Source organism: Meriones unguiculatus, chromosome 2 (assembly GCF_030254825.1).
Source record: "Meriones unguiculatus strain TT.TT164.6M chromosome 2, Bangor_MerUng_6.1, whole genome shotgun sequence".
NCBI classification, from domain to species: Eukaryota; Metazoa; Chordata; class Mammalia; order Rodentia; family Muridae; genus Meriones; species Meriones unguiculatus.
This window is the reverse complement of record NC_083350.1, coordinates 126,121,382-126,193,470: the sequence shown is the minus strand read 5'-3', so window position 1 is coordinate 126,193,470 and position 72,089 is coordinate 126,121,382. Positions and strand designations below refer to the sequence as shown.

The window sequence follows — 72,089 nt, the reverse complement described above, 5'->3', positions numbered from 1 at the left end:
TTCAATAAAGTACCCGGAAAAACAGACATGAAGTGTTATGTTTATCCGTAGTTATAATGCTATCCTTCCTTTTGCTTTCTGCATCTTACACAGATCTCCATCATTATCGCATATTAGTTTTCCATGGACAATAAACAGCTAAAAAGTTATTTCCAGTGGTGGGGGGAATGAAGGGAAATGTTCAAGAAAGCATACATGTTAATAGTAGTTTTGTCTACACAATGATTTTTTTTTCATCTTAAGCTTTTTCATGCATTTAATCAGTTCTTTGAGAAAGATGCACCATTGGTTAAGTTTTATTTGTGATTTTTGCCTCTTAAATTCTCTTTAATTTCCTATTAACATAGCTGCACTCTTTCCACTTTGAGTGGCATTTGCTTGCTACACCTTTTCTGTATCTGGTCCTTCCCTGTTTGATGTTGAAATGAGATATTGCTGCCTAGGCTGGCTTGTGAGATTGCTGGCATCAGCCCTCTAAGTAACTGCGAACAACAGTGTATGTCACTGAGCCCTGGGCTACTTTATTTTTATTTGTTTTTTTGAGACAGGATTTATCTGTGTAATAGCCCTGGTTGTCCTAGAACTTAGTCTGCAGACCAGGCAGGCCTCGAACTCACAGAGATCTACCTGCTTTTGCCCCCTGAGTGCTGGATTAACCCACCACCACCATCTCTCACCCCCTTCCCCGGGGTCTTTATTGATGTGAAGGCTATATATTATGTCTGTGATTTAGACAAGTACCTTTTTAACACTGCATTTAGCTATTTTTTTTCTCTAACGATTCCTAAGATTATTCAACAATTATGTCATATTCCAAAATCGAACCGATGTTTAGGCTATTTCTATTCTACCGTCTTTAGCATATTGGCTTCTGCATACATGTTCTTGTTCCATGATTCCTCTGTTGGGTAACATTAATATTCAAGGACATGAAAGAGAAGGAGATAAAAAGTTTAATCTCTATTTATTAAAACAGTAAAAATAGTCTCTGAGCATGCAGTGGGGGAATCTCCTAACTTTCTTATCTTCTCAGTTTCCTGAGTCTTGTAAGTTTGGTTACTTTCCTAACTTCCTAACTTTTTTTAGCTTCCGTATTAGGAATCTTTCCCTCCCTCCAGGAGCCAATGTTTCAACTCAGAGGAAACAAGATTTAAGGTCAGTCAGGAGGGACAGATAAAGAATTTTATTGTCTAGGCTCTCACCATTGTGTGCCTATACCAAAGGCTACAGCTGGATCACATGACCTTTTCCTGCATTCCCCTACCCCCACCTCCCATCTTATTCCTCTCCTCACAGTTACTGATTACATGGTGATTCTCTTGTCCCTGAAGGCTCCTTGCTGCTGGCTGCTTGTCCTACAGTTTTGTCACCACTCATTACTTTTTTTTAGACCTGACATATACCCTCATAAGTGGTTACTCCATTAAAGTCTCCTCTTATTTCACTCATGGAGCGTGCCATTTGCTTCCTGCCAGGTTTTCGCTCGCAGGACTTCCTAGGGCTTTTCAAAGTAATGTCTAAGCTCTGCTCAAGGATTATCAGTTCTCATTTGAACACATAGTTTGTTATTTGAGCTGCTGCTTACTAAGCATTTGCCTCAGGGGCTGGTATAAATTGCAATGCACTCAATAATTGTTGGCTCTTTTCCATCCCCTTGTCACCAATAAATATTCTACTTGAGGGAGGTATTATTATCTCTATTTTTTTTTTCTTCCAAACAGGTCAACTGTTGTTAAAGAGCTCTTGCTTAAAATGGCACAACTGGGAGGTATGGTTGGCTGAGAAAGGATTGCTTCAGCCTAAAAGTTAGAAATCAGTCTGGAAGCCAGGCATGGTAGTGCATGACTTTAATCCCAGCACTTGGGAGGCAGAGGCAGGCAGATCTCTCTGAGTTTGAGGCCAGCCTGGTCTACAAAGACAGTCCAGGACAGCCCGGGCTATTACACAGAGAAACCCTGTCTTGAAACAAAACAAAACAAAGAAACAAACAAAAAAGAAATCAATCTGGAAAACGCAGTGAGACCTGCTTCCAAAAATAAATACGTAAAAACAAAACAACATCCACCTTCAAGAAAAACTGGCCGAGCAGGATCCCAAGCCACAGTGTATCACGCATCTTTCCATACCGCACCCTGATGTGTCATGAGGGAATCTTACTTACACAGTGGTCCATACCACACCATGACAGCAAAATATCTTTCGAATAGTAAAGAGAATACATGTTGTCATCATTTAGTTGTTATATATGTTGGGGGAAAATATGCAATATGATTGTGTCTTAGTTAGGGTTTTATTGCTGAGACTGTGATCATGGCAACTCTTAGGCAAACATTTAATTGGGGCTGGCTGACAGTTCAGGGGTTTAGTCCATTATCATCATGGCAGGAAGCATGGCAGCGTACAGGCAGACATGGTGCTGGCGAGGTAGTTGAGAGTCCTACATATGGATTAGCAGGCAACAGGAAGAAAGAGACACGCTGGGCCTGGCTTGAGCTTCTGAAACCTCAGAGCCCACCCCTGGCCAGTGGCAAGCTTCCAATAAGGCCACACTTATTCCAACAAGGCCACCTCTTAATAGTGCTACTCCCTATGAACTTGGAGAGGGTGTTTTCATTCAAATCACCAAAAATGAGTCTTATTACCCAAAGTGTTTGTTGATGTTGGAAATGTATTTCTATCTATGCTAATATTATTGTATTATGCCTTTGCTATCTCCACTATTCGCTGCTGTTTCCCTACTGTTCTCCCTTCTCTCCCAGATAGCTCTAGCCATGTCCAGTCTGCTTCCTGCCTACCCTCCTTCTCTGGACTCTTCCAGTTGCTTCTAAATATTTTTTCTCTCTTGTCTACAATAAGCCCCATCCCCAATCAGGGAAGAGCCATTTCAGCATTTTTATTACTACATTCCTTGTCTATAACAAACTAGTTTTCTATGGAATAGTGTTTATAACAGCTCCCTATATTTTAAACTTTTTTTCTTTCCACATATCCCTAGTGCCTAGAATAGTTAAATGTTTTAGATCACACTATGTACCTGTTGCAGTGTTCTTCTGAGCAAAATGGGCTCCATCTCACACAGATAAGAGACTACCAGGAGTGGCCTGTGGACGGTTTACATTTCCTTAGATTTAAGGGGCAGGAGGATGGCCTTTGGGACTCTCACTTGCGACTCAAGCCCTCCTCCCATCTATTTGAATGTACTTCTGTCCTAAGGTCTCAGGAGGCAATGAGATGGTTCTCAACCTATGGGTCACGACTGTTTGGCAGTTGAATAACTCTTTCCTAGGAGTCACATATCAGGTATCTTGCATATCAGATATTTACAGTATGGTTTTTAACAGTAGCAAAATTATAGTTATGAAATAGCAATGAGATAATTTTATAGTTGGGGGTCACTACAACGTGAAGAACTGTATTAAAGGGTCGCAGCATCAGGAAGTTTGAGAACCACTGTGTCCAGAATACATAGGTTTGGGGAGGTTGATTGAAAGGGAGCTAGCACCAGCTATAGAGCCACGGGGAAATCATCATCCTTGCTGGGTAAGGACTTTCCAGTGCCTCTACTTTAGGGCCACCCACACTACTGCCAGCAACCCCTCACTTGTACTCGTAAGTAAACCCAATAAACTATTTGGTTCCCCAGGTTGAGCATCAGTGAATTTGTACTTTGGTTTGTCGGTGGGAGCTTATAAAGATGGGCGAATGGTGTCTACATCTCATCAGGGAAGAAATTCTCACAATAGACACAGGAGCTATGTTGAGTCAGCATAGGGGCAGGGTAAATATTCAAGAGCATCACTCCTACCCCAAGATTCCCAACAATAATTTACACATACATATGTATTTCCTTTGATCCAAAAGACATGTATGGCATGTTCACATTCCATTCAAATCACTACCCAAGATGATGTTTGGTAGATGGGAAAGAAATGGAAACAGTCGTCTTGAACACACTTTGGGAGATACCAATGAAAAACAAAGGAGTTTTAATCAGTAACATCCTTAGCTTCCTTGTAATCCCTCCTATGGAGAGAGATGGATGAAGTTCCACAATATTGAATATTGAGGTGATTCTTTCACATGAGCATAAGATTGTGTGCAAGGGGCACAGTAAAGAAACTGCTGTTGCAACTGCTCCATGATATGGTTAAGGTTTTTACTGTGCTATGAAAGTGGGAGAGAGAGAGAGAGAGACAGAGACAGAGACAGAGACAGAGACAGAGAGAGCAGCCAGAGGCATCTGGAAAAGTCTAGAGAGAAAAAAAGTAGAGTGGCCTGCAGACTGGACATGGCAAGGGCTGGGGAATTGGGAGAGCAAGAGAGAATAGTGGAGACATCAAGACAGCATGAGATAGAGAACAGAGCATGGTGCGTGAGAGTAGATAGCAAGAGACAGAGTAAATCAGAGTAGGCAATGGAGAGAGAGTAAGTGCATGAGAGAACAGCAAGGCTAGCTGGGTTATAAGAAAGATGGGTGGTGGAGGGGTTGGAAGCCCACAAGCTGGAGGGGGATTCAGGCAGATGAGGTGCAAAGGGCTGGGATGCTAGTGTGGACTTTGAGATGTGTAACAGGTACTTGTGCTGCTGTGGAGGCCTGGAGGTCAGCATGAGCTTTGACATGCTGAGAGGTGTCACAGGCAGCCATGTGCCCCTTCAAGGCTAGTCTGGTCTACAGAGTGAGTCTAGGACAGCCAGGGCTATACAGAGAAACCCTGTCTTGAAAAAACAAAAGTAAAATAAAATAAAACAAAGTTATATTTCAAGGTTGTCTTGGGTCTGGAAGTTCTGGAAACCAGTTTACTTTAGTTTCAGGAACTGTCAGTTTGAGCAAAATGGAGAGCATTATAAAATAGTGTGACAATGGCTGACAGGAAGTTAGCCTAAGGAACTCCTCCTAAGGAGCTAGAAGAGCTAGAAGAGTGTAAGTAATGAAGAACAAACCTTATTCAAAAAGAAGAAGAGAAAGAAGAAGGAAGGAAGGAAGGAAGGAAAGAAGGAAGGAAGGAAGGAAGGAAGGAAGGAGGGAAAAACATCTGGAATTATGAAAGAAATGATGGGCTGATGAAAAGCAGAGAGAAACAGAAAGATAACATGAAGAAATGTGGTAGGACACTCTTTGCTGTGTAAAGGGAAAGAACCCAGAGCTTTAATGGAAGGTGAGCCAGGCAACCCTGAAGAGGAAACTGGCATTTCTGGCCACAGGACAAGTCCACAGCACTTAAATCTTGGGAGGTGATTTACTGTTGCTGAGTGTGGTGCTTCAGACCTTTAATCCCAGCACTTGGGAGGCAGAGCCAGGTAGATCTCTGTGAGTTGGAGGCCAGCCTGGTCTACACAGCATGTTATCAAAGACAGCCAAAGCTACACAGATTTTTTTAAAACCTGGTCTTGAAAACAACAACAACAACAACAGCAAAAACAAAATTAAAGTAAGGATATAAGAAAACAGGAGATTAAGGCATTAATTTCCGGACAACAAAAAGCACCGAACCAAGTAGATTCATTGCTGAATTTTACCAGAATTTCAGTATTTTAAAAATTCCTAATATCGATGTTCCTCAGACTATCTCATAATTTCATAAAAGGAAGAAACATTTTCAAACACAGTCTATGAAACCAACATTATTCTGATACCAAAGAATGGGTAATGATACAGCAACAACAAAAAAGAAAATTAGGTTCAATTTCCCCAATGAGTATAGGTATAAAAATTCTTGGTGTAATACTTTCAATCTGAATTCAACAACATATTAAAAAGATCACAAACCTCAATCATGTTGGTTTCTTTCCAGGAATGCAAGGATAGTTCAACACATGACAATCAATAAACGCATAAGTAAATTCAGGGACAAAAAAAAATCACATGATCCTCCCAATGGACACAGAAAGGGCCACTTACAAAGTTCAACATGCCTTCATGATGAAAGTCTTGAAGAAATCAGGAATACACTTAAACACAATAAAGTTATATGTGACAAGCCTATAGTCAACATACGGTAATTGGGGAAAAGTGAAAACTAGTCCCTCTAAAATCAGGAATGAGACAAGAGTGCCCATGCTATCTACTTTGATTTAATATACCTAGTGAAGTTTTAGCTGGAGAATGCAGCAACAGAAAGAAATTGAAGGGATACAAAATAGGGAAGGAAGAAATTAAATTATTCCTCTTTGAGGATATGATCCCATACATCAAAGATCCTAAAGACTACTCCTGAAACCCTTATGTTTGATAAACATTTTCAGGAAAATAGCAGGCTATAAAAATCAACATACAAATCAGTAGCTTTAAAAATATTTACTTATTTATTAAGTGTGTGTGTGTATGTATGTATGTACAATTTCCACAGTGCATATATAGAGGTCAGAGAACAACTTGTAGGAACAGGTTCTTTTCTTCTAGATCAACCTAAGATTGTCAGGCTTAGTGCTACCTGGCCAGCCCCCAAATCAGTAGCTTTATTTGTCTATGCCAATAATAAACATTTTGAGAAAGAAAAAAAAGGGAAAACAGTTCCATTTACATATACACATACATATACACAGCACCCCCCCCCAAAAAAAAACCCTAGAAATAAACATAACTATGGAGGTGAAAGGCATCTACACTAAAAAATTAAAACACTGATGAAAATGTCAGATGCTGCTAGACAGTGGTGACATGCAACTTTGATCCCAGTGCTTGGGAGACAGAGGCAGGGAGATCTCTGAGTTCCAGGCCAGCCTGATCTACAGATCGAGTTCCAGAGACACCTTTTTAAAGAAAAAAAAGAAAGAAAGAAAGAAAAAGAAAGGAGGAAAAAAATATGTTAGAAAATGGGAAAATATCTCTGTTCATGTTTAGGAAATTAATATTGTGAAATAGTCGTAATTACTAAAAGTGATCACAGATTCAAAGAAATCGCCATCAAAATTCCAGCGATATTCTTCATGTAACTAAAGGGAAAAAAAATCTTAAAATTTATTTATAAACACAAAAGATCTCAAAGAGCCAAAGCAATCCTTAGCCAAAAGTAATGCTGGAGGTATCATGCATAATATCTGATTTGAAATTTTACTACAGAACTTTGAGGGTAACAAAACTCACAATTGACACAAACGTGCACACAGAGGCCAATGGAACAGAAGACAGGATTGAAATGTAAACCAGTGTGGCTGTTGCTACCCAAATCTTCGTTTATACGTTTGTTTGTTTGTTTTGGTGTTTTGAGACAAGGTTCCTCTGTGTAGCCATGACTATCCTGGAACTCACTCTGTAGACCAGGCTGGCTTGGAACTCAGAGAACTCCCTGCCTCTGCCTCCCAAGTGCTGGGATTAAAAGGTGTGTGCCACCACTGCCCAGCTAGTTTATATAATGATTTTTTTTTTTTAATGGAGGCAGGGAAGCACGTGAGTTGGCAAGTGTCATGACAGGACAACTTGTGAGAGTTGGTTCTCTCCTTCCACCATGTGGGTCCGTGGGATGGCAGTCAGGTAGGGGTGGGGTGCTTGGCTGGAGAGATCTTCACCCACTGAGCGTTCTCACTGGACTGATGCACACGTAGGAAAGGTGTGGTCAGATGTTCTGGCTGAAACCCAGGCCAGCTTCTGGCCCAGAGTCAAGGCCTGAAGTGTCATTGACATGCAAGGGTCCTCGGGAGAGCCTACTTTGTCGATGTAGGCTGCACCAGCTGCTCCAGGAAGTTTAGGTCCTTGTCAGGGAGGAGCCGCTTCTAACCTAGCTTTTTAACCACCTTCTTCAACATACCTTTCTGGTGTTCAGCAAGGGCTTAGGAGGGACATCTGAATCCTGTTGTTTCTGATGCCTCAGCCTCTGGATGATTTGCCAGACCTCAGTGGACTGGGTGACCTGCTGCTTGGGTAGAAACAGATCTACACAGCCCTCCCTGCAGGGAGCTGACTCCTGTTTGTATGCCATTTTTTCAGGTCCCAGGGAAGCATACTACCGTACTGGATAGGGCTCTGGTTCCCTTAGTAGACAGGCACTATGGCAGATCTCGGGCACACGGTCCTTGAATAATGCACACCACTCCTAAAGGTGGAAGATGGAATACAGAGGAGATCCAACAGCAATCCTAGCCATCTGATTTTGACAAACATGCCCAAAACCATACTGTGTGTGTGTGTGTGTGTGTGTGTGTGTGTGTGTGTGTGTGTGTGTGTAGACAGCATTATCAACACATCGTCCTGGGAAAGATGAATCCCCACCTACAGAAGAGGACATTAGATCCCTGTCTTTTACCTTATACAAAAGTCAATTCAAAACAGACTAAAAGTCCTAATGTATGACCTGAAACAACAAAAGTACTAGAGAAAACCACTTCAAGATACAGGGTTTGGAAAGACTTTCTAAAAAGGATTCCAGTATTTCTCAGAATAAAAGCAAGAATGACAAACAAGTTTACACAAAATAAAAGCTTTTGTGCAATAAATGGAAAGAGAGAGTGAAGATGAAGAGACAGTCTACAGAACAGGGGAAAAGCTTTCCTAATTCTTCATCTTACTGGGAATAGTATCTGGAATATATAAGGAATTATGAAATTAAAGAATCTACAAATAGTCAATAAATATATGGAAAAAAATGTTCAGCATCTTTAGCCATTAGGGAATTGCAAATCAAAATTACATTTTGGGAGGTCGACAAGTTAGTGGAGCATGGTAGGTAAAAACATTTGCCTACAGACTGAGTTCAAGCCCTAGAATCCATATGGTAAAGAGAATAGTTAGCTCCTCTGGTGCATGCCCCTACCCCTAAGCTCACTCCTACCACCCCCAAATAAAATGAATGTACGTTTTCAAAATTACACAGGAATCCCATTTCACACAGTCAGGATGGCTGTCATCAAGAATTCAAGCTTTAATCCCAGCATTTGGGAGGCAGAGGCAGGTGGATCTTTGTGAGTTTGAAACCCCTCTGGTCTACAGAGTGAGTTCCAGGACAGCTAGGGCTTTACAGAGAAACCCTGCCTCAAAACAAACAAACAAACAAATGAAAAACTGGCAAGGTCGTACGGAAGGGCACACCACGAGTTCATCACTGCTTACAATTGCTAAGTTATGCAGTGAGCCTAAGTATCTCTCAGCAGATGGAAGGATAAAGAAATAAAAAGCAGGCTGGAGAGATGGCTCAGAGGTTAAGAGCACTGGCTGCTCTTCCAAAGGTCCTGAGTTCAGTTCCCAGCAACCACATATAGTGGCTCACAACCCTCTATAATAACTTTTGGTGCCCTCTTCTGGCATGCAGGTGTTACATGTAGGCAGAACACTGTATACATAATAAATAAAATTAAAAAAAAGAAATAAAATGCACACAAAATGGAGTTTCATTTGGCCATAAAGAAGAGTGAAATTATGCCATTTGCAGGAAAATGGTTGGATGTCAAATTAATAAAAAGTGAGCCAAATTTATAAAAACAGATATTCTGTTTTTGCTCCTCTCATAAGTGGAATCTAGATTTAAGAAAATAAAAGACATTAAAATAGAAGGGATACTACTTGGGAGGGAGAAGGGGCCAGCAGAAGGAGGAAGGGATGTACAAGAGAGGATAACAAGAATGCGTGAGAATGATTAAAGTACATGATATACATGTGTGAAAATGTCATAATCAAATCTCTTGTTTTTTTAAACAATGAATATATGCTAATGAGACAATTAGTTGCTTTCTCCTTACATCTGTAATGGAACTAAGACAGCTGCCTGTTTTTCTGCATGGTGATTATGTGAACCCTGGAACTGAGGCTGCTTTGTGGTATAGCCACACAGATGAAAAAGGAGAGAAAGCTCTCTTGTATCTATGGAAACAGGTAGATGAATCACAGAGTAGCGGTGCTACCTTTCAAACTTATTTCTGACTTTCTACAATACTTTGGTAGGCCTTTTGCTGGTTAGGTTTTGTTAACTTGACACAAGCCAGAGTTACTAAGAAAAGGGACCCTCAATTGAGTAATTGCCTGCTAAGATTGCTCTGTGAGAGACTATCGTGATGCTATCATGATGATGAATGATATGGGAAGGTACAGCCTACTTTAGGAGACATCATCACTAGGCAGGTGGACCTGGCCTGCATAAAAACAAACAAACAAACAAACAAACAAACACCTAGCTGAGCATGAGTCTGTGAGTAAGCCAGTAAGCAGCATTCCTCCGTAGTTTCTTCTTCAAGCTCCCGGGTTGTGTGCCTGTCTTGACATCCCTCAACGATGGACTGTGACCTGAAATTGCAATACAAATCAACCCGTTGTGAAAGTAACTAAAACCTCAAAATGGCAAGGCATACCTGTGGATCTTTGCTTAATTTGAATTGGGAAGATCCACTTCTTAAAAAAAAAAATAATAATAATTTATTTAATTTTATTTTTGTGCATTGGTGTAAAGGTGTCAGACCACCTGGAACTGGAGTTACAGACAGTTGTGAGCTGTCATGTGGGTGTTGGAAGTTGAACCTAGGTCCTTTGGAAGAGCAGACTTAGTACTTATATGTATATTCATGCTCTATATGTTTTGTTACTCTAGAGAATCCTGACTAATACACCCTGTACTCCCTAAGTTGCTTTCTGTTAGAGTGTTGTAACACCTTTATTGGACTCCTGACCTAGTAGGATAATAAATCTGAATTGTTTTGGACCCCTAACATCGTTACTAAGTTGTTACAGTAGCAATTAGAAACTAACACAGGCAGGTGGAAAGGCAGCTTCTGTGTAATATGTAACTTGGTATTGTGGAATTTCTTCTAAAGACATTTGAACTTTCTGTCTATGGAGACTTGAGACAAAAAGATTTTAGAACCTCCATCAAGAAATGAGCTGGGCGGTAGTGGCACACTCCTTTAATCCCAGCACTCAGGAGGCAGAGGCAGGCAGAGCTTTGAGCTTAGGGCCAGCCTGGTCTAAAGTTCCAGGACAGCCAGGGCTGCCCAGAGAAACCCTGTCTCGAAATAATAATAATAATAATAATAATAATAATAATAATAATAAATAAAAGAAAGAAGAAAAGAAAAAAAATAAGGAAAAAGAAAAGAAAGGGTTACTTGGCTAGTCAGAGTTGAGTGAGGACAAAAACCCAAGTTTCCAGTCTTTTAACTAATAAAAAGGCTGGTATGTGGAAGGTACTAAGTGCTTACTAGAGGGACAGTGAGATGGTTCAGTAGATAAAGGCATGTGTTGGCAGCCTTTCCCTTAGTTTTACCCCATCCATCCACCCAATGAAAGGAGAGAAATGACTCCCAAAGCTGTCCTCTTACTTCCATCCATGAGCATGGCATGGCTGTATCTACACACATGCTCATACACAAAATAAGTAAATAAATAAACATAAAAATAAGTGCTAGAGTTATTATATTTTTCCTTTTTAATTTACACAAAAATTTGAAAATTGTCAAGTGAAAAGGTACTGTGAAGTTATGCTTGACATTGTGTGTGGGGGGGGGGGCGGCGTGGTTTGAGACAGGGTTTCTCTCTAACCCTGGCTATTCTGAACTCTAGACCAGGCTGGCCTCCAGCTCACAGCGATCCACCTGGCTCTGGCTCCCTTCGTTCTGGGATTAAAGGTGTGTGCCACCACGTCCAGCATAACATTTTCTTAGGACAGGGTGTGAGCAACCGTCTGGTGGAGAGGTAGAAGAACATGGGGGTGCTTTTTTGTGTAGCCTGGGCTATCCTGCAACATGCTCTGTTGACTAGGCTAGCCTGGAACTCTTAGAAATCCGCCGGCCTCTACCTCCCAAGTGCTGGAATTAAAGACGTGCTCCTCCAGCACTCGGAGTGATTTTGACTTTTCAACAGGGGTGGCCATCGTAAGTCATGTCTGTATAGTGGTCTAGAGGATGGGATTCTCTTCCAGGGGTCCAACTCTGATTTCCGACACCCACATGCCACATGCTGGCTCACTACCCCTTTTAACACCAGTCCTAGTTGATTGATGCCCTTTTTTGTACCCTCCCAGGGCCCTGCACATTCGTGGTACACAGACTATATGCAGGCAAAACACCCTTACATATATATATATATATTTTTTAAAGGAATGTGTATTCAGATCATCAAATTAGTCTCTGTGCAAGCTTTTACAGCTGTAACATGCATAGATGATACTTTGGTTTAGTGATGTTTCAGACCAGTCTGCACCTGGTCTTTTTAAATAAATAAATGTTTATTTATTTACTTGTTGGCAGGAGTCGGGGTGGACGTGGGAGTAGCCAAAGGCGTGGAGTAGATCAGAGGACTACTTAACAGAATTTGGTTCTCTCCTTTCTCCTTGAGAGTGCTAGGGAATGAATTTATCAAGCTTCACAGCCAGGACCTTTACCCGCTGAGGGACATCACCAGACCTGGTGAGTTTTTAAATGGGAAGGAAAATATGTGGAGCCCTTGGAAATGGAGAGAGATCTCTGAATCATGAGTCGGTGTCAAAAGGCGTGCACCTTTACAAGACATGTAACCTCAGTTAAGCCACTTATGTCCCATTAGGCCTTAGAAATCTCATCTGTAAAATGGCATGTTTGGGCCTGGGAACACCTTTTAAATTTCCCTTCTAGCTCAGCATTCTGAATCTAGGAGTTCCTAGATTTACGATACATCTACTCTGTTGTATGAGCTCTAAAACGAAGTTAGGAGCTTCTGAACAGAGAGAACCTGTTGTAGGCACGAAGAGGTAAAAAGCAAGGGCAATGTGGGAGGAAGGAGGTTGAGGAAGAAGCGAAACGGTTACAACTACATAAAGGATAAGAGATGCAAATATGAAATATGCAGCTAACTCAAGCTAACCACAAAACTCATTCGTCTGAAAGACACATAAGACATTGACCTGGGCATCACATTCTGATTTTAATTGTGCACACCTAACTCCCACCTCTCGGAGCCTTGGAAGCAGAAAGCAGAAAAACATGGGAAAAACTGAAAATGTAAAATATTAAAAAAAAAAAAAAAAAAGCGCCAGAAACAGTTTAAAAAGCCTGTATGCAAATAAGCGGGGTCCACTGGCATGCGAGATGGCGGAGTAAGGCAGGAAAACTGCGCCCCTGCCCGAACCGCGGCCTCAGCCCTGCACACAAAGGAACCAGTCAGCAGCGCCCTGGGAGCCGCAGCGCACCCCTGCCCGGCTCCCCGGTCCGCACCAGTGGGCCGCTGCGCCCTGGTCCCCGCCCCGCCCGGCCCTCGGAAGTGACGTCGGGCGCCCCGCCCCCACCGCTAGATCCGCTGCTGCTGCCGCGGCGGGCCGACCTGCAGGAGGCGGCGGCGGCGGCGGCCGAGGCCGAGGGAAGATGGCGGACGGTGTGGACCACATAGACATTTACGCGGATGTGGGCGAGGAGTTCAACCAGGTAGGTGAGGGTCCGGGCTCCGCCGCCGCCGCGGACGCTGCCGCGGCCCGGACGCTGACCGGGGCCGCTGCGGGCCGCGAGCCGGCGCGGCTGCAGACCGTGCGCCCTTGGCGCCTCCGGGCCGCGCCGCGGCCCCTCACCCCTCGTTCTCGCGCGTCGTTTTGCGGGCCGCGGGGCTCTGGAGCGCGGGGCCGGGTCTCGGTGCAGCCGCCGCCCGCCCGCCCCTTCCCCGGGGCGGCCTCACGCCCCATTGTTGGCTACGGCGGCGGGCGCTTCCCGCCCAGCTAGGCCGCGTGTGCGGGGCGGGGAGAACGGGCCGCCGCGCCCCCTCCCCCGCCGCCGGCCCGAGCGGGGGGGAAGCCCTGGCCGGTCGCGCGCCGGCCGCCTCCATCCCGGCCCTGCCGCTTCGGGTTCCGATTCCTCCCGGCCGCTCCATTTTGTGTCTCTGTCCGCGCACGGTCGCCTCATGGAAGGCCGCGTTCACAGCCCTTTGTATCCCGCGCGCCGGCTCTCTCTGGGCTCCTGCTCGCGATGGCGACAGCCCTCGGCGTGGCGCCCCGGCTCCCGCCCCCCGGCCCCCGAGGGGCAAAGGCGGCTTAGGTGTGGGGTACGTCTGCCACAAGTCACCTGACTCTTTGGACCCACCGATCTCATTGAGGAGTCGGTGCGTTTGGCCCGCCTGGGGGTCGTCGCGGGTTGGCGGTGCCTCCGAGGCCCAGTCCTCGGCCTTTGTGAAGAAGAAGAAAAAAAAATCTGTGAAGATAAATGGCTTGCGCCAAAGACTTGGAAGGCGCGGGGCGGGGGTTGGCCAGAACAAAAAGATGGTGGTACCTCGCTAACAGGGCATAGGGACGGAGAGGAACAGCGGCCACCCCGAATTCTCACAGTGTGGCTGACAGGTCGGTGTGGACGTGACTGTGGTTTGAAAGCCAAGCGTTTGCCCCGTGGGCTCTGCCTGCCTCGCGGTTTGAAAGGCTGGAGAAAGGGCGACCGCGTAAGGTTTCCTGGTCTCACGGGCCGCGGATGCCTAGAGCTAGCTGTGATGTCTCTTGGGTGAGCATCCTTGAAAACGTCGGGTTACCAGAGTTAGTCACGATTACCCCCTTAGACTCTTTTCACATTTTTACCGCATTTCCTATATTCGCGTTTTTCAAATTACACCCAACCGTAGTGCAGGTAAAAGCTGTTTTTAAATTTAATTCTTATGTCTTTTTCTCCTTAAATTCTATGCTTAAATTTGTTTGTTTGTGTTCGAGACAGGGTTTCTCTCTGTGTAGCCTTGGCTGTCCTGGACTCGCCTTGAGCAGACCAGGCTGGTGACCTCGAACTCAGAAATTTGCCTGCCTCTGCCTCCCTGAGTGCTTTCCATTAACTGCCTTTATGACTAGGGATGCAAAACTTAGAAAGCAATGGAAGCTCTTAACTCTTTACTGCTTTGTTTTTCAAGAATGATATTGTGCTTTTAGTTTAAATATTAGAAAAGAAAAAACAATTTTTTTTCCTTTTTTTTTTTTTTTTTTTTTTGGAGAAGGCTTTCCTGGAACTCAGAGATCCTCTGCCTCCTGACTGCTAGGAGTAAATACGTGTGCCACTACTCCTCGACTAAAAGCAAATTTTTATAGAGTTTAATTATGTAGAAACTAGGTATTTATAAATGTAATTAACCCATTGCAATAAAACGTTAAGTTTGAAAAAAAATCTGTGGGTTTTTTTTTCCTCTGCCTGAGTTGTGTCAGTTATGACTTAGAAATTTTCTTTGAATGCTACACACATTCCATTGTTTTTGTGTTTTAATCTCAGCACTGGGGAGACAGATACTGTCAGATCTCTGAGTTCAAGACCAGCCTAGTCTACAGAATGAGATCCTGTCTCAGAATGAGGGGATGAGAGGAGAGAGATTAAGCTTTCTATAGCATCTACATAAAATTATTTTTAGACTGTTGAATACTTAATTTGGGAGAGACAGTATCCTTATGCATATAACTGTATGAAGTGATACTTTATCTCTGTGCATTAACTCGGGCTAGCAGGAGGCTAAGAAGACATTAAACTTTTTTGACCCCAATAAGGAACTACTTTGTATGCCACCTTTTAATAAATGTAGCTTTTCACTAACTTGTACTTTTAGCATTGTATCTGATACATGGTTGTATACTTATACAAGTAAAATCTTTGTAGGTTTAAATAGATTGAGAGATTTACGTAGAGGCTTTTTCCAAAACCTGTTTGCTGCTCTGAACACTGAACCCATGCACATCTGGGTATACACTCTGCCACTGAGCTGTATCTTCACTCCAGAGGCATTATTTGTTACTCTTTGTATATAACTGGCTTCTAGGATGTGCTTGCTCTGAATTCCTGAACAAAAAAGTAACCACAAAAAGATTGCCAGTTATTTTGAAAATTGTCATGTTTTCTATAAGTGTTACTATGTATTTCTGAGTTCTTACCAGAATTAGAAGCAACAACAAAATTGTGTTCTCTTTCTCTCTTGTTTTTTGTTTGCTTTTCTTGTTTTTATTTGTTTTGTAGCTCTGGTTGACCTAGAACTTGCTGTGTATTCCTGGCTCACTTTTGTTTATTTTTTAAATTTGTAGTGTACCTGATGCCTCCTTAGTCTCTCCAGTGCTGAGGTTACAACCTGCGCATCCTGTTGGGCTCAGTTGCTCCTTTTTTTCCCCTCACAGTTGGGAGTTGGCACTCAGGCCCTTGCTCTTACTATATCCCTACTAATTTGTTCTCTCTAAATAGGTGGTAGCTGCTATAGTAACCAATGTGATTATTTGATTGTAGTTGAGCAAAATATTTTTCAGAACTAATCATTAGCCTTTTAAAATTATAAACATCTATACATGTTTTGTTTTCAACTTTTCTCTCTTTTTTTGTTTCATTAAAAAATAATTTTATGTGCATTGGTGTGAGGGTGTCAGATCACCTGGAACTGGAGTTAAAGACAGTTTTGAGCTGCTATGTGGGTGCTGGGAATTGAACCTGAGTCCTCTAGAGCCTGTGCTCTAACCACTGAGCCATCTCTTTAGCCTCTAAAGACTTATTTTTGTTCTCTGTTGTGAGGTACAGTTTTAATTTTACTTTGTAGTCTCTGAAATTCTGTGTAGTCACTAGTCTCTTTTTACTCTTTAAAGTGGCATACTTTGATAAAGCTTTTCTGCATTTTGGTAAAGCACAATATTGCAGATGGTATGAGACACTGAGTATTAAGCTTTAGTTTGGGGTGGGCTGAGACTAGGTTAGTGCATTCCCTTCCTTTTCTAGGTGACTTTAAGAATGCAGAATGAGGCACAGAAACACATTGGCTGCTTAGTACTTTATTAAAAGCTTTTGGATGTGGACAAATTGAGAATAGTTGCTTAGTAGGAGAGTATGAACTATTTCTGGATCTGTACATTACTTGTACTGACTCTGGAGTTAAACAGAAAGCAGTCCTTCCCACCCCAAGATTTACTTATTCTTTAATGTGTATAAATTGTCTGCATATATGTATGTGTAGCATATTTAGTTCTGGTTCCTGTGGAGGTCAGAAGAGGAGCCTCTGGAACTAGAGTTGCAGATGGTTGTGAGCTACCATAAGGGTGCTAGGAACTAAACAAGAATTGCTCTTCTTTGCAAGAGCAGCCAGTGCTCTTAACTCCTAAGCCATCTGTCTAGCCCCAAAGTCCAAAAACTTCTTGATTAGCTGGTGCTCAAAAACCTTTAGGGCTTCTTTTTCTTTTCTTTTTTTAAAGATTAAGTATGCTCAATTTATATTCTGCACGTCCAAATGATGTGTATTTTGTTTATCTGGGGGTCAGAAGCTGTTAATAGAATTTAGTGTCTGCTCTGTTAGGTTGTGCATCATTGATAGCAAGCAGTTTCAGTTACCTGCTCACTTAACTAAAAGCAAATGGAGGGGTGGGGGGGGTGTCAGTTTGGAATTAAGGATTTAGATATCCTCACAAATCTAATTTTATTGAATGAATCATTTCCCTTTATACTTTGTCATTGTATATGCACTGTAAAGCAACTATTAGTTATCCTGTGAAACCTTATTTATGATATGCTTAATGAAAATAGTTTAAAGAGAAATCTATAGGGGCTTGAGAGATGGCACAGTGTTAAGATCTAATGTAGCATTTTATAGGAATTACAGAATTAATACACTTACATATTTATAAAGTTTTCTGGGGAAAAAAATCCACATTTTTCTGTATCCAAGAATTCAAATGGAGGGTTGGAGAGATGACTCAAGAGGTTAAGAGTACTGGTTGTTCTTCCAGAGGTCCTGAGTTCAATTCCCAGCACCCAAGTGGTGGCTCACAACCATCTATAATGAGATCTGGTGCCCTCTTCTGGCCCATAGGCAGAACACTGTATACATGATAAATAAAATAAATCTTAAAAAAATGAATTCAACGGGAATCTAAAATATTGACTGGGTGACATTGTACCTCTTCTGAATATGTACAGACTTTTTGCCATTACAGTATAATCAATCACTCTTTCTGTAAGCATTTATATTGTTTTAGGAGTTTTAAGAAATCTAAGATAATTTAAAGTATATGAAAGGATATATAGTTTACATATATATATATATGTAAACACTTAATCATTTTACATAGGAGGCTTAAGCATCTGCAAGTTTTGGTATTCTTGCGTGGGTTGGGGATATGTTGGAACCAGTTTCTTGCTACTGGGTTTTATGTGCTAATTTTTCTCTTACATACATGGAACACATCTTTTAATACAGAGTATAATTCCCCTTCTTTTTTAATGGAATGGCTGTTTTTTTAAATGGAATGACTGTTAATGCTTTTTTTAATATAGGTGCTTTTTGAAATAGGTGCTGTCTTTCACCAGTACCTATAATGCACAAATAATAATAACTGTGAGTCTAAGAACACCAAACCAGTGTTGGGCCTATCAGGGAAAATGAATACTTTAGCTCTATCAGGATAAGGTCAATAATATTCATTATATACAATTTATCTGTGATATTAAAAATGTATAGGGTGTGATTAAGGGGAAACTATCTAAAATTTTAAAGGGAGATAATGATAATGAAAATGAATGGGGTGTTGGTCATTTTTCTATTCATCATAACATTTAAGTGTGGTTTCTTACTGACTACAGTTTTGTTTGTCTTGTAGTAAGAAAATAATTATCCTATAGTGCAAAATCTTAAAAGAACCCTCTTTCCCCCCGTCCCCCCAGCAAAGGCTTGCTTGTGTCCCATGCTGGCCTCATTTATGGCAGTCTTCTGCCTCAGTCTCCCAACTGCTAGGATTACTGGATTTTGATACCTTGCATGCCACCAGGATGATTGTAGTGAATGATTTAGAATAGTAGTGAATGTAAAAGCACTTTTACTGTTTTCACAAACCCTAAAAGCTGTTCTTTTGTTTGTTGTTTTTTTTGTTTGTTTGTTTGTTTGTTTGTTTGTTTTGAGATTGGAACTCACTGTGTCTTGGAAACCATTATGTAGACGAGGCTAACCTCAAACTCCTATCTATAGCTACCTGTCTCTGCCTCCAGGTGCTTGAATTAAAGATGATTGACACCATTCCTTGCCTAAGGGTTGTTCTTGCTAGAAGTTAGATATGTACTTTTATTGATGATTAGGTCTTGGAACTATGGGTAAGACTGGGTGACTTTTGGAATCTGAAATGATTAGGATATGTCAAAATTTGACATTTTTGTAAAGATTTATTTATACAGTATTCTGCCTGCATGTGTGCCACAGGCCAGAGGACACCAGACCTTGTAGATGGCTGTGAGCCACCATATGATTGCTGGAAATTGAACACAGAACCTTTGGAAGAACAGCCAGTGTTCTTAACTTGATCCACCTCTCCAGCCTTCAGTTTTACATTTTTGTTGCCATTGATATGTATTTAAAAAAGACTTCACAAAGCAGAACTTGATGCTCTTAACTTTCTTTGTCAAAGTAGAAAGATTTTAGTTTATTTAGTAGGTCTTCAGAGTTCGTTTTTGTATGTGACCTGTCAAAGGCATATAATTTTGAGTGTGCACATTTTCCACTTGAAGTAGAAACACTTGAATGTGTTCTGGGTTTTCTTTAAAATAATGAAGCTAGGAAGGGAAGATTACAGACACTATTAAGAGTATCCTTTAAGTTGCTTTCTTGGAAATGGCAGTATATGTATTTGGATTCATTAATGCTTTTTCACCAAGTCCAATGTATATCGTTGGGGTTAAAAATGCAGTTTGTGGCCTTGGAACACAGTGAAGCTAACTAGTCCACATGGAGATCAAACCCCAGGACCATGGTCTCAATTAGCATCATTTCAGTCACTTGGAAGCAATCCAACAACCAGACAAAATGACTGTTCCTAAATATTGGTAGAATCATTTGAATATGGAGAATATGGTTAGTATCACCGTAGGAAGTTATAAGCATACAAAAATAGTTATTGTAGTGCACCAGGTTAGTGTAAGCTTCAATTACTGCCTGCAAATGATTGTCTACTAATATAAAAAAATTCATACATTCCCTACTAACTGAAAATTATATCTTAATCTTTTCCTCTAAGTGAAAGTAGAAATTTGAATACTTTTAGTCTTGTACTCAATAACCTTGCATTCTAGTTCACTTTCCTTTAGACTGTATATTGTGGTTAATCTCTGTTGAGGATGGAAATATAACCCCCTTTGAATAATTATAATAATTTTACTTGATGTACAGAACCAGAGTGCCCACTATCCTTTGTGGGAGGTTTTTTAATATCAAGTGTATGAGCCACTGTTGGCAGCAACAGCACCAGAAATTTCAGGTGACATCACAAAGCTTACCCTCCTTTTTTTCTAATTTTTACTGTCAGTGCAGTTTGCATATGTTTGATTAAAAACTCATTACTAAGATATTATTTTGTCATTGTTGTACATTAAAATTAATAGTGTTATTCACTGATTTGTCTTAATTTCTGCCTTTTGCTGAAGGTGGCTTTTTGTTCTTTGACTTAACTTGCTGTCTTAGGTCTCCTATTAATAAGACTTACAGACATCCTGCCTTGTAGTAAGTAAAGTCGGTATGCAATATATTGATAATTTTAAAAAGTTTCATAAAGCATTATTAGTGCAGATTACCAAAAAAAAAAAAAAGGAAATTTGAAGTCTCCTTGACTGTCTATGAATAGTGTTTTCCCTCCTTGTCTGTCTGTCTGTCTTTCTTTCTAAAACAAGTCTTATTCTGGCTTTTTGGGGGAACAATGAATGGAACAATAGCCATTGTTTCTATAGTATCTTGGTGTATAGTATAGTTTCCTTGGTGCCTATACTATCTTATTGATCTATTTACCGTCATATAGCAGTGGGGTCTTTTGGTCATTATCATATTAGAGCTCTCAAAACTTGTATGCCATATGTATGACAGTTCTTAGTAAATTGTATAAATGGGAGAACTTAAGTTATGCCTGGTTATATCTGAATTAAGTTGTTTTGTATTGTTTTTAATATCTCAAAATTTCCTCATAAGGTAAAATAGTTCACATTGCTATAGCTACTTAGTCTTAAAAAGGGATATTGACAAATTGAATTACTTCTATTAAATAAAATTACTTCTCCTATTAAGTACCCCCCCTTAAGTTTCTTTTTGTTTTCTTCTTATTCCTGGCTTATCACTTAGGCATGTATTAGGCATGTAAATGACATCCTAGCATTGCTTTAATTCTATTGGTGACAGTGGCAAAATTTTACTAAATCCCATGTGTATTACTTTTCATTTGCTAATGTACTTGTCTAGATTTTAAAAGTTGGGTAAGCAGTAGCTCTTTGTGTATTGAAAATAATACAATTATTGCAGGATATTACTTTGAATAGTTTTATTTCTATATATTTTTTGTTTCACTAGGTAATTAAGACTTTTTGAAGCATATATGTCCATATATATGTATGTATCTGTGTGTAGTCCCTTTTATGACTTAGCGTAGAAAACATTAGCTTTCTCAGAGTAGCTAAATAAGATCTGAAAACCAAAGAGAATACTGGATATTTCACTTTTGCTCTCATATTAAAACGTTATAATACCTCTTTTTGTGTGTGTATGACAGTCTTATGACAAATATTCTTTTGAAATTTGTCTATTTTCATTGGAACTCACTCTGTAGAACAGGCTTGTCTTGAACTCATGGATCCTCCTGCCTCTGCCTTCTGAGTGCTGGGAATATGTTATTGTTAAGAATATTCAAGAAAGATATTAGTTAAGGTCACCATTCAGGAACACATCTATTATAAAAAAGTTGAATGAATCTGTATTCACATTTATTTAGTATTTTGACTGTCATATAATGTGGAACATTATTTCTGTGTCTTAGGAAGCGGAATATGGTGGACATGATCAGATAGATCTGTATGATGATGTCATCTCTCCATCTGCAAATAATGGCGATGCCCCAGAAGACCGGGACTACATGGATACTCTTCCACCAACTGTTGGTGATGATGTGGGTAAAGGAGCAGCACCCAACGTTGTCTATACTTACACTGGAAAGAGAATTGCATTGTATATTGGAAATCTTACTTGGGTAAGTAAAGGTAACATTGTTTTCGGTCATTTCAACTGCCCTGGTAGTTTGTGGTTTTGCCCAGTTTTGAAAAAAATTGACATTGCTATGTTTGTTTTTTTCTTGTTTACCTATGTGATGAGAAGGGCAAAACCAAATTCTTTTTTTTTTTTTTTTAAACCAAATTCTTTTAAAGATATTACAGTTATAGTTTTGAATTTCATAGTCTGGTTCAGGTATATACTTCTTAAATAGAGTCTGCATTTGTCTTCACTCACACTTTTTATGTTCCTACCAGTTTGACTAAGAGAAATGTTTACATGGGGGTCTCAAATTAAGAATTCAAGATTATAGGAGAAAGATAAAATATCACTACAGCTTAAAAGTACTCATTTTCTAATGTGTATTACAGATTTACATTTCATTTCTGTTTTCACATTTGAAATTAGCTGGTAGAACTTACTATATACTTTATTCTATTTGTCGCCTGGATATACTTTGTATCTAATTGTATTTATATTGGTTGAGTGCTTCATGAACTGAATGTCTACTATATCCATGTTCTATTAGTGTCGAATCTGAAATAGTCACTAAAGCAGTCCTCTAAATTTTTTTTAATATCAACTATTATATTGGAAGCTTAAAAGTTGTAGGAAACTGTTTATATTTTATGTGAAAATATTTTACTTCACATTGCTTCATTTTAATTTAATTCTGTGTATATATCTGTATCTGTATGTATTTGTGTATATGTGTGTCTCTGTACCACAGACATCCCTCAGAGGCTAGTGGAGGGCATCAGATCTCCTGGAACTGGAGTTGCAGAAGGTTGTGAGCCATCATGTGGTGCTGATGGTTGAACCTGGTATCCTCCATTAGGCCATCTTTCCATTTTTTTTTTCTTTGAACAAAATGACTGAGTCTCTTGATAACTAATCTGAACAGTCTTTACAAAATTGGAAACAATAGGAGTGTAACATGAGACTGTAGTTGCTAAATGAGAATTGGCAGCCGGGGTGCAGTGGTGCACACCTTTAATCCTAGCACTGGGGAGGCAGAGGCAGGTGGATCTCTGAGTTTGAGGCCAGCGTGATCTACATAGTGAGTTCCAATATAGTCACAGCTACACAGAGAAATCCTGTCTCAAACACAAACAAACAAAACAATTGTCATGTTTGTATTTTGTGACTTTGAATAAGCTATTTATCCCCTCTGTTGCATCTTGTGAGAATAATAGGATTTCAGTAAGAGCTAAGTATTTGATTAAAACATACCATGGTAGGTATTCAATATAAGTGAGATTGGTTTTATTGAGAATTTAAAATCAGGATTTTAATGCTGGAAGAAACCAGAAATTTGTAAGGAGTAAGACTGTATCTGTCTTCAATGGCATGCACTTTATAATTTCCAAAGCTCTTATCAGGAAATGAAGTTGGGCACTCAAGATGTTTTCCTGCTGTTTAAAAGTGGAAGGGTGAGGGCTGGCAACTGCACTAGAATGTCCTGAACAGAATCTTCTGCTGCTGCTGATCTCCCTCTACACTGTAAGTGTAGACGGTGACCCTGAATATGTTTCCGTGGCTAATAAACTGACATGTCTTACAGTGGACAACAGATGAGGACTTAACTGAAGCAGTTCATTCTTTGGGAGTAAATGATATTTTGGAGATAAAATTTTTTGAAAATCGGGCAAATGGACAATCCAAGGGGTAAGAATTTTGTTTTTTTCCTAATATAAGCTGATAGTGATTACAATTTACAGATTAGTTTTTCTTAAGTTTAATGCTGTTTACACATGTAGACATGTGAACACGTTAGTGCTGACAAGATGGCTTGCTGCACAAACCTGACAGTCTGAGTTAGTTCCTAGGAACCCACGTGCACACACTAGAAGGAAGATCTTAGGCAGAGGTTCATTCTTGAATTTCATATTCCTTTTTTCTTAAAAGCACACTGAAGCTGCTTGAGATGGAGCTGTGGGCAGATGAGGCCGGTTTCCTGTCTTTACTGAGTACACTCCTTCTGGTGTTGAAATGATAATGCTAAGAAGCATTATTTTTGTTATGATTAAAAGATAGGGAAGGAGCCAGGCAGTGGCGGCACATACCTTTAATTCCACCACTTGGGAGGCAGAGGCAGGCAGGAGGCCAGCCTGGTCTTCAGAGCAAGTTCTAGGGCAGCCAGGGCTGTACAGAGAACATCCCCCCGCCCCCGCAAAAAAAAAATCTGGAAGAGCTAGATGTGTAGCCCAGTGGTAGAGCCACTTGCCTAACATTTAGAAAGCCTCTGGGTTTGATCCCACCACCATAAATGTAAAAATGATGGAGAAAATAACTGAAGAAAAATGAAACCTACGTATCTTGTCTCATTTCCCTAATGAGCAAATCACACAAGGGGATAGGATTATTATATGGCCATTATGTAATGGAGTTATCTAAAAGTTAAGAAAATGAATTGTCATACTTTCACTGTTTACAGATAATCACTTCAGTAAATGTGAGTCGACATTTACTGTGACTCTAAAAGAGTATTATAATTCACATTTTGTCATGTTTAATCAAAAAAAGCAGAAGAAATACTTAGAATATATCTTTTTCTAATTTTGGGTATTAAGGTTGTTTCTACTTTTGTCTCATAAGTAACATAGGAGGCCATTATTAAATCTTTTTTTTCTAATATTTTTTATTTTTAAATAATTTTATACATTCACTTGTATCCCAGCTGTAGCCCTCTCCCTCTTTCCCTCCCAGTCCTCCCCTCCCTCCCAAATCTCCTCTCTGCCCCCTTATTAAATCTTTTTTTACATTAATTTATTTTGTATAATACAGTGCTTCAAAAATATATTTACAGTAAGTTAAGCAACCATCGCAGCTCTCTAATTTCAGAACATTTCACACACAAACACACACCCATCAAAAGAAACTGTGTTTGCTATCATCACTCCCTGATCTCCCTTGCACCCTTTGTTGACCACCATTCATCTACTGTCTACCTCAGGATTTGCCTTTTCTGGGTATGTGTGTAAATAAATTCATAATGTCTTGTGTGTCTGGCTTCTTCTACCTACATAATGTTTGCAAGGTTCATCTATGTAGCAGCATCAGCATTTCTTTTCGTACCTGAGTAATAATCCCATGTAATGGGATAGCATTAAGAGAGGAATCCATGATCCATTCACTAGTGACTGTTAGGGCAGGTTCTACTTTTAACTATTAAGGGAGGGCCCCTAAGAATATTAGTGTACTGTTTTGTGTGAACATACAGTTCAGCTTGTTTTGGGCATATACTTAGGATTGGAATTAGTAAGTTATTTGGTAAGTCTGTTTAACATTTTGAGAGACTTGTCAGATTGTTTGCATATTCATCATCAGTGCAGGAGGGTTGTAGTTTCTCATATCTTTACTAGCACTGAATAGTTGTCATTTTGATTATAGTGGGGAATTGCATCTCCTTATGGTTTTGGTTTGTACTAATGGCTAATGATACTGAGCATTAGTTCAGTATGTGGGTGGGTGTTTTTTGATGAATGTATGTCTACACACTCTGTGTGCCTAATGTCTGAGGAGATCAGCATAGCGAGGTGGATTCCCTGAACCTGGAGTTACGAATGTTTGTGAGGCACCATGTGGGTGCTGGGGATCAAGCCTACGTTCTGGAAAAAGAGTCAGTGCTGTTAACCACTAAGCTCACTCTCTCTCTAGCCCCTCTACTAAACATTTTTTTTTTTTTTTTGTGGCAGTGAAAGGTGAAAGGAACCTAAGTGCCTATTAATTGATAGGTGGATTTAAAGCAAAACCAAAAAACGTCCACAATGGAACATTACTTGGTCATGGAAAGAAATGAATTAATGATGCATGTTCTAACGTGACTAGTCCTTGAATGCTAAGTGAAGCTGGTTGTAGAGGATTACTTATTCCATCTGTTTGAAATTCCAAATGAGGCATATCAGTTGAGGCAAAACAATCATGGTTCTCTGTGACTAAGGGACGAGAGTAAATAGGAGCAGTGGTGGTGGTTATGCATTTTCTTTTGGTAATGATGAATGTTATAAAACACACGAGTATACTGAAAAATTACTGGTTTGTACGTTTTAAGTGAGTGAATTCTGTAGTATATAATAAAACATAGTGTATGCTTGTATAACCTTAACAAATAGTTTATTTTTTCTGATACGAGTAAATTAAGACCATTTTTTTTTTAATCAAAGCAACATTTTCAGTTCCTCTTGCTTTTTATTCTTACCCCCTTAACATCTTTTAGATTTGCCCTTGTTGGTGTTGGATCTGAAGCATCTTCCAAAAAGTTAATGGATCTTTTGCCTAAAAGAGAACTTCATGGTCAGAATCCTGTTGTAACTCCATGTAATAAACAGTTCCTGAGTCAGTTTGAAATGCAGTCCAGGAAAAGTAAGCAAATCTCTCAGCAGCCTTTTTTTTTTTTAATGTATTTTGAGCAGTGTTGCTGGCATTTGTTAAAATTTATACTTAGGAAGCTATGCTACTATTTAGATTATTGGATGAACTTGATTTATCATTGGTTGTGACTATGGTCTAGTATACTGGAAACCCACTCCCATTCCTTTTTTTATCTAGATGTCATAGACCCAGAGTATGCAGTAGTTTGAAAGCTATATAATGCTGCCATTCTAGTCCTGTTACTCATCTTAGAGAAAGGAAGCTGTGTTCCAGCCCTTAGAGAGGAGGCACCTACATATATATATATATATATATGTATATATGTACTATATATACATATATATATATATATATATATATATATATGTTCTGATGTTGGGGGGAGAAGCTAATGACAACCAGGATATACTGATTTTTCTTCTTGGCACCAAGACTTTTTTGCTACTTGGTGGTAAGATGTATGTCGAAGAGACTGGTTATTTATACACGTTTTTAAAGAGATAAGGTGGATAACCCATTTAATTAATAGAAATTCAAGTGGTTGTTTTTGTTTTAATTTTTTTTAACATTTAACACTTAACTGAAGAATGTATTACATGGCATAAAATAAATAATCTGTTACTGAAATTAAGATTTCTGTCGAGGGCCTGGAGAGATAGCTCAGAGGTTAAGAGCACTGGCTGCTCTTCCAGAAGGCCTGAATTCAATTCCCAGCAATCACATGGTGCCTCATAGCCATCTATGAGATCTGGTGCCCTCTTCTGGCTTGCAGGTGTACATGCAGACAGAACACATTGTATACATAATAAAATCTTAAAAAAAGATTTCTGTTGAAAAATGTCTTATCTTGGTTGCTGCAGAGTGCTGGTATTTTAAACACAACTTGTTTATCTATTCAGCGGGAATACATTCAAACTTGAATATTTTAATACTAAGAAAATATTTAAATAAATGTATGTTTTCCTAGCCAAATACTTTATGTAGGTCCAAGGCATCTTCAAATTGATAAATAATATGAATGAACTTTGAAATAGTTTCTAATAACAGTGGTTACAATTCAGAAAACTGTTTTAATAAGTGCTACTTATGAGTATTTGGATGTTTGCAGCTACACAATCAGGACAAATGTCTGGGGAAGGTAAAGCTGGTCCTCCAGGAGGCAGTTCACGTGCAGCATTTCCACAAGGTGGTAGAGGACGGGGCCGTTTTCCAGGGGCTGTTCCTGGTGGGGACAGATTTCCTGGGCCAGCAGGACCAGGAGGGCCACCTCCACCTTTCCCAGGTAAAACTTTTAAGTTTATCATAGAGAAAACATGTCTGCCTAATACCTCGTTTCCTTTTCTCTCTTTTTCAAGTAATGCATTATTAATGTGACTTACTCTCCTTGTTATGCTATTTTTGGAACCCAGGAAATTTGATCAAGCATCTTGTTAAAGGAACTCGGCCTTTGTTCCTGGAAGCTAGGATTCCATGGCATATGGGGCACAGCATAGAGGAAATACCCATTTTTGGCCTAAAAGGTCTTTATTTTTCTCCAAACTTGCTTGACTTATATATAGAATATTTACATCCGTCTTATTTTCTTACCTCTTAAAAAAATCCTTTCAAGACCATTTTTCCTTGTTTCACTTTCTAGCTTGGCATCAGAGTAGAATATAAGGTGGGTGATTTCACTGTAAGAAGTGTGTGTATGCTGAAAGATGGAAAATATCTCTAAGCGTTAAAATCTTAAAAAGTTTTTGTTCTAGTGAATTTTCTTAATCATTTGCACTAGTTAAATTTGTAAGGATATTCTTCACCTTTGTAGTTATTAGAGCATTACCATATGGATTTCATTTAATGAGAGAGTCATGGTTTATAAGTTCTGCTTTAGAAGTATATTCTTGACATGTAATACATAAATACTTTATTGAGTTGTTTTTCTCATTTTTTCTCCTTTATTTTGTAGCTGGACAGACTCCACCACGTCCACCTTTAGGCCCTCCAGGCCCACCTGGTCCACCAGGACCTCCACCTCCTGGTCAGGTTCTGCCACCTCCTCTAGCAGGACCTCCTAATCGAGGAGACCGCCCTCCACCACCAGTACTTTTTCCTGGACAACCTTTTGGGCAACCTCCGTTGGGTCCTCTTCCTCCTGGGCCTCCACCTCCAGTTCCAGGCTATGGCCCCCCTCCAGGTCCACCGCCTCCACAGCAGGGACCACCTCCACCTCCAGGCCCCTTTCCACCTCGACCACCAGGTCCACTAGGGCCTCCCCTTACACTTGCTCCTCCTCCACATCTTCCGGGACCACCTCCAGGTGCCCCACCACCAGCTCCACATGTGAATCCTGCTTTTTTTCCTCCACCAACTAATAGTGGCATGCCAACATCAGATAGTCGAGGTCCACCACCAACAGACCCATATGGCCGACCTCCACCATATGATAGGGGTGACTATGGTCCCCCTGGGAGGTAAGTTCAACATGTAGTAATGAAACCATTTAGTTAGTGAAAGATAAAGAACTGTTAGTGAAATCTATAATGCTGTAAAAATGTAAACATAATTTCTGTCCTGCAGAAAGATCAGATTTCTAAGCTGCAGTTTTATTTCTGCCAGAAGACAGTGAAAAAGGGAATTTTGCTTAAACTTGATCTGGTAAAGAAATTAGCATTCTCCAATCTGGAAAAGTAACAACTATCTCTAAGGCACATGCCAAAAACTATTAGTATGGAGTTGTTTACATTGTTACTAACCGAGAACCTTTAAGTAACAATTTAATGTTTATTTGTCTTTTGTAGGGAAATGGATACTGCAAGAACACCACTGAGTGAAGCTGAGTTTGAAGAAATCATGAATAGAAATCGGGCAATCTCAAGCAGTGCTATTTCAAGAGCTGTGTCTGATGCCAGTGCTGGTTTGTATAGTGTTCATTCTTATTTATGTTAAGAATAACCCCAGACTGGAGAGATGGCTCAGCCATTTAGACCTGGCTGCACTTACAGAGGACCCTGGTTTGATGCACAACCCTCTGTTCATTTCAGTTCTTAAGGATCCAAGGCCCTCTTCTGGCTTCTGCAGGCATCACATGCTTATCATGTAAAGACAGACACAGTCAAAACACCCATACACATAGAATAAAATTAAAGAAAACAACAAAAAAAACAAACCAAAACTTCAGTGCAAAACCCAAAAGCTTAAGTGCAGTTTGTAAAGACAGTTTTCTTAACTGTATATATCTCTGTATTCCCAAATCATTATCTCTCACTTAATATTAAGGTATTGAAGACCACTAATTTTAAGTTACTCAATTTAGATTTAAATATTAATTGGGGGTAGAGAGGTTGTTCTGTGGTTAACAGCGCTGACTACTAAGTGCTGGTATCCAGTATTCTCTTATTTCCTCATTGGGTACCAGGCACATACATGCAGGCAAATATCCATACATATAAAAAATTCCAACTTTGGGGATTGGAGAGGTAGCTTTGGAGTAACACTGTTTGCCCTTCCAGAGGATCTAGAATTGATTCCCAGCACCCATGTGGTAATCAGTGGGCTTAGTCTTGCTTGTGATACAAAGACATATGTAGGCAAAACACTTTTACACATAAAAAGATTAAATACTCACAAAAGATTACATGTTCACTTGGAGGCAAAAGCAGGCAGATCTACAAAGTGCGTCTAGGACAGCCAAGGCTACACAGAGAAACACTCTTGAAAAACCAAAAAAAAAAAAAAAAAGTGAATGCTAACTTTGGTATTTAATAGTTCAGAATCTTAAAGATATCTTATTTATTCCCATATTTGTGAAATATTAATTGTCCCTCTTTATGAAACAACAATTGCATTAACTTTGTGAAAATGAGAGTCTTGCAAATTTCAAAATACTGAACAAAAGTCATTGTCTGGTCATCTTAAAAGACACTTTCAGGTCAGGCGAAGGTGGCACAGGCCTTTAATCCCAGCACTTGGGATTTGGGCAGATTTCTGAGTTCAAGGACATACTGGTCTGCAGAGTGAGTTCCAGGATAGCTAGCCAGAAGTATAAAGAGAAACCCTATCTCAAAAAATCCAACTCCCCCCTTCAAAAACAAACAAACAAAAAAAGACATTCAAAAAATGTGCATCATTTTAGCTCACAAATGGTTTGATAAGAATTTGGAAACAAAAATTTGTTTCATTATTAATGTTTTCTTTTTCCCTGCAGGTGATTATGGGAGTGCTATTGAAACATTGGTAACAGCAATTTCTTTAATTAAACAATCCAAAGTATCTGCAGATGATCGTTGCAAAGTTCTTATTAGCTCTTTGCAAGATTGCCTTCATGGAATTGAGTCCAAGTCCTATGGTTCTGGATCAAGGTAAAACTTTCCTGTCTCATGTATTTTTAAAACCTTTAATTAACACAAGGAAAAAGAAAGTAGAACTTTTAAAAACCTGGGACTTAGTTTATATACTGTGTACTCAGTGGTCAGTGGAAAAAAAAATTTTTTTTTGTAAGTTCTAAATGCCATGCTGTTGCTTCCCAAAATCCTTAAAAGGTGTCACTTAGAATAAAATTATACACAAGGAATATATGGCTTTTCTCTACTTTTAGACTGCTGTACACACTCAAGCACATTGTTTAATGTAATCTCTCCTTTGATTCTCGTAACTCCCGTATTTATTCACTGTTCTCTAGCCAAGTGGGTCTCCCTTCTCGTGGACACATTAAGCGTTTGACCAACTCACTAATTTTTGTGCTGATATATCTTCTTGGAACCATTTTTCTTCTTTCCTTCCCCTCTACATTTGCCTTTGTATTTTTCATGTTTTAACTAAATCTAGTCTGTCACGTTCTATCTCTTTTGTAGTATTTACTATAACCATCTGTTTTTCATTATTGATTCCTATTTCTTATTAAACACATGTTGTACAATGGTAGTGGCCTTATACAGTTGCTTTATACAGGAGTCAGGATGTTTTTGAAAGACGACGTTATGAATAAATGAAAAAGTGATTATATTTTGTAGTAGATACCATTTTATTTTAGGTTTACTTATATGTATCAGTGTTTTGCTGGCATGTGTGTTTGTACTCCACATGTGTGCCTAGTGCCCGAGGGTGTCAGAAGAGAGCATTCATTGAGTCTCTGGAACTGGAGTTATGGATGGCTATGATGGTTGTAAGCCATCATGTGTGTTACTGGGAATCAAACCCTGGTCTTCTGTAAGAACAGCAAATGCTCTTAATCACTGACCCATCTTTTCAACCCCTGTAATATAGTTTCCTAAAGGTTACTTTTAAAAGCATTTTTACTAATCTTAAGATTTTATTATTTTGGGAGGTAACTGTTTAATTTTTACATGATATCATCTCTTTTGAGGCAGGTTCTCACAATGTAGATCAGGCTGGTCTTGAATATTCTCAGTGTTGTGCTTCCATACCTAGCCACATTTTTAGGATTTTTGTTTCATATGTGCAGGTATTTTGCCTGCATGGCTGGCTTGTGCACCAGTCATGCTAGGTGCCCACAAAGGCTAGAAAAGGGCCTTAGATCCCCCAGAACTAAAGTTAGAGATGATTTTTAGCCACTGTGTAGGTGCTGAGACTTGAACCTGAGTTCTCTTGAAGAGCAGCCAGTGTTTATAACCTCTGAGCCACCTATCTAGTTCCCTATATTACACTTCTATCTGTCCTTAGAGTATACTTTTTCTAGAGTTAGTACCTTAAGGAAAAGGAGTTGGACACAGTCTTTACTTTGTTACTACCTTTTGGCCTCAGTGTAAATATCTCTGAAGAAATTTGTCATAGAGACATATCATTCATTGTTTTCATTGTGGGAACATCTAGCTTAATCAAAGACCTTAGCATTTAATAGTTTAATAGTTACCTGGTTCAGAAATTACATGATAAAAGAATTCTTAAACTAATAGAATGATAAATTTTGGCGATGGCTTTTGGGTTTTTAAGATGTGGCAACATTAGCATAAATTTATTTTTTTCTTCATTATTTCATGGGTCCTCATTGTAAACCTTAACAACTTCAACATGACTTTTTTCATTTTCATTTTTTTCAATTAAAGGAACAATATCCAAATTGCCTGTCAGCATCACTACTTCACATTTGGGACTGTTACTAAGTAATCCATTCCAGCATAAGTCCTGCACTATACTGTGATACTGAAGACATACTGAATAAATAATGGGCATATAGCATATGGTGGGAGTACACTGGGCAGAGGGGTGGTTCCCAATGCAAGCAGGAAGGAGCCAAGATGATGAAAGATTTCATCATGATGATTACCTCAGTCTAGGTACCATGGGTCCTGGAAATATGACTAGGGGCTGCAAGTGAATGAAGAAAGGACAGATAGACTTCCAATAGAGCCAGAATCAGGGTTCTGCTATGGCTTCAACCCGTAACTTAGAACTTCACATATATTAGGTGCAATACTGGGGGAGGGGCTAGCTAGTCTAGATAGGAGATCTCTATAGAGTAGCAGTTGCTGTTTGAAAAAAAAAAAAAAAAAAGTCCTAGAGGAAGCTGCCTTTGTTACTCATTGGTCAGTCCATAAACATTCATACTCAGACTCGTGAGGATAGTTTGCCACCCCTCTTGGCCTGGCCTTAATGAGAACCCCCTTTGTCAGTGTTCCATGGGGTTCACAGTTAAGGCCTTGCAATTCCCACATGGCTTTGGCCATGTCAACAATACACAGTGATTCAAAACTTTATTCAGTCAGGATTTCCTCTACCCCTACAACTAATCAGAAAGGCATAAACGTGTTTTATATCAGAAATCTTACATTTAATATTTTCAGACTGATTGACTTGTAATTGAAACCATGGAAATAAAACTAGTGATAAAACCTATTGAATGTCTTTGAAGCTCTACAGCTATGGACAGCATTAATCCAGTAATTTCTTTTAGAAGACGTGAACGATCAAGAGAAAGGGACCATAGTAGATCACGGGAAAAGAGTCGGCGTCATAAATCTCGGAGTAGAGATCGCCATGATGATTATTACAGAGAGAGAAGCAGAGAGCGAGAGAGACACCGCGATCGTGATCGGGACCGTGACCGGGAGCGCGACCGAGAGCGAGAGTACCGTCACCGTTAGAAGGTGGGCATTCCTTTTCATTCTTTTACTTAGTGTGTGTGTGCTATCAACAGTAATCATAACTCCAAGGCTGTTGTTTATACAGTAAATATACCTACATTTTAAGTGGTCCAAGTACTTGTTCTGATTTAATCTTCTGGAAACACCCGAAAACAGGTAAGCCACTACAGGTAAAAAAATTTTGACCTTTTTCCATTGAATGTTGTATTCCTGAGTTATCTGTGACTTTTAGATTTCAGATTGTGGTCTTAAAGCAAGAAAAATAATCAAGAGGACTCATTGTGTACTTCTAAAATTTGAAAATTGGGATTCTGCTAATCACATACATTGTTTGCATGTGATTTAAAATATTTATAAAATACCAAGGGATTGCTTCAGATATGAATTTTATGTGCTTGGATTTTTAAAAATAAAATTTTTGTCCTTCCTTCCTTGAACTAACTTTATTTGTCCCTGAAACTTTTAAAGAAAATCTAACACTGTAATAGGTTACAATACAAAAGGATGTTTTTCCGCATTGAAAGAGGGTTTTTTTTTCCTTAAAAATTTTTTTGGAAAAAAAAATTTCTAGCACTTCATTTTTGTTTTTTAAAGGAAAATTATCTTTTTAATTTGCAAAGAAGGTGTAAAGTGGGTTAAGGGTACATATCTAAAAACTTTAAATTGCCAAGTAAGTGCCAAGCTATACATCCCAAGTTATAAGTACTTGGAAATAATTTTCTTTGATGTTTCATTCATAAGCCATAATCATTGTCTTTTTTTCTGTATTTTAAAAATTTCTTGTGTACATTTTTTCATAAAGTAAAATGAGTTGTCTGTTTATATTTCATTTTTACATGTAATTTTATTTTATATTTGTGGACAGTGTTTACTCATGAAGAGTGGGGAAAGAGCACTGTGAATCTTTTACATGTGGCAGATTATTCTAAACACCTTTGCTTCATATATTGATGGCATATTTGAATTAGGCTTAAAACAAATCCTCTATAAGTAAATACTTCATAGAAACGTACTGAAAATCCAACCTTGAAAATTGTTAATATACAAATTGTAATTGGCTTTGTTGTGTATGTAATTCTGCGGCTAGCAGTTTCTTTAATCACACACACATGCATACACACACACACACACACACACACACACATACACACACAGAAATCCTTTTTGAACAAGACAGGTGTAAGTCTTAGTTTTTATGGAACACAAGTATTACTCTATGGCTTACGGGTTTTTGAAATGAGAAAGCCCATTTTAATACTTGTCTTATATCTTAAATATGCCTTTTAATATTTATAAAAACTTTACTAATTATGTTGCATTACATTTTTAATTCTCAAAATATTTATTTTAAAATTACTAAAATCAGTACTGTTTGGATATTTATTTATTTGTTTGTTTATTTATTTTAGTCTTTGTAGTTTATCAACCATTTTTATAGTTACCAAAGATACGATAGTGAAACTTGGATAAAATTTTCAGTAATTCGGTGCACCCATCCAGGGGCCTCTAAAACAGTTCATATGTAGAGTTAATTAGTAGCAGTTTTCTTATGGGTCTTCATAAAATTAATCCAATCAGCCAAGTATGAACTTTTGATAATTTCATTGTTAATTTTACATAATTTGAATTTACACTTCAGTCAAGAGTATACACGTAAATATATCATGATTTGAGTTCCATGTCATTCAGGCATTAACTACAATTTCTTAGTGTGCAGTTGATGTTTTTTGCAACTAGTGATGTACCATACCCCAAATTCTGTTTTGTTTGTATATTAATCAGAATTGAGTTGTAATATTGTTGTGTGCCTTCATCCAAGCCAAATTTTACAAAAGCCTTTCCGGTGAAAAAAGAAAAAAAAGAAAAAGAAGGAAAGGAAAAGGGAATAAAAGATATGTTTTCCTGGATTACTGTATCTTTGCTATATACCAAGAGGTATTGATTGTGTGAGCTGATGTGAGTAAGAGGGTGGGGGCTGGGATTGAATACATATATCAAGTGCAAACCTAGTCACAAATTTTACTGCCATTTTAAGGTCTGCTGACCTCTTTACAAGTTTTAGAATATGAGTCCTTTTGAACTTCCTTGTAATTTTAAATGGAGTAAATGGAATAAGAAGCACTTCAATAAACTAAACGTCAGTCTTTGTGTAAATTAATAATGTAATATGCTCTCAAGTGATGATGGTGGGTAAAGGGCAGGTTCTGGAAACTTAATGTTGGCAGCTGTTAATGTCTGTCCCATCTTAAGTTTTTTGTGTTTGAACTGTTGGGTAACGTTAATTGCATTCTCATTTGAAAAAATGTATTAGTTTTTCTAAAAGCATTCCATATCCAAGTTCAAATAGGTAATAATACTTAAATGAGAAAAATAAGTTTTGTAAATTTCAGTGTGTAAATGCATTGTGCTTCATATACTGTAATTTTACCTTTATTCTCAGACCACTCTGAGCAAAATAAAAGATGCAAGGTTGTTTTCTTACAGAGATAATGCTACTGTTGCAGTTACAGTTGCTCCTTTCTTGAAGTTGTTCCTGTCACCACTTTTAGAATAGCCTCACTCAGCAGTTTCTGTTAACAACTGAGTTTTGTGTACTGAAGACTAATGGGAGAAAATTCTTTCTCTAGATGCTTTTTAATTAGGGTTCTCTTCCTAATTTATGAGATTCACATGTTCTCAAGTGATTTCCTTCTTTTTGCTACATACTGTGTTTGGAATCTGCGTTAAATAACTGTAAGAGTTGGGCTGTGTGATTCCTGCTGGCATAAATGTCATAAACTTGGGTTTAATTACTGCACAGGATTTAGGATGCTTTGTGTTGGTTATTCAGATTATTATAGCTTGTGTTAATTTGGGGGAAAGCCCAAAGAAAAACATTTCTTTTATATTAAGATGTTCCCATCTCCTTAGGAGTGTTATGTTGAGGCTTTTGTGAAAATTAAATTCTCTTCATCACCTGGTGAATGATAACTGTTTCAAAATTACTTTTACAGCTCTTAGATCACGTGTTCCCTGCCTAGTAGTCCCAGCTTTGTTTTCTTAAGTTCTCCTATATATCTCAACTGCTCTGCTTCATCTTGCTTTGCTGGCTCTTATTTCTTCTCTCATTTCTTAGAATTTTAGTATTTGTAAAATCTGACTATACTCTGACTTACTTGAGTGACAAGAGAGGGTAGGAGGTGATCCTTTGGATGTATGTATAGTGTTTTGCTCACTGTGGTTTAAGAATATAGTTTTGTTTATACATGATGTTCTCTGTCTTACAAAAACTCAGTGCCAATGTGAGTCACTTTGCTCTCTCACCTTCATTTCAATGTGGAACCCTTCCATTGTTTAGTTTGCATATTGGTTTGTTTTGAATAAGTAATGTTTTAAATGACTATTCAGTTAGCATTGTTTAAAAGAAACCTCATAACACGAGTCTCATTCATGTTATTCAAATTTATGCTTTTGCTTTCTGTGGTTAGCAAGATCTAACTCTTGACCGTGGATGAATTCTAAATAACAAACAGCTTATTTTGAAATGTCCATATTTTTTGGGTGACTTTTTGGCACAAATCTTTTTTTCTTTCATTTCCTGTTTTGTGATGGAGTTTATTTCTATGTAGTCAATTGCATAGCGCACTTAATTGTGTATTTTGGAGAGTGATAAAATACTTTATTTGAAATGGGGTAAGTATGATGTTCAGAGAAAAACAGGAAAATATAAGCTGTTTCAGTAGCTAGGAGCTTTTTGTGAATATCAGTAATAAACAAAAATGTTTTTTATGTACTGTGTTCTAGTCAATATAAGAAGAAATTTAGGATTAATATGTTCATATGCTTCTATTGCCTACCTCATCCCCTTTCCTCAGGAAGCAGAAATTTTCAGATCTGGCAGGGTAAATTTTATTTATTTAAAAGCATTGCATTTCTAAAATTAATTTGAGGATCCTTTTAAATTCAGCACATTAATATGAAAATATGTAAGAGCTGGCTGTTATAGTGCACCTAAAGAGACTGGCACAGGAAGACCCTGTGAGACCCAGGCTAGCCTGGCTTACATGTAGAGTCTGAGGCCAGCCAGGCCTTTGTACTAAGACCCTGTTTTAGAGATAAACCCTCAACATAAAACCTTAAGAATTCCCATCAAGTAAATATTCAAATGTTTTATTTAAAAAAGATGAATTCACCATGAGTTTTAAAATATGAATAATACCAAGATTGCATCTTTAAGTATCAAACAACACTCAATTTGAGTTGTTCATAGTGGTTTGATAGTACATTACTCAGAGCATAGGTGTTTCACTCTGTATTGATTTTCCTGCTTGCTTTAGCTTGCAGACTTTAAAGCTGTAGTTTCATTGTCTTACTTAGTTCATTTAACAGCTGTTTACATAGATTCCTTTTTATAACTGACAGCTAAAGCAAATAATTGTGTGGCTTTGACATTATAGATTTGATCAAATGCTATTTTGAACATATGGACATTCAATGTATGTGTTACTTTTAAGCTCTTTGATAACTTTGTTTATGTAGATGTCTATTTAGACATTTGACTATAATATGGAATTGGATTATTGGAAATGGGTTGTATTGCCTTCAAAATTTTCTTCCGTTTGAGATTGTAAAACTTGTGTTTACATATGTAAAGTGTTTAGAACTAGAAATAAACGTTTCTAAACTATTCCCTAAATATTATGTCTGTATGGTGAAAATTTAAGATTTATCAGTTAGTAAAGACTTATCTATAATATAATGAAGCAAAAGAGGAGTGCCCTAGTTCTGCATGAAGGTGTGTATTACGACCTCACAAACGGGATTTCCTGTATAAAAGTAGTAAGTTTCTATTGGGGTCAGTTTTTCTTTTTCTTATCCCCACACTGTGACACTGAATAATTTTTCTGTCAGTGATTGATTCATTCTTCATAACACAACAAAAATATTAGGGAAGAAAGTATTTCTTTTTTAGTAGAATTTACAAAATTTCCTACAGTCTTTTTTATAGATTAAAACATGTGCCTTTTCTTTCTCTAATTTCTGTTTTTAAAATTCACTAGTGCTACAAGTGTTAGTGTAGGTCATGGGCTTAGCACGTGTGTGGAGTCCTGGATTTAGTTCTCAGTATCAATCCCAGGAAACAAACAAACAAACAAACAAACAAACAAACAAACAAAAAACCTACCAGAATTGTAACCTGTAAAAATAAAACATTTGAAAACTGACATTGTAAATTTTTTTTCTGTTGAATAATTCCTCTATATAAGGCTCATCATAAAAATCAAAGGTATAAAAGGTGGCTATTATAAATAGCTTAAATGTCTCTAAAAAGGCAGATACATAGAAAGTATTTAGATGAGAAAGAACCTTTTCTTTTGTACTTTTAAGATTTAAGGGAGTATGAATGCATACTGATACTCTTAAAATTCTCCCAATAGAGAAATGAACACAAAATTTAGAGTTGTCACAGAAATTGTTCCTAAGTATAAAGCAAAGAATCTTTTAAAATTATTTTTACGACAGAATGCTACTAAGCATTGTGTGCTTAAAAATATTAAAATACCCTTTTAGTATTTCTATTTTAAATATTTGGTATTTCAGTGATCAATTTTTTTTTAATTAATGTTTCCTTTTGGGGAATTTACTTGAAATTTACATAAATGTGTATTCCTGAGACTATAGTATCGATTTTATTATTGGCTTCCCCTCTACCCCTTTAAGTTTTTAATGAAATTTATCAGTGTAGATTCTCATTAGTTTATATTTGGTTAGTGGATATAGGTGAAATAGAGTGAAAGTAATGTCTCAATTTTGTACTATGTCTAAAGATTTGTATGTGGATGTCATATTTAATGTTCATACTGAGGTATTGATTTATAAATTTTGTAACATGGAACTTTATTGGTTTATAACAAATTGACAGAAGTTCATGTATGCTGTCAAATACAGTTAATTTGTAAATTTCATTGCATTTTATATTCAGTTCAGCATCTGTTAAATAAATTGGTTTGTGGATGAATGAAAAATATCTACATTCAAATCAAGCATTTTCCCATTTATTTTTGTAGTATGCATATTTTAGAAAATGACTTATGACTGTTCTCATCACAGAAACAGTAGCTGCTGTGTTTTCATTTGTTACTGATTGTTTTCTTTATAAAATTAGCATATATTGTATGCAATAATGGTCTTCATTTGAGAATCACTGGATTTCAAAGATATTATGTAAAAAGAATGAAATGAGAATTTCATATTTTGAATTTGTAAATTCGGAGCATTTCTCCACCATGCAAGCAGCTACTGTTTGAGTTACTCTTTATTTTGTGTTAGAATACCTAACAGTGAGTAGATGCACGACTTGTGTATGTATAGCTAAGCCAACATTTTTCTGTGTATTCTGGGGAATAGCAAAATCTACATCACAAATTTTGACACATTACAGCTGAAGGAAGAGGAACACCTTCCAAGACAAAACAGTCTTCATGGGGGAAAAGTGACGCTTGTCCAGCAGTTTGCTTCTTGTGATTGAACTGAACCTGTAAGGATTCATGGATAAACTGAGCAGGAATAGATCTGAATAAAGCAAATCTGCATAAATGGTAACCAGTAGCTCTACTTTATTTTTTATGTTGCTTAACTGTTTTATTTGAAGGAAACCTGTGTGATTTAAAAAGTTAATAGCTTTTGCAACTTTATTACTGGTTATATATATTTGGCCATTATAATGTGCAAGCAATTGGAAACAAAAAGTCAAGTAAATGCTTGTTTTTATAGTAGTTTGTTCTTGTTAAAATGTTCATATGATAATGTCTGTAAACAGCACCACTTTGATTACAATAGATGTAGTGTTGTAATAAACTGTTTAATGGGGCTGATGTGTAAAGCTGTTCAAGTTATTTGATGTTTACACCTCAGGGAAAGTCTTGTGTTCAGCAATATCTAAAGATAATGTTACTATGACAACATTTTTACTGTCCTTTAAAAAAGCATTGCAATAGCGTGTTTGGATATGCATCAATCTAATCTTGGCGTTCAGTGAATTAAACATAACTAATTAAGTGTCTCTTGCCCTTGATTTTGATATTAGAATAGGTGATTACATGGTATTTAATATTTCTATATTCTGCTTTTCTAGCTGTTTTTACCTAGTTAGCTTGTGATTTTGCTGAATGGTATGTAAACTTGTAAAAATGAAATTTGACAGATATAGCAATCTAGTCAATGTGTTAGGGGTCACAGAATTTGAGGTTGTTACATTTTGGTAAAAAATCATGTATTTGCTACAGTAGTGCAGCTTAATTACAGCCCAGATATACGGAAACAATTAATTGTGAACTGCTAGCACTTAAGAGAGACTTTGATAATTTTGATTTGATGCAGTAATTTTCTGTTTCATGCTGATGGTGCCATAGGCAGTGTAAATATAGCCATACAGCATGTAAATATGAGTAAAGAAAGCTCGAGTATTCTACTTAATTGAGATTTCTGAAAGGTGTGTTGTTTACTAACATTGGGTTGTATTCAGTGTGAGTAATGAGAAATTATAGTTACACCCTGTCTTCATGGTTCAAGGAATTGTATGTATATTCCTGTAACCTTGTTGATTTATGTTTGATTAGAGCTAATCAGTTGAATTTTTTTTCAGCCAGCCATAATTAATAAAAGGCTGTACTAAAAGCATCTGGCTGGCATATGTTCTGCACACTTAGCAGAAACAGACGGTCAACTTGATTACTTATTTTTATAGGAAGGTAAAAATCAGAATACTAAAGAAATTTGAGATAAAATCCTTAAGCTAATTTGTTTTGAATATATTTTAAAGATCTTATTACCAATGAGAGATCTTTGGTAGGATGCATTGGCTTTTAAAGCTTGTCTAAATTTAAGGGTAATGCTTAAGGTATGTATAATAGCTAGAGATAATGTGTAGCTCAAGAGATTTGTACTTCTTCAGTTTCATCCCTTTCTGTTTTTAAAGTACTCAAAAATTAGTTTTAAAATATCCATACCACTGCCAGTTCATTTTAAAACATTTTATGAGCAGAGTATTTTTGCAAGGGATCATTGGTGTTTACTAGAACTGTTGTTAGCACTCAGAAATGATTTTTAAGTGTTTAATCTTGTTGAAATGTAGTTGCCTTTTAATTTGAGAGTTGTATCAAAATCTATTTTCTTGTTTTGTGTATAGGTATTGTAAGTTTTTGTCATTTCTTAGCTTTTTTAATAGTTTAATTACAATACCCTAATGTGAAGACGTTTGGACATACATATGTTTACAAGGGAAATTAGTTAATAATAAGATTGAAAGGTAAGTAAAATGTCCACAAGGATAAATTTTCTCTGAACATTTTAAAAATGGAATCACAAATACATATACTTGAAATGAAACTGGAGGTTTTGTACTAATTTTAATCCTTCATTACCTTTTATTTCTTTTTTGTTTTTAAATCAGTTGGAACGGTTAATTGCGCCCTTTATGTCATCCTTCTTTTTGCTTGGCTTATTTCATTAAGTGACTTTGGTTGCAGGTAGTGTGAGTGTACTAGAGTTGTTTGCTGCTGCTAGGTGATTTTTTTAAGTGTTGTCAGGAAGAAATAAAATAACTTTTTGTGTAATTTTGCAAAGTCTCCTACCTGATAACACATGAATGTATAGTAGTAAAAAATTACAAACTTTGTTTTATTTGTCAAAGCCCTTCTGTTGTTTAGGAGCCAGTTTTATTTGAAAACTTGTTTTTAATGTGTAAAAACAATCCAAAGATACACATCTTTGCAAAGACACCAAAAAAGAGAGAGAGAGAGAGAGAGAGAGAAGAAGAAAGGACTTAGGGAGAATTTTAAGAGCTACACTTCATATAGTGGCAATGAAAACAAGCTTGAGTTTATCTTGAATGCTATCATTGCCTAGTGCTGTGCAGTCACATTCCTTACCTAGTAGTAAAGTTCAGATGTGTGGTAAGCGCCCACATGGTATTTCTCTTGCAGCAGCGTTTTTGAATTCCATGCACTGCTTTGAGGTAAATGAAATACTTTTGTAGAAAGGATTACTTCAGTGTAATTTATAAATGTTTATGTTTTGTCAGTTTTTCTCAGCAAGATTTTGGGTGACTTGCTATAGCTGTTGATCGTACTTGTTAGCTCATTTACTGGCTCCTTTACCTAGAATATTCTTAAGCAGTTAACTACAATTTGGAAATTCACAATAATATGGAGCTTAAGATATTATTTTCATTTGATTCTCCTATGGAGACTGTTGATTTAGCTTTTACTAGTTTAAAGTCAGTTCTAAAAATAAACATGGAAGTTTTAATGAACATTGCATAATATTTTATGGTAAAGGGAAAAGTTGTTGGAAAGGGTAAGAGTGTCTCTTTCCCTGTGTATTTGAATGTGCCAATAACCTAAGTACGTTCTGTTACATACAATGAGATGCTACTGCAAGACTCTTCTGTTGGAGTGCTCTTGGCATTTTAGTTTTGTTACCCAAATGGTCATTGCATTATTCGTGTATCTTACAAAGTGGCCCCGATATTGTGTTTTAAGCTTCATCTTGCGTTATTTTAAGGGGAAGTTTATGCTCTGATTCTTTACTGAGCACACAGTATTGAGATTCTTGTGATTGCACAGAGAACTGATTTTTAAATTTTACTCATGAAGTTCATTTGCATCCCATAGCCCTCTGTAAATGTTTCCCCCAGTTGTATGTACTTACTAAATGCACGCTTATTCATTGTACATACTAGAAATTTTTGTGCTAAAATATATTAAGTAGGATTTTTGTAGCAAAGCATTCTATTTTTATGTTCTTGTAGTGTATGTGTTAACATTAATATTCAGTTTCAACACTGGTGTATTTATTTTTTAGCAACTTGACTCCTAGAAGCCTTAGACTGACTTTTAAATAAACATTCAACCAAAAATTATGAATTTATTGAGATGTGGCCTTATATATGGTGTTTCTGTGTTCATAACATGAGATTTTTTTTAAATTTAGATTTTATTTAAATAAAGATTTAGAATTAGTTTCACTTTAAGTCAAAATAGAAAATGTATTAAGCATCTAGGCTTCTGGGAGGAAGTTCTTATACTCTTCTTTCTTGGCATTAGAAAGAAGCAATATGAATTTATGAATATTCCAAATATTCAGGCCATTGTATTATGTTCATATTGGGTTAGGTTTGTTTTAGCCCAATGTTTCTTTAAAGTTCTAGGTTGTTGGCATTCACTGAACATATAGCTACTATGGTTTTTGTATGGGATGTATGAATTCTTGGTTATATACAGGCAGATTTCAGTGTTTTAAAGACTTCCTGCTACATTAATTATATTGTAATGGGAGGCTTTTAAAACATTAGGTAAAGTTTAATTGAAGTCACACAAATATTGAATGGTATCTGTGGATGGTAAATACTACGAGCATTTTTTTCATGTCGGAGTACCCTAAAACTCCATGGGAGTAAATTACATTCATTTCCAATTGGACAGACCCAAAATATTTTATTTTGAAGGTGCATTTTTTTTTTTTTTGCCTCACTGTTGCTGCATAACACTTCTCAGCATTTCTGTATGCACATTATTTTAAAATACAGTGATAAATTCGTGTTTGTTTATTTTTTTTACTTTGGAAATTATAGTACTGAGGTGATATTTAATGGGAAATGATCCTTTGGGGTGAATCATAATGTATTTTGAGGACTGCAACTATATAACATTTATGACTTTAGCCTTAAAAAAGGTCTATTACTCCTTTCTTTGCATCCCATGGTATAGTAGCAAAGTAGTTTACAGCCCAGCACAGCCTTACAAAGTTATTTTACAATTTTTTATGGAAAACCCCTAACAACAAAAAATTGTATCATATTATAGTACCCATGAGTTATTGAATAATCACTCTGTGTAAATAAGTTGTCTAATATCAGAAGGCCAAAGAAAGTCTTGAGATTTTAGCTATTGAATGTGGTGACTTCATAAGATTTCTGTGCAAAAGGTAAGGTGATAATCCATCAAACAGGCACCCTTTTGATGTCCATGAAAACTAGACTTCCATATTAGCTTCTTTCAAAGGCTCATTCCCATTTTATTAAAATGTTTGTACTTGCAATTTTGTGTTTAATGTTTACTTTGTCTTTTCTTTCTTTAGCATTTAGGTGACTGTTCAGCAGTTTGCTATATGGCCATTGTTGGCCTTAAACTGCACTAGTAACAAGCATGGTATTTATCTTGTATTGAAAATAAAAACAAAGTTTTGATAATACTTTGCATTTTGTCCTTTTTGTTTGACTTATAATTTGTTAACTATTTTTTTTAACCTTGAATAGTAATCTGTTGGGGAAATGGCAGTATTAACAGAGCTTAGATGATCATATTTATTTTGTCTAAGCCAACCTCCTTGAGAGTGGTTATTTTCTCCTGACATAGTTTAAAAGTTTTAATTAACTTATTTTGTATGCATGCATGTGTGTGCCAGCCATGGCCCATTTGTGGAGGTTAAAGGACAACGTTGACAGCATCACCTTTACTTGCTGAGCCAACTGTCTAGAATTATGATTGCCTCGTCTTAAGATTTTGAACTTCACCGGTCCTTCAGAAGTAAAAACATTTTCTGATCACAGCAACATACTATACCAGTTAACTTGGGAACATTATAGGACATAGTTTTAAGTAGTAACAGGTTTGTTCTTCAAATATCTGATCCATTGGCGCTAGAGGTACAACTCAGTGGGTAGAGAACTTGCATGCAGTGCAAGAAGCCTGGGTTGGGTTCATAGCACCACGTCAGACAAGCTACAGTGGGACACATTTATAATCCTAGCACTCAGGATCAGAAATTCAGATTTATCCTCATCTCATGAGATTCAGGCCACCTGGGCTATGTGAGAGTAAGCTTTTAAAAAAGAGAGACATCTGATATACAAATGTTGAAATAGATGTAATTTCTTACATGCAAAACTTCTGAGTAACAATGCTAAGCAATTTAGACAGAAATAATAGAGGTTACCATCATGCTTATGTGGGATTGTTAGGTTTCTTGTTACTGTTTATGCATTTTTAAAGTTGCTTTATCATTGGAATAATTTGAGGCTCTTTGTCTATAGCCTTTATATAACAACAGAGAACATGTAACTGAAAGTTACTGGGGATATCTTGAGTGGAGAACATAGTAAACTACCAGAGAAACAATCACCACCTGCATTGCCTCAAACTTAGGCTACAGCTAAAGATGACATTGAATTTTGGATCCCTCTGCCATGTGTGAGTGCTGTCTTGAAGGACGTGGTGCCATTTTCAGTTTCTACAGTGCTAAGGATTGAAACCCAAGGCTTCCTGCATGATAGCCAAGTACTCTGCCAAACTGATTACGGCTCCAACCTGGGCAGAACTGTTTCTGTCCCCTAAACAAGGGATTTAAGATGATTTTTCTAGCCTTTGTACTTGTGGTTCCTAACTCTAATGGTGAAATAACTACTTCTAATGCTACTGTGGGCCTTTATCAACTTTTATCTTCCAATAGCAGAGTACTTAGGAACTCTGATTGAACATTGATTCTGATCAGGTATGCAGGATTTTCATACTTCAAAAAACACACACTTAGTGGAGTGTGGTACTGTGCCTGTGATTACCAGCACTTGGAAGTGGAGGTAGGAGAATCCATAGTCTGAGGCTAAACTAAATTACCAGTTAGTCTTGTACTTATGTGTTTCTGTTGTGTAGCTACATGCTTGTCAGATCTGAGGACAGCATAAAGGGTTCTTCCTTTCCACCTTTGAGATAGCATCTCCCTTGTTTCTGCCATATTGGCACATTCCAGGCTATCAGGCTTGTGATCAGATGGGTGAATCTCCTGTCTGTGCTTCAAATTAAGCTGTGCTTAAATCTCATACTGAGATTTAAAAAGTGTGCTACCCCAGGTTCTAGTTATTCCACTCCTGGGCACATATCCGAAAGATGTACAACCATAAAACAAGGACATTTGCTTAACTATGTTCAAAGTGGCTTTATTCTTAATTGCCAGAATCTGTAAACAACCTAGATGTCCCTCAACTGAAGAATGGATACAGAAATTGTCGTACATTAATACAAAGGAATACTACTCAGCAATTAAAAATAAGGAAATCATGAAATTTGCAGGTAAATGGATGGAACTAGAAAAGATCGTCCTGAGTGAGGTAACCCAGAAGCAGAAAGACACACATGGTATATACTCACTTATAAGTAGATATTAGCCATGTGATATAGGATAAACACTAAAATCTATAGTCCTAAAGAAGCTAAACAACAAGGAGGACCCTAGGGAAGATGCTTAATTCTCATTCAGAAGGACAAACAGGATAGACATTGGAAGCAGGAGAAGACAAGAAACAGGACCGGAGCCTTCCACAGAGGGCCTTTGAAAGAGTCTACCCAGCAGGATATTGATGGTGAAACTTACGGCCAAACTGGGCAGAGTGCAGGGAATCTTAGAAGAAGATGGAGATAGAAATACCTGGGAGGGACAGGAGCTCTACAAGGAGACCAACAGAGTCAAAAAAAATCTGGGCCCAGTGGATCCTGCAGAGACCATGCATGGAGAGGACCTAGGCTTCTGCTCAGATGTAGCCCATAGGCAGCTCAGTCTCCAACTGGGTTCCCTACTAAGGGGATCAGGGGCTGCCTGTCATGAACTCAGTTGCCTGCCTCTGCATTCTTTATGACAGCCCATGAACTAGTTAGTTATTTCTTTTCTAAAAGAAGAGCAGGCATAGGCATTGCATTTTAATTTCTGCCTAGGGCCTTTTGTCCTGTTAGCAATTTGAAGATGGCACAAGCCAGATAGACAGTGTCCTTACTGATAAACAAGACAATGATTCCTCCAACTTCTACTATATACCCATCTCATCACAGACCAAGAAAAAGGGAGAGCAGGGCCAGTCACTGCCATGAACACGGTTGGCTGTTCTTTTATCACTTACTCCTGGCCTGGCAAGGCAGCCTTATTAGGCCAGAGAAAGAGGATCCAGACAGTCCTGATGAGACCTGATAGGCTAGGGTCTGGTAGGGGAGGAGGACCTCCCCTATCAGTAGAATGGGGGTTGGGGGAGAGGAAGGGAGGGTGAGACAGGGAGGAGATGAGGGAGGGTTAAAGGCACTTGAGCCATTCCTGAAGACCTGAATTCCATCTCCAGCAATGTGCTGGAGATGTGCACCTAATTCCTGTGGATTGCCCTCTGTACACAAGCACAGCCTAAACATTGACTGGACCAAAATTATTTGATGCTGTGTTGTGTGATTCAGTTAGCTTTATGAGGAAAATGTTACCTTTTTTTTTTTTAATTACTATTTTATGGTCTAAAATTTCAGTAGAAAAAGTGGTCTCTAGCAACATTGGCACTAATGGGGCCAGTAGCTGAATTTTGCATTTAACTACAATTCCCAAGAATATACGTTAAAGGTTTATAGGTTTCTCTTCAGTTTTTGTTTGGTTTGTTTTTTTGAGACAGGGTTTCTCTGTGTAAACAGCCCTGTCTGTCTTAGAACTCTTCTTAGAACTTAGAACAAAGATCCGCCTGTCTCTGCCACCTGAGTGCTGGGACACCTGCCTGTTTGTTGTTCTTAAGGTAAGGTCTCATTCAGGCTTCTTTTGAACTCAGAAACCTGCCTCCTAACTGCAAAGATTATAGTCCTGAGCTACCCCACCCACACTGTAGTATCTTTATCTTAGTCCAGATATCTTATAAAAATCATATCTTCAAAGTACTTGGTTAAGAAAATGAACAGTTGACACGAGAGATGGCTCAGTAGTTAGGAGACTGACTGCCTGCACTTCCAGAGGACCCGGCTTCATTTCCCAGCCCCCACATGGCAGCTCACACCTGTCTGTAACTCCAGTTTCAGGGCTTCTGATACCTTCACACAAATAAAAATGCACATAAAACACCAATGAACATAGAATTATACGTATAAAAAGAAAATTAAACTGGCAGTGGTGGTGCACATCTTTAATCCCAGCACTAAGGGAGGCAGAACAGGTAGATTGCTTTGAGTTCAAGGCCAGCCTGATTTACAAAAAGCAAGTCCAGGACAGTCAAGGCTACACAGACCCTCTCGGAAAAACAAGAAAACAGTTCAGAGTTTTGAACACATTAAATGCCACTGATTTACCTTTATAACTATATGTAAAAAACTACATATTTCTTTTTTTTTTTTTTAATGGTGATTTATATGTTTTGCTTTGTAACAGATCCCGGTGAATGTCCTTCCAATTCTAGGCAGGTACTACCAACTGAGCTATAGATGGCTTTTCTGAAAATGTTAGTAGTGGACTGCCATCTAGTGGTAGGCAAGTGAGTCCAATAATTGTTCATTTGGGAAAATTTTTCAGTTAAGAGATTAGGAATCTGTTGGGCATGGTGGTGCACACCTTTAATCCCAGCATCCAAATGAATCTGTGAGTTCAAGGCCGACGTGCCCTACATAGTTCCATGAAAGCTCGGGCTGCACAGTGAGACCTTATCTCAGGCCAACAAAAAGAGTGTTTGAGAGTTGATACAGAATCAACTGGAGGGCAAATCCTCACCGCATGCCTATGAGGGATTATCTAGATGGGTACTGTAATTTTCGGGGGGTCACCATTTCACGAGCTGGGTCTAAAAGGAAAAAGTGACCCGGTCATAGCGACTGACATTCATCTTCCTGACTGGGGATGAAGTTTGACCAGCAGCTTTATGTTCCTGCCTCAGTGCTTTCCCAGCTGTCTTGGGATTTCCCCTACACTAAAACAAACATTTAAGTAGTTTTGCTCAGATATTTTGTTTCAGCAACAAGGAAAGCACCTAACACAGATCCTACATTAAGTGACCAACAAAGGGCAGGTTCATGTACTTACAGCCTAGAACTTCCTTAAAAGTTCTTTTAAAATCCAAAGCCTCTACTAAGAAGATGTGCATACTCCAATAATGTGTCCACCATAATGCGCTGACTTTCTTGGTGAAGTCACTAGGGTCCTTCATACTTGTCGTATTTATTTCTAAATTCATCTAATATACATGAAGTTGTCTAAAAGATTTGTTTGATGGGGTTGGAGAGATGGCTCAGAGGTTAGGAACACTGGTGGTTCTAAAGATCATGAGACAAATTTCCAGCAACCACATGGTGGCTCATAACCATCTGTAATAAGATCAGGTGCCCTCTTCTGGTGTGCAGGCACACATACAGAATACTATATTTAAAAAAATTAAGAAGGAAAGAATTAAAAAATATATTTGATATTTAATACATTATTGCCTTAATTAGAGAATACTTAAAGACGGTTTTTTGTGTAACCTTGGCTGTCCTGGAACTCACTCTGTACACCATCACAAAGACCTACCTGCTTCTGCCTTCCATGTGCTGGGGTTAAAGGCATGCAGCGCCACCACCTGGTCTAGAGAATACATTTAACATTACTTGGGGATTTTGCTCATTTTGTGATTCTGGGGCTCAAACCCAGGGTCTTGAAGGTGGTAGGCAAGTAATCTACCACTGAGTTACATCTCAGGCTGTCATTTAACATTAAAAGGTAAGCTTTTTAACATGTATCGTGTGGTGTTCAGAAGACCATTTGGGGGAACTGGTTCTCTTCTAAATGTGGGGGGTCTCTGGGATTGAACTCAGAACACTGGGCTGAGTTTAAATCATGGTGGGGGTGGGGGACAATGTACCTTTACCACCGAGCCATCTTACAGGTTCTCGTTCAGGGTTTGGTTTTTGAACAGATGTTTGCAGTTCTAAATTCTGAGCAAAATGTAAGAGTCTGGACTTGTTGCTTGTGGGAAATTAGTTTCTTCTTAGCCCTAGGTGAAAGTGTATGTATTTGTCTTCTTGAACCACAAAATGAGATAATTCTCCCAATGACAAAAGTGATGAATGTGCAGTGTGCTTGAGATTTTAGCGTTGAGCTCTCTAAGAAAGGTGGTCAAGACTAACATATACTGGCCACTTTAAAGAAACATTGGCTGTCAAAGAAAGTAGAGACTACATATTGTCCACTTTCTCAGTGCAATTGCATATGCACATCAAAACCCATCTGGGTTCCTCATTTTGAGAAATACAGTAATTGATTTGCTTTACCTTGGAATCAAGGGGAAATGTGACAGGAATTATTTTTAGGAGACATTTGCAAATATACAATGTGAATCTACAGCTAAACTAGAATCAAAAATTGAGCAAGTTCAATGAATACAGAATCAGTTTAGAAACCAGTGTAGCTAATATTTAATAACTGCAGGGACATTTTTGATGGAAGGATTGAACTTACTGGAAGACGTTAAGGTAAGTGAAAATCAGAACATTGCTATGCTAGAAAGAGGATAGCATTTAATAAAACACTACAGTTTCTTCTAAATTAGGATTTGGAATCATTGCAAATTGAATTACAATCCCAAGACATTTTACTATGGAGTATAAGACTCTAAACTTTATATGGAAGTTGAGAGGCAAATGAATGTCAAGAAGGGACAGAAGAGGTAGGACTTGTTCAACCAGGTACCATGATTTGTAGTAAGTAGGATAATACAGGTTCAGAACATCAGTAGGCAGATTCCAGGAAACAATATGGAGAGATAGAAACTGTATGTATGTGGAACTTTGATTTATGGTAGAATGGGAATGACTGCAGACCATTTTGAGATGCTGATATTATAACATCATACATACCTCATGCTATATATAAATATCAACTCCGGGTGGAGCATTTGTTTGCCTATTCACACAGGTCTTACATTAAATTAATTCCCAGTAGTCCTGAAATTGACATTCATGAGCTATCACAGCTGGTGCAGAAGTATATTTTTAATACTACTAGTAAAAAGGGAAACCCTGGATATTGAATATATTAAGAATTAATGATAATTTAAAAGAGAATTCTATACTGGGAGAAGATATTCGAAATACATGATTCACTAAAGACTAGTATCTAACAGAGCTGAGGCTTCAGCAACAGTAGTGTTTGTATGTATATCGGTTCAGGTTTGGTCTCCAGCACAGATTTATCATAGTAGGGAAAATCTAACTGCAACTTCAATAACAAGCCAGGTGGGGTGGTGCTCAACTCTGCTGGTGTTTTGGAAGATGAGACTGGGGGAACATGAGTTCAAGTCCATCCAGTCTGGGGTGTGCAGTACCACATCTCAGAAAAAGTGTGAGGGGCAGAGGGAACAAGACATGAGCTGACACTGCAGAAACAGTCTATAATGTTAAGACGACCTTATTAGAAATTTAGGAAATGTGTGTTAAGATCACAAGTGCTATTTTACAACCATAAGATTGGACAAAAGGCTTAAGCAGTTATGTATTTTGGCACAGATGATATGGTACAGGAGGGAAAAATGTTGGAAATGCAGATTGGTACAGATAATGTTGGAAAAACCAGCTTAGCATTTCCTTGTGATGAATATGCTAGAGAAATTTGTTTTCTTACTTAGGAGATACTTATTATATATAACTATATAAGAATATAGTGTTATAAGAAAAAACTGGAAACAGCTCAAATATCAAGAATAAATAGTAGAGTCATAGAGTAAAACATTTTGTAGCCTGATAACAAGAATTCTTAACTCAGCACACCAATATGTAGATGAGTTGTGAAATTATCTTGGCTTCAACAAGTCAGAAAAACTCTCAATATTCCATTTACTTATGTTCTCAGAAAGGCAAACGTGCAAATGTAGGGTTTTTTCCATTAGGAAAGTAGTGCAAGAAAATGATTAACAAAATTCAGCATATTAGTTGTAGGGCAGGGAAGCAGAGGAATACAGCCAAGGAGGAGATTCTGCAGAGACTATGTGTGTGTCCCAGTGTGGCTGGCACAGTAGTTGGCTCTCATCTTCTGTTTTATTGTCTGGGCTGTAAATAAACATTTTGACACGTACATGGTATATACAGGCAATAACCTGTTACATAATGGATCTAGACAATTTAAGCTGCCACTACACCTAGGAAATGGCAGTAAAAATCTTAGGTGTGTCTTCCAAAACAGGACAAAAACAATCCTGCTTTAAAACTGTCTTCTGCTCAGAGAAATTAAATGTGAGGAAAGATATGAGTTGAAAAAGTTTACTTAAAATTTACAATTGTTTTGAGGTTTTTTTTTTTTTTTTTTTTTTTAGTTCAAATAAAACCAAGGCATATGTTTTCCTGGGAATGAGATTTTGATGGTGTTTTTCTCTTAGACTAGCCATGAGATTATTCCTCATATAGCACTGGATAGCCAGTGCTGACCTGAGGGTCAGGGCAAATGTAATTAAGGGATAGCATTTTTAGGTCAGTCGCAAGTAAATCTAAAACATTGAGTTCCACATGATGCCTCACAAAAGTGCCACTGTTCATTCTCTTGGATGAGATAGTGGGATTTAACCATGTGCCTTGTTCATGGCCAGCCTCTCCTGAAGCAGACTGTTGTGAAATGTTCTCTTTGAGGTAAGTAGCACTGGGGAACCATTCCTTTGTACCTGACCATAATCTCCCTGTGCCAGACTATTTTTGTCTTTCTCATCAGTTTCCTTCCTTTGTTTTGTTTTAAATCCAAATACTATTTTGAGTCCAAGCGCTAACGTAGTTGGGAAAGCAAATACACTCAAAGTGTAGTACCACTTGCACACACTAGGTAGAGCCCTGGTGCTGTGATTACCATAGCATAAAGTGACCACATTGGCGCAGCTCACCGCTCCTACATTGAAATCTTAACAAATGTCTTTGGTTAAAGTACACACGCAAGCGCAGAGAGGACACCTTCCCAGACAAGGTTTGAGAAACGAAACGTCCGGATTCTCTAACCAGGCTATGAGAAATTTCCTATACTAAACTAGACCCCGAAGTCTGGAAAGAGGATTGATTTCTTCAACGCTGAAATCTCAACAAAAATTACTAAGACAAAGCAGAAGCATGGCTTGTGACTGTTAGTCAGTTGTCAGTTTGAGATAGGACTAGGAAATATTATCTGGGAGATAAGGTTTTGGGTGTGCCTTTGAGGGACTATCTTTACTAGGTTAATTGAGGTAGGAAGACTTGCCCACAGAGAGTAGCACCATTCCATGGGTCCCATATTGCCTAAAAAGCATTTCGGCTTTCTGATTGCATGCAGAGTGATCAGCTTTAGACTCTTGCTAACTTTTCTCCATCGTGATGAAGTGTGAAATAAACCCTCTCTCTCTCTCTCTTTTTTTTTTTTGGTCAGGGTATAAGATACTCATTTTAACAAATGGGCTTGGAAGATGCTTCAGTTGATAAAGTGCCAGCCATGCAAGCATAAAGACCTGAGTTTAAATTTCCAGCACTAGCATTAAAACAAAAACTTGGCAATTGGCTAGTGGTGTGGTGTGGTGTGTGGTTGCTCATGTTTGTAACCCTAGCACATGGTTGGGGAGGAAGGGCAGAGAGGAGGAGTGCTTGCTGGCCAGTCACTCTAGGTAGTGAGTACTGAGTTCAGTGAAAGATGAGACAGAGTGCACACATGCACACACAATAGCACACACACCAGTTTCCAGAAGACAACTTGATAGAAATAAAATTGTATGGATTGCCAAAGATTATTATTACAAGAAAGCTGCTTTACACATTTAAAAGCACAGACAACTAAGCAAAATTAGGAAATCCATGTATGAAGAAACTGAAAATGTCAACAAAGAAATATAAACTTGAACACAGAGCAAAGCAGTTATGGAACTAAAGGATACGTATCTGTAATAAAAAGCTTGCCGTAGGGCTTGAGTAGCAGATTTGAACAGGTTATACATTAGCTTTGTATAACTATAACAAAATATGGGCAGCATTTAAAAAAATGGCTTACAGTTTTTGAGGTTCCAACTCAAGGTGACAGTCCTGTTGATTTGGGTCTGTGACATTGATACTGGATGGCCATGGTGGGGTGCACATGTTGAAGCAAGCCATTTACACAGAAAGCCGGGCAGCAGAGAGGGGACCAGCTGGGATCCTACACTCCCTTTTCAGGGCTGAGCAGGATTTATTAAAACTTCCCATAAAAATTTCTCACACCTCTCAATAGCACTACACCTGGGAATAGCACTACATCTTTAATGTATACACTCTGGTGCACCCTCATCCAAACATAGCAAGGTAGGACAGGATAAAGAGCCAGTGAACCTGCCAGGCATGTGGGCCACACCATCAATCCCAACAATCAGGAGGCAGAAGCTAGTGAATCCGAGCTGGAGGCCATTCACTGCACAGTGAGTTCCAGGACAGCCAGAGCTACATAGACCCCGCCTCCAAAAAAACAAGAATCAGGAAACCTAGCCGGCAACAAATTTTGTAATTGCAAGGCAGGACTAAAATATATATACATATATTTATTATATATTTGTAATATGTAGTAATCTTTATAATATATAATACATTATAATATATAATACATTATAATATATTACATATATATATATATATATATGGAGAGAGCCTACGAGCCCTAGGAGCTGAACAATAAGCACATTACTGGATATAGGGAATGAGAAGAAAGGCAAAGGACTTAGTTGAAGATCAGAGAAAAGTGAACACACACATGAAAAGAGCTCGAATAGCTTCAAAGGCTAAATCATAATTAGACTGCCAGAAATCATACAGAGGATCTTGAAGGTATCAAAACGTACAAGAGAGGTACTATTAGATTATGAAGTTTCTCAGCAGAAACTATACAAAAGATGAGTGATATGGAATGTTCAAAGTGCTGTTCATCAAGAATACTATACCTAGAAAATTATTATTATTACAAATTAAACCTACTTAGGGAAACCTAGATAAACAGAAATAGAAATCTTACTGCTATGTCATCACATATAAAAGACTAAAGGAAGTCCTTTAAGAGACTTAAATATCCACATGGGAATAGTCCCCAAATCCTACTATATTGATGTATAACCAATCTTTAAGTTTGTTTTTTAGAATAAAAATAAATTTATATGTAGGAGTGTTTTGCCTGCATGTGTCTGCATGTGTCATGTGTATGTCTGGTACCCATGGATGTCAGAAGAGGGCTGGAACTGGAATTATAGATGGTTGTGAACTGCCGTGTGGGTGCTGGGAACGGAACCTGAGTCCTCTGCAAATCAGCAAGTGCTCTTCTTGGACATCTCTCCAGCCTGTGTGTGCATGACTTGGCAGAAAGTACCTTCACATAGTCATCTTGCTACCCTCAAACATATAGCTAATCTTACAGTAATATAGGTATATGTTCTAGTTTGTATTCTGTTGCTTTGATAAACACCATATTTCTTCTAAAACCTGAGGAAAAAAAGGGTTTATTTCTCTTATACTTCCAGGTAACAGTCTGCCCTGCAGGGAAGTCAGGGCAGCAACTCAGGTAAGAGCAGAGTGAAAGAACCATGGGAGAAAGCTGCTCACTGGCTCAGTTGTTTTTCTTTCTTTCTTCTTTTCTTTTTTCTTTTTGTTTTTTTTGAGACAGGATCTCTCTGCTGTCTTGGAATTCTCTCTGTAGACCAGGCTGGCCTCAGACTCAAAGAGATCCTTCTGCCTTTGCCTACCAAGTACTGAGATTAAAGGCATACACCACCCCCTAGCTCAGTTACCTTTCGTATAATAGCACAGGCCTACTTGCCTAGGCATGCTTCTGTACATCAATTAGCAATCAAGAAAATGTCCCAGAGAAAGTCCTACAGGCCAATCTGATGAAGAAGGTTCTTCAGTTGAAGTCCCCTCTAACCAGATGTGTCACGCTGATATCCAAGATTAGCGATCACAGCACGTGATCCACTAGAGACTTAAAAGATGAATAAGCTGGGCTGTGGTGGCCCATGCCTTTAATCCCTGCACTAGCAGAAGCAGAGCCCAGCAAAGCTATGACTTCAAGGCCAGCCTGGTCTCCACAGTGAATTTCAGGACAGCCAGGGCTACAGAGAAACACTGTCTCAAAAACAAAACAAAACAAAACAAACCCCAAGGATCTGTTGTAGTAAATAAAACGGGTGTTGGGGTAAACAATGCTTATTATTAGCCTAATAGTTATTTTGGTGGTATTATTTAACCCACTATCACAATCAAATAAAACCTAAGCACCTGTTAGATTTTACAATTGCCTTAAAACACCTTGGGTTGGGCAGATAATTCCATCTATGCTATCTCAATAACCTCAGCATCCACCTCCCAGCCCACATCCAATGCCATGATCCTTAACCATCCTCATCTGGGCTACCTTCCATCCATAATCTTACAAATACTTGCTCATATTTTGTGTTTTTTCCATTCATGCTGTGCTTGGAGTCCTTCCTCCCTGTACACATGGTTCTTTCTCCATGCTAACCCATCGTGGAGTCCTCTTTCCTCTTCTCTTCTGGTCTATCTGCACTCTTCCGGTGTGTGATTCTCCACAACCTTAGCCACACCTACTCCATTCTGCCCAGATACCATTTAATCTGGCCGTTTAATCAGCCAATCAGGTAAGTTCACACAACAAGGATGGGTATATCCAGGCAGTAACGAGATCTTGAGGGCCAGTTTATAGCATCAAAATACAAGCATCAGACCAACCCCCAACAGGGATCTGAAGAATTGACTCAGCAGTTAACCGCATTTTCTGTTCTTTCAAAGGACCAGAATTGGACAGCTTACATTTTTAACTATAGCTCCAGGGATCCAACACCCTCTTCTGGCCTCCACAGACATTTGCATGTGCGCCCGCGTGCGCACATACACACCTTTAAAAAAATATCTGTGGATCCGTGACATGGGAGAAGTGCTACTCCCAGCACTTTTTGCAGCAAATGTTGGTGAATGCAGAAATTTCATGGCTGTTCAAGGTGCTGAGAGAAGCTTAAATGTCAAGTGGTCGGCCCTCAGTGGAACATTGATCTCACCCTTCTAAGGCTCAGGGAACACTGAGGAGAAAGGATCATAAAGATATAAACTCTGAAGTGGGGGGGGAAATGCTGTTTTCTGGGCATAACATGACTGTAACAATAATCATGAAGTCACAGCAGCTGTAGTTGCCCATACTTGGCCTGCAGAAGACTGGGCCTGTCAACATTCAGTCTTACATGGATGAGGAGGAGGCAGCCGAAGAGCTTTGCTCCTCCAGGGAGAATACTGGCTGTTGATAGACACTTGCAGAGGGAGAGTCATTAGACACCAGTGACTTTACCAGGCTTCAGTGGCTAGTTCCACACCCATGGTCATGGGCCATTTACAGATTGTTGAAAATGTGTCAGAGTCCTCACGATGTGATTTCAATGAGGACATAAAGTATGTCTCCTCACACAGGAGACATAAGCTTTATAGAAAAAAAAATAAGTGACTGGGATAATACAAATTGGTGATGCATCATCTTTTAAATGTATTTTCATGATTTCTGGTAGCTGGAAAGTTCAAGATCAAGAATAGCTATCCTCACATGACTGCAGGTAGGAAGCAAGCCTGTAATGCTTATCTTTCTTTGAAAAGATTGCTTGCGCACGTAGCAGTGAGGCACCTGGTGCCAATTTTATATGGCACACAGGAAGGAACTGATTTCTAAAGATGCTAATTCAACCGTGGATGATGTCTTCATGGTAAGATGGTGTTGAAAGCTTGTGGTTTTCAATTTTTTTATATCTAGAATGGCACTCTTCCTTACTCTCTTCTGTCACTTAGATGTGTTTGACTAATTAAGTCTCTTATTGACCATAATTATTAGAAAATAGTGCTCTGAAGGGCAGGGTGACACATACCTTTAATTCCAGCACTCGGGAGGCAGAGGCAGGTGGATATCTGTGAGTTTGAGGCCAGCCTGGTCTACAGAGTGAGTCCAGGACAGCCAGGGCTACACAGTGAAACTTTGTTTTGAAAAACAAACAAAAAGGAAAATAATGCTTCTTCTATAAACTTCTCTAAATTCCTCTTTCTTTGATAGTTTATGCTTCCAAAAGTGCTGATTTAGTCCTGAGCGTCAATCCTGTTTGCTCCTGATTCATTTTGAAACTATTCCAGACAGCTCCAAAAGTGATCCATTTACCATAGCTGTTGCTACTATTGCTAACCTAGTCTTCCTTAGGCAGTAAATGGTCCTTTTACCACCTTAGACACACTTGTTGCTAAAGAATATGGAGTAGATTTTCTGCTTGTTTTTTCTGTTGTCAAGATGCTGATTGTGTTGTTCTGATGTCATGAATCAACATGGTAACCCAGGACTGACCACTAAAAATTGAGGCTCTTTTTCAGCCCCGGAAAAAGAGGTGACGAAGTCAAATCCTTCCACACCAATCTTGTCCTTCTCCAACAGAATCTGGAAGGGCCCTTTGTTCACCAGGCTCTCAGCCTTACACACATAAATCCCATCAAGTCGTTGCAATAAAGAAAAGAATCCAAACTCTGACCAAAAAGAGACTATAAAGAAAAGAGAATCTGGGAAGGTGGCTGGTAAAGTGCTTGCTCTCCAAGCTTAAGAATCTGAGGGCAGTGCCCGGTGCCCACATAAACAGCTAGGCAGGGTGATGCAGACCTACCTGCAATCACCATGCTGGAAGGCAAGACCAGGTGGGTCCCTGGAGCTCAGTGGCCAGCCAGCCTAGTGAAATTAGTGAGCTCCAGGTTTTCTTTTTGTTTTATTTTTTGTTTTAGGTGAAGAATGATTGAAGAAAACACCTAATGTCAACCATAGATTTACACACACACACACACACACACACACACACACACACACACACACTAAAGGAAAGGAAGAAGAAAAGAAATACAAGTCAAATATAGTGAAACATGCTTGTAATCCTAGGACTTGGGAGGGAGAGATGAGGCCCTGAAGTTTGAGGCCAGCCTGGGCTCCATAGGCAATTCAAGGCCAGTTACTCAAGACCTTATCTCAAAAACAGGAACAACAAAAAGATATACAAACTGTGGAGGGTTATGGAGTCCTTTTGAGGAAGGAAGAGGGCCACAGCTGCTCTCACCACCAAAGTGGAAGGAATATTCCATCGCAGATTGCCATAGAGAGAAGTTGACTTGTTTTTCATTGAAATTTAATAGCCATTTAATGTTGCACTCTTTTTAGAAACGATTTTATTCGGGGTTCCTTAAGGCCTCTCCCTTCCAACCCCCAACCCTAGGTAGGAGAGAGAAGGTTAGTGGGAGAGGGGACATAGACCCCTTTACTCCTCCCAACTGTTTAGGGTTGATGGGTTGTTTTGGGGCTATACCAATTCAACAACAGCAAATGCAGCAAGAAGTCTCCTCTAAGCCACTGCGTTGAAACGTTTCTCTTGTCTGTCTTTAAGCTGCAACACTGTCAGTCTCATCTCTCCAAACTGCTACCTCTTTTCTTTCTGGGCTCCCATATTTACATCTCTCAGACTCCTAGACCATGCTTCTCTCTGTGCTGCACGAGGCAGGCAAAGACCACATTCCTCAGGAGGCACTTACCAGCCATGGACAAACTAAATCCCAAACTGAAATCCCACACTTGGGATTAAAACAAAAACATATTTCCATAACGTAACTGAGATTTTAAAGAAACCAAAGCTTCCATTACAATTTGGTGGTAGAGGCACTCAGTGACAGAGAAAGTCTACATTCACACATCCACTATTTGTTTAAGAGTTAAAGTTACTTACTCAAGGGTAACGGGTAACATTGGAAGTAGAAAAGTTGAAAGAGCCCCTTTTGGGGCATGTGGTCATTCTTGGGAGTTCAAAGAACTTTCTGAAGGCAAAGGGAATGGGGCAGGAAAGTTAAATATATATACCCCGTTGACTTGAGTAATGAAAATAGTCCTGGTGGTACAGCCTTCATTGCTTTGTAACCACTGAGCTCAGGAGCAGTTGTGAGGACAACAGGAGACTCCCTTGTTTTGGAATTCACTCAGCCAGCCAGTGCCTTTAAATTGGAGAATTAAGTTGGGCAAGAGAAATGGCTCCAAAGTTAAGGGCATTGGATGTTCTTCCAAAGGACCTGGGTTTGATTCCCAGCATCTACAAGGCAACTCACAACCATCTATAACTCTAGTTCTAGGGGATTCAATATCCTCTTCTGGTCTCTTTTGACCTCCATGAACATCAGGAATGCATGTGTGCATGGATATACATGAAGGCAAAGCATTCATACACATAAAAGACAAACAAAGAAAATGTGCATTAAGCATTCTTACTGAAAGGAGTATGTGACTTTTGAAAAGGTGGTTGTGAACTTCACTCTGGAGGAATGGGCTTTGCTGGGTTCTTCTCAGAAGAGATATTACAGGAGGGTGATGTTACAGGAACCTGGCTGCTACCCTCACCCCCCCCCCAAAAAAAACCCAAACAAGAACAATAAAAAAGAACAAAGAAGACTAGAACACTGAAGATGTCTAATATAATTCCAGAAAAAAAAGAAAGCAAGCCTGACCATTACAGTTCAGACAGGGCACAGACTACATGAATGTGAGGAGTGAGCAAAGAATCTATAAACGTAAAGGAGTTTGGGAGCTCCTTTCCTGCACCTCTTCTGAATGGCTTCTGAAGCACGTGAGGATTTTTGGGAAACTCAATGAATGTAAGACATCTAGGAGCCCCTCAGTACACAGAACTTTGCTTAGATATGTAAGAGAATTCAGATGCCATGGGAAGAGTCCTTAGATGCCCTTAGATGCCATGGGAAGAGTCACGATGGAGAGAAATCACCATGGAGAGAAATCATGAATGTGTAAATAATGTAGGACACCATTCACATGTCCTGGTTCCTTTCAAAAATACGTTAAGAATTCACAACAGAGAGAATCTAAATATAGAACATGGGGAAATCCATTATAACAACTATTTTTTTTTTTTTTTGAGACAGAGCCTTTCTACATAGCCCTGGCTGGCCTGGAACTCACTATGTGGACCTCAAACTCACAGAGCTCCACCTGTCTGCCTCCTGAGTGATGGCATTAAAGATATGTGCCACCATGCCAGGCTCCACATCTTTCTAGTAAAAATGGCAATGTATAATAAAGAAAAGTCTCATCAATATAACATTCTGGGACCTCTTTAGCCTTCTCCATACATTCTAGAGAGTGAGAGAGACCTTGATTGGAAGAAATCTAATAAAACACTTTTCCTACATGTGTGAATATGTATTTCATCAAAACCTTGTCGCTTATAACAAATGTTTTCAATGCTCTATGAAATCCTTCATGAGGGCATAGAAAAGCTGCTCTCCAAAGGCCAAAGGATGGGTGTGCAAGAGACGTCCACTGACAGAAGCAAAGGCTATCCTGAAGAGCAAACACAACACCCCACAGCTCATTAGGCTGGTAGTAGCTACCACTATGTTCACCTACAGTTCTGAAATGAAGTAACAGGGCCCGAAGCACAGGTAGATAGGGCTTTGGTATACTGTTCTCAGATCCAAGTCTCTACAGGAGAAAGATCCCTTACAATAGCAAACAATGTTAACAAAACAAACATACAAAAAGCCCACAGCACAGCCAGCTGCAGCTCAACTATATATTAAACCGATTTAGTTTCACCCGAGTAATCTTACAGAGAAGAGTAGATGCATCTGGAAACCACCCTTCACATGCAGTCACCATACAGAAGTTGCTATTTCAGTTGAGATTACAGCTTTATTTCTGGTTACTTAGAAAGCTTAAATGGTATTATTTATGTGTATACACATGCAAAAGGGCGAATTTTGATTCATAGAGTCATATAATTAAAATAGATCATAAACCCAAAAGTGAAACTTAAAACCATAGAATTTTGGGGGAATAACAGTAAGAAATCTTTGGACTAAAAGTTAACATAACGCATAAAACAAAACTATAGATTATACTTAATGGTAATTAAAAACTGCCACTCTTACAAAGCTGATGTTAGTAGAGACAAACCACACAAGAGAAAATGTTTACTTACAATGTAATTACTGGCTGCATTCATGCAATACTTTTATATGAATCATACTTTAAAAAATTAAGCAATAAGAAAAAACACCTCAGCTGGGCATGGAGGTACATGCCTTTAATCCCAGCACTCAGGGAGGTAGAGGAAGGCAGATCGCTGTGAGTTCGACATCAGCCAGATCTATAGAGCAAGTTCTAGGACATCAAGGGTTACACAAAGAAAAAAAGTAGCTCATTTGAAGGGACAGAGTATTTCTATAGACACTGTCAAATGATATATGGCTTGCACATGAATTTAACATTATTTGGTATTACAGAAATGAAAATCCAAAGCATGACACATCACTGCACACCTGTTAAAATGGTTAGAATGAACAGGCTGCCCACAGCATGTGATTTCCAGGGTGCTGCAGAATCACTCTTAGCTGATGGTGGAGATGCAAAATGGTAAAACAAATTTGGAAAATGGGTTAACAGTTTCTTTTAAAATTAAGCATACTTTTAAAAATAAAATGGTGCTAAAGAGATGATTCAGCAATTAAACAAGTTTCCAGAAATTAGGCAGTGTAAATTTATTTTGCTGGGAATTTCTCATCATAAATATGGAATTGTCACTTGTTGCTTTCTGAAGGTCTTTGCTTAGCTCTAACTTCTACCCTATAAAGCTTAGTTGTTTGCAATTATAGCAAAAGGAATAATGGATTCTTAAAAAAAAAAAAAAACAACAAAACAACAACCTGGAATTCCTATTTAGTGTAAATGCTAAAGAAGTGAAATTACAAGATGGATGTCTCACTTTTTTAAACTGTAGCTCCAGTCTCGAGCTGAAGGCCCTCAGGATCTAGCTGCTTCGAACCACACCCACTTGTACTTCCATCATGCTGTCTCAGAGCTTAACTAGTGCCTCCTACTCACCCTGTGCTCATTCAAATTTAGCCGGTGGCGTCCTCCATGATCCATTGTTTTCCCAACAAAAATTGAAACTTCAAGTTAGATTTTCCTGCCACTTTATATCTTCCCATATATGCAAAATAATAATAATAATAATAATAATAATAATAATTCTGTACCCTTGGTATCTCTCATCTTTTCACTCTTCTCTGTACCTCGTTATTACAAAACCACATTTACACTTGGTAAAGTTCATTTATTGTTTCTCTTTAGATTGTAACAGTAATTTCTTAAAGAATGATTTCCAGGCCATTGCCCCTCCAAGAGCCCCTGAATCAATAAAAACACGAAGTTTGCCGGGGAGAGATGGCTCAGAGTTAAGAGCACCTGCTGCTCTTGCAGAGGACCTGAGTTTGAGTCTCAGCACCCATGGCAGGCAGCTCACAACAGTCTGTCACTCTGGTTTCAGGGCTGGGGTACGGGTGGGGGTGCCAACACCCTCTTTTGACTTCCATGAGCACCATCATTCACATGTACATACCCACACAGACACACACACATATACATATAATGAAAGTAGAATGTTTAAAATGTTTTAAAAATCATAATTATTCTACTTTCATTATAATGGTCTTGTGATGCAAAGTTTTTATATATATATATAAATTTTTTTCTACAACACAGATAATTGCTGAATATCACCCAAGTAATTTACTAATGGTTGCTGAAATGTATTAATAGATTAATGTTGTACATTAATAGGAATGCTTAAGTTTCTCTAAACTAGTATCCTACAAAGAAGTTTGACTGAATACAGTGTTATTGAATAACAATAGTAGGAATTACCCTAACTTTCCGAAAAGATACCTTTGGTTTATGTCATGGTTTTGGGTTTTGTTGTTTTGCTTGTGTAGTGCTGGGGAACTAACCCAAGGCCTCACACACTCTGAGCAAGCTTTTACCAGTGAGCATCAGCCTCAGCCCAGTTCTCAGTTTTATTTTTTTGTTTTTTAATTATAACCTCCCATAAATTCAGATTTATATCACAATACCTTATGTTTATAACTATACTTAGTATTTTGTTTACTAGTTGGTTATCTTGAGGCAAGTTTAAATACATCGGTGGGTACATCAGAGAGGTGGTTATGGCAATCTGGGGGAAGCTTTTCTATAAGCCTAAGATGCTATCTGATAACGTTCTTAGTTTTTGGGTTGGTGGAAGCCAGTGGGTCTGCCAAGTTAATAGATCCCAAAAGTTTGTATCTGTTAGTCACAGTATGTTTTAACACAGAGGTGAGCAAGGAATGGCTATTTTAGGGGCTAAAAGTAGTCCAAGTAAAAATAATTAGCCTCTGGACCTGTAAGAGGCCAGTCTCTCCACAGGACTGAAAGTCTAATCACTTAGTCGCTGCAGAACAGCTTCTTTTTAGGAGTCTTAGTTTATACTCTTTTCCAAAAGAAGTGTGTGAGACATGGATGGCAGCCCTCATCTATAGGGTACTTAGCCTTTATCAAAAGACTTTCTCAAGTTTAGGGCTTTGACTCCACAAGAAGCCTTGCCTCTATTTGCAGAGGCTCTTTTCTCTGTGTGCTTTCTGTATGTGTGTTTCCTCAACCCCAATAAAAACCTTTCTTGACCACCTGATTCTCTCTGCTCCTGTTTTCTGTGTTTGAGAATTTTTCTGCTGCTACCTGTCACACTCAAGAATTTTCTTGCCTTTTAATTCTTTAACTGGGAGAGAAAAATGACCTCCATTAAGATTCCTACATCGTAACATTTTTGGGGACCTCTTCTCATGAGTTCTTCTGAGGACCACTGACTCATAAGGTAAGTATAACCAGGCCAAACCCTGGACAGATAGCAGACAGAGTGTTACTACTGAGCTACTGTTTCTTTTCTCCCATCCTGGAATGGGATGGTGATTTATTTATTTGTTTGCCTACTTATTTTTGAGACAAGGTCTCATTGTGTAGTTTTGGCTGTCCTGGAACTCACTATGTAGACCAGGCTGGCCTCAAATTCACAGAGATTTGGCTGCTTCTGCCTCCCAAGCGCTGGATTAAAGGTATAGTGCACAACCTGACAGGCTTAATGGGGTGGTAATTTTGTTTTCTCTTCTCTAACAAAAAAGGTCCCTTTAGACACCTCTTCTTCTAACCCTACTGTCTGTGTACCATAAGAAGCGAGTTAAACTGTTTGATGACTAGAAACCTGTGAATAGAAATTAAAATGCACTATTAACCCAAGCCTCCAGCAATAGTAACTCACAAATCAGAGTAAGCCTAATCCGGTGCTACAAACAGGCATATTCTTTAGGAAGAATTGGAAAGTTACCCTTTGTGGAGACAGACAAAGCATGAGAGATACAAAGTCTGCACCTTCCATCCTTCCTTTGTCTCTTTTCCAAATCGGAGAGACAGACCCACTACTGTTTTGACCTAAAAATTGGATAATGGCTAAATTTATTTTCTCTCCCTTTCTAGAAGCTATTTGAGAGAAACCTCACACTGATTTTAGCTGCTCTAACTTTTACTATATGTAAAGATTGATGGGGTGGCATCAAGGTGGCACTATGGCAGGCCCATGCCAAGGTGTACCTCCTTAAGGAATTACATCTATGCAACAGATCTGGTATAAGGAAGTTTATCGTGGGAAATGGAGAGGGGGCCTAGAGAAGGTTAGAGACAGTGAGTGAGTCATGATGGCAGAAAGGAGAGAGGGAGAGAAAGGGGGCACCCAGGACAGAGAGAAAAAGAGAACGTGGGGACAGAGTGGAAGTTGGAACACACACATACACACACACACACACACAGGGGAGGTGGGGAGGGAGAGCTGGAATGGCAGGGGGTCCTGAAGGCAGGCTAGCTGAATTGACTGCATTCTAACATTTCTTCCTTTTTGTTTTAATTAAAAATAAGGAACTAGGAAGGGTTGGAGAGGCGGGAATAAGGATGTTGTATTCTTTGGACGGCTTCCTGCTGACTTTGAGGGTGATACAATCTTCGCAGACCGTAAGAAAACTGGGATGCTGGTCAAGTCCTGGGAGAGCTGGCTGTTTCACTGTTGCCCAGGATCTGTGAGACCCTCTGTGGCTAGGAAAGTGAAGGTGAAGCAGTCTTCGAGGGTAGACTGGAACACCTGTGGGTAGCTGCTTCAGAGCTGTCCTAGATGCAGATCTCAAGGAAACCTGGACTTGGCAGGATACTGGAACATACATACATACATACATACACACACATATACCTGTATGCACACATACACGTCAAGGGCAGAAGACAAGGTTAAATAGGTTAGGGAGAAAAATTCTTTCTTAGGTGTACATTAAACATTTTTAGACCCCAGGTCTTGGTAGTTTCTCTCCCTTTTTGGGGAAGGGGAGTCCCCAAACCAGGGAACTAGGGAGGAAGCCTATCCTCTATAGTAGGCAATATGTGGGAAACATAGACTGGTGGGTGACAGGGGTACTTATCTGGAGTCCATTTGACCCATGAGAGGATCCGAGTTCCCTGAAGCTTATAGGATCCTGAAGGCAGGCCAGCTGGATCGCTAAACACTAACTCTGCCTTTCTTGAGCTGAGACCATAGACTTCCTCCCTGTGTTTATTTTGATATTTTAGGCTTACCTGCCAAGGCCACAGGTACTGTCTTCTATAGCCACACTAATCTAATTAAGGCATATTTTAGAGAAAAAATATGTCAGCAGTCCACATTTAATCTTCGAGATGTGTGACCCCACAGGAACTTGTGTCCTGATGGGGGATGGGATCACTTTACTATGGAGATGAGCTCACCGTGAGCAGAAAGCAACCATGTTGTTTGCTACTATCTTGGCTGGAGACCTCTGTAAGATGGAGACAACCATGTAACTTGGCCACCAATTTGGCTAGCTAATGATGTTATAAAGAGGGAACATGCCAAGTGAATTCACTACCATCTTGGTTAATGTAACCATGTGGTGTAAAACAAAATGCATTACCCATAAAACTTCCAGGTTCCGCTGAGCCCTTTGGGGGTTGCTGTACCCTTTTTTCTATTAGAGAATGAGCTGAAGGCAAAATAACTAAAACACAGTCCAGTTTGGGTTTTATGCAGTACATGCATGCATCTTGCGGTCCCTTTTCTGCTAAAGTTAACTCCTTCTCTGCTTATTTTTTGAGTGTTACACATACTACCTCCCTCACATAACATACTTCAAGGATCTGTGTTGCCATCACAGGACGGTTACATTCTGGATCTTTGCATCTATTAAGTTTTATTAGATCAGCCCTCTCCTGAGGCACTCTGACTCATATCATCTATATTATCCTTCTGAATCATCCTCTTTGCCAGCCTGGAAGCAGTTAGAGCTGCCATCAAACCTCAAAGAGTGAGGTTGGCCTCTGAGAGAGGAAACTGGGAGACAGGTAATAAAGATGGTGAACTTCCAAGATGGCTGACCTTGTCCTCACCCTCTGACCAGAGACAAATCCAGGAGCTTGAAACAAAGACCCTATGGGTTTTTCTACTGCCAGTAGGCCCCTGCTGATGGGACTGGCTCAACAAATTTAAGGTCATATTAGGACATGTTTACACAACATTTTTGAGTGAATCTTTCTTCAAACTGACAAACTGTAAATTAGGGAGGAAGACCGTTCAAAGACTTAAAACAAAACAAAACTGGATTTGATCCCCAGGACCAAGCAAAAGAGGAAAGAAAAGAATTTAAAGCATTTTCTGTTGCTTGCTAAGTTGGTGACAGTTTCCTCAATCTTCCCCACAGTTTGTACTGTTAATACAGCTCATTTAGATAGAAGTTGAAATAAACAATTGCTCATTTAGCAAAAGGGACTATAAAGAGTATAGTGTTGCATAGACACAAATGAGATTATATAAAACCTCAGATGCAAAGATTATATTTAATGCAGAAATGAAATCTTGAAAACAGGAAACAAAAATGGGAACACTTCAGATCTTTGCAGACAACACTGGATTTCATAACATGTTTGAACTGTTTCTTAGAGATTACACTGTAATTTCCCAATTATATTTCTTAATGTGGAATATCCAGTTATTGTGTAAATTCAGAAGGGGATTTTATAACATTACTAAAATAGGAAGGAAACGTGTTTATAATGTAAAAAGAGGAAGACTTTTAGCCAAAGTTCTATTTGCTTTGGTTCTTAAAAGCTTAAGATAACAGAAACAATGGAGACTAGAGAAAGCATTCCCGAAGAAAGGCCTACAGAACTGCTCAGTTTATCAACAACAAAGATATCTATTCATAACACTCTCCAGATTCTTAGTGCTATTTCCTGGCAGTAGACAAACATCTTAAAAGGAAACTCACGCCTTAGTTTTTTTAAAATGTCTGTCATGTTTATTTTATGTTATTTTGTGTGTGGGAGCACTTTGCTTGCACATATGTCTGTGTACCGTATGCATGCCTGCTACCCCTACAGGCCGGAGCAGCGTGTCAGACTCCCTGCGACTGGGATTACAGACAGTTGTGAGCCATCATGTGGGTGCTGGGAATTGCACCCTGGTTCTCTGTAACAGAAGCCAGTGTTCTTAACCACAAAGCCAACTCTTCAGCCTGAAGACTCATGTCTTAAAAATATGTAGAGATAGATAGACAGACAGACATATAGATAGATAGGTAAGAAGACAGATAGGTAGATCTAGATGGATTTGGTATGCAGAATGGTGTAGGGACAGAAAAGGGACAGATGTCTTACAGTGTGTAAGGTGAGAATTGGGATGGCTAGATAGACACCTTACAGTGTGTCAAAGGTTAGAACTGAGTCCCAAGAGAATTTATTCTCCTTTCAGTTCTTTTTTACAAGGTTATGTGGTGGATATAAAAGAGTAACAAAATGACCTGAATCTAAACCTAAGCCACTTAATGCATTTCTTTGGGCATTTAGCATACCCATTTAGCATACCTACTTACATCTGTAAAATGTGTAATCATGCTATGACTTTTATGAGAATTTTAAAGTTTAAGTGATTTCCCCTTTGAACATTTGATAAGTAAAAGTATCGTTTCTTTTTCATTTCTAATCATGTAGTTTAGAGTGGCTCACTCTTGATTATACACTCGCAGAGATACCTCCTGATGCCTCTTATGCCTTCCCATAACCAAATACACTCTGGCACCAGATTTTGAATCTGTTTCTCTCCAGTTTAATATTCATGAATAGTTTCTGCTTGTCTTCGGGGTTAAGCTGTAGATTTCATTGCTTTGGGGATTCAGCAGTTAGGCCTGGCCCTGCCCTTTCAGGCTGCTCCTCCTTGCTGTTCAGTAGCTACTCTGAGCTGCTTTCAGTGTCCTCCTCAGCCTTTTCTTCCTATGGTCTTTGTTTTCCTCCAATGTTTTGTTTGCATATATGTATGTGCAGCACATGTGTGCCTGGTGCACACTGACCAGAACAGGACACCAAATCCCCTGGTACAGAAGTTGCAGATCGTGTGTATGTGAGGATCAAGCCCTGGCCCTCTGCAACAGCAACCATGTTCTTAACCTCTGAGCCATCTATCTCTTTGGTCCTTCCTCTGGTCCTTTTAACATGATCCTTCTGTCCCACTCTACCTGAATTTGCACACCTCTCTCTTTGGGATGCCTGTTATATAGGTCTCAGATGGATCCTTCCCCACTGGATTATCACTTCTGTGTTTTCCCAAAGAGAAACTGTGCCTAACTTCTTGCACAATTCACACTTGAAAGCTGTTTTCAGTCACTATGACATTCTTCTATAAACTCTATAAAGCAAGAACTTTCTTGTTCCCGAGGAACAAGTAAATGGCCTGCATAGGCAATTGGAGTTGCTGGTGAAGCACCTTGGAAACAACATTGTCCACTGAGAGAGTTAGATCACAACCATGCAAAGGCGCCCAATATAGAGAACAGTCAAAAGCTAGTTAAGAGCTTAAAACCAAGGATGTTTTGTACAAAACCAGTTTGACATTTCAAACATACCCACAGAAGTGTCTTAACACTCGGTATCTTTTGTACTCAAGTGTTTTTACATTTAAAACTGCTTTTGCTGACATCTCCAGGTGTGTGTGCCATTTCCTCCTTGCCTTTTCCACACTGCCTCCTTTCACAACACTGACCACCCTCCCTTAGCAACTTCAGTAAATTACAAGACTCATATTTTCTTAAGACTAGTAAGAAAGAAAGTTGCAAGCAAGAAAATGCAATAGAAACACTCTCAAAATGCTACTGAAGAAAACGGGAAAGGGGCATTGCATTCCGGTGGCATGTAGGTGAGCTTCAGAGTGCTGGTTGATTTCCACAGGCAGAGTAGGAGAGGAAGAGCATAGGAAACGAGGGAAATGGGCAGAGAGCATGGGTGTGCAGCTGCCGCCACCGCCGCCGCCGCCGCCGCCGCCGCAGCCGCCGCCGCAGCCGCCGCCGCAGCAGCAGCAGCAGCAGCAGCAGCAAATTCTGAGGGCTGGGGGTCAATGCACAGCAGGATTTTACTTGGCTGCTGCTGTTTCACGGGCTAGTTGATCAAGCAACATGTTTCCACACACCAACTTCTGAGTCGTGCTCAAAACTGTAGCAGCGCAGTTTAACTAATTCCTTTTGCTTGGTTCTCTTGAATATGTTGGATAATGTAATTTCTTCTCACAATAAACCTGACCCAAGAGGCAATATCAACCAGATGATAGCAAGCATTAAACCTCAGTGATGCCCAGAGCTTGCAAGTTACAGAAGACCCACTTCTTCAGCATCTTCATCTAATTTTCATTTGAGAGCAGTTTCAGTTGCAATTATTGATTACTAAAAGGCCAGAAAATGATCATTAATCTTTTAATAAAAATATACTGGTCTAGATTCAGTGCACTCAACTATGTGCCATTTCTTATCAACCCAATGCAACTTATGGGGCCATTTAAATGCTGTGTGTGGGCTAGGGTCAAATCTTGCTGAGACAGGAAGCAAATCTGACCCAGATGGCTGGCTGGCCCCGTGTCACAAAACTATTGTCCAGCTAGACAAAGGCTAACTCCACAGCAGAGCAAGTACCTTTGAGCATCTGGTTTTCTCTCAGGTGAGCAGAAGGGCCTTTCCACCTCCACCTCCTCTGTGTCTTTTCTTAGCATTCTTGCTGCCTAGACACAGGTCCTCTGTACCCCTGAGCCAAAACTCCATGGTGGTAGCGCCTCTGAGTGTTGAATGGAGTGCAGCTGCCCACCCATGGTCTCTTGAAGTTCTTGGCAGTCACGGGATATAGGCCTGCAACAGCATTTTCACTCTTTGACAAAATGCATTCTTAAGACTGCTTTCAGCTTCACAGGTGATCTTGATTTACCACACCAAGGCTGTTTGCTTTTATGCAGTTTCTGTTTCATGCCTTTATATGGTGACCCAAGTAGAATTTAATTATTTACCACTAGTAGAAAATAGGATTGAAGGAATAATATCACAAGAAACTCAAATACCTAGGATTGTCTATAGGACTTTGGGAACATTAGTCATGGAACCAAAAAGCCATTTGCAGAAAAACAGTTTTTTCATGGGTCTCCCAGGCACTATCTCCCTTCCAGTTTCCAATCTCATTCTAAATATGATCTGATTTATATGTTTGTTTTCTGATTATTTCTTTATTACAGAATCTTTGCTTGTTCCATACATGTGTTATTTTTCTCTGATTGATAAAGCATTCATTGTAATTCCTATTTTATTTTGTGTTGCTGTATTTTCTCTTCCAGTGTTTCTCAACCTTCCTAATGCTGCCACCCTTTAATCCAGTTCCTCATGTTGTGGTGACACCCCCAACCATAAAATGGCTTTGTTGCTACTTCATAACTAATTGTCCTACTATTATAAATCATATTGTAAATACCTGATATGCAGGGTGTCTGAGAAGCAAAAGGGCAACCCACAGGTTGGGCACCACTGTTTAGTCCTCTTTTCTGCTTTGTTCCTTCAGGCATTGGCTTCCATCCAGTGCCTAGTGGGTTTTGGTTGACTGTCAATGGTCTTAAGTTCCAAGGAACTGAATGGAAAGTGTTCAGGTTGAGGTACACAAGAGGGAACTGAGCAGAACTTGCTGTTCTGGGCCTGAATGTTAGCAACAGGTCTTTTGTTCTACTTCAG

At 38.8% G+C, this 72,089-nt stretch overlaps 1 protein-coding gene across 6 annotated transcripts; it reads left to right on the top strand.

Moving 5' to 3' along the window:
• Positions 1 to 13,175: 13,175 nt before the first annotated feature.
• On the top strand, positions 13,176 to 44,559 carry Cpsf6 (cleavage and polyadenylation specific factor 6). Of its 6 annotated transcripts, XR_009590030.1 has the most exons (12): positions 13,176 to 13,314; positions 21,642 to 21,851; positions 23,436 to 23,539; positions 26,091 to 26,236; positions 27,354 to 27,527; positions 27,655 to 27,765; positions 28,194 to 28,698; positions 29,026 to 29,141; positions 30,432 to 30,585; positions 33,138 to 33,330; positions 33,413 to 33,483; positions 33,560 to 44,559. XR_009590030.1 is itself a non-coding variant. In XM_021643646.2 (11 exons), the coding sequence occupies exons 1-10, from the start codon at positions 13,255 to 13,257 to the stop codon at positions 33,325 to 33,327; spliced, it is 1,767 nt and encodes a 588-aa protein (XP_021499321.1). In that variant the 5' UTR covers positions 13,176 to 13,254; the 3' UTR covers positions 33,328 to 33,330; positions 39,749 to 44,559. The 6 variants fall into 6 exon arrangements, 5 of the variants coding, with proteins under 5 accessions (XP_021499321.1, XP_021499320.1, XP_060234082.1 ...); XM_021643646.2 differs by lacking the exon at positions 33,413 to 33,483 and having other exon boundaries at positions 33,141 to 33,330; positions 39,749 to 44,559; XM_021643645.2 differs by lacking the exon at positions 33,413 to 33,483 and having other exon boundaries at positions 39,749 to 44,559.
• The last annotated feature ends 27,530 nt before the right edge of the window (positions 44,560 to 72,089 follow it).

Excerpts from the sequence above, each read along its gene's own strand:
- Cpsf6 (XM_021643645.2), top strand. The coding sequence starts at position 13,255 with ATGGCGGACGGTGTGGACCACATAGACATTTACGCGGATGTGGGCGAG. Across the intron at positions 23,540-26,090 it reads GCAAATGGACAATCCAAGGG|ATTTGCCCTTGTTGGTGTTG; the intron begins GTAAGAATTTTG and ends AACATCTTTTAG. Across the intron at positions 28,699-29,025 it reads GACTATGGTCCCCCTGGGAG|GGAAATGGATACTGCAAGAA; the intron begins GTAAGTTCAACA and ends TGTCTTTTGTAG.